This window comes from Passer montanus, unplaced genomic scaffold, assembly GCF_014805655.1.
Source record: "Passer montanus isolate IOZ18808 unplaced genomic scaffold, ASM1480565v1 scaffold109, whole genome shotgun sequence".
NCBI classification, from domain to species: domain Eukaryota; kingdom Metazoa; phylum Chordata; class Aves; order Passeriformes; family Passeridae; genus Passer; species Passer montanus.
Window position 1 is genome coordinate 624,736 of NW_024357502.1, and position 68,538 is coordinate 693,273.

Sequence of the window (68,538 nt, forward strand, 5' to 3'; positions counted from 1 at the left end):
ATACACACCCGGGCCGCCCCTCAGACAGCGCTGCCCGGCCTCATTGTCAGGTTAATTTGGGATAATGGCCTGCAAAGCACCTCAGCCCCATCCAGGCCTCATTAGCACTTGATAATATCGAGCATCCTGAGGAATTAGGGCTTTTCCCCTCCTCCCCAGCGGGGCTGATTCACCAGGCGGGCACGTCCAGGCGGGAGCCGCGGGCAGCCCCCGGAGCCAGGGCTGCCCTGTGCCCCAGCTCTCCTGGCCGAGGAGCGCCTGGTCCCGGCGTGCCCCTTCAGCCTGCCGCGCTCCGCCGTGCACATCTGGCCCAGGGCGCGGCCAGATGTGGAGAGAGGCAGCGGGGTCGCTCCCAGCACCGCGTGCCCCCGGGCTGGATCGCCTCCGAAAGTCCCTTCCCAGCCCAGAATTCCGGGATTCCATGGGGCTGCGTCCAGCCGCGGCCACAGCCTGGGAGAAGCCCCCAAAATCAATTAACACTCAAGGGTCTCCGTGCCCCTCCCGTGGCGCACAGCCCCGCAGCCCCTGCTCACGGGGGCTGCCTTTCCAGGTGTCTGGAGCATCCCAAACCTGCGCATTTCAAATTAATTGGGAATTCTAAACAAACTGAGCATTGAGGCCGCGCTGGGCCGGGCCTGAGTGCGCCATCAGCCCGCTGCTCCCTTCAATTATCTTTCTTTTCCCACATTGTTCTCTCCTAATGAGGAGACTAATGACCAAAGGATGGTTCATAAGTGGTTCCCAGACTCTCCTTGCCCAGGGCAAACACCGTCCACAATAGGATCACAAATTGTAGGGAGAAGCCCCGGCTGATCACATCAGAAACGGTGCAGGGATTTATCTCCCGGCCTTAACAATGACAGTATGTTCTTAATCGCCACTCCAAAGGGACAACTGGCGGGGGATCTGCCCGGCCTCATCATTAAAAGCTGGCAGCATCTTTGCTAGCGCTGCCCCTTTGTTCATCTTTCATTATTCCAATGCTCCGGCCCCGTTAATTCCTCTCCATCTTATTAAATCAATAGAGATGGAGCGGGGGGAGCACGGGCAGATCCAGGGCTCGGAGCCGGCTCGGCTCCCCGCGGGCTGGGAGCGGGGCACGCCCGGGCGGGGAAACTGAGGCACGGGGGCTTCACCGCCGAAATCAGCCCGGGACGAGGTGTTAGCAGGCTTGGGGAGCTGAATCTGACCGCCAGTCGCACACCTGCAGCGCTCATCCCACAGCGTCAGCGCTCGCTTATCTAACGATTTCATCCGTTTTTACAATCAAGCCAAACAGATTTTATGCAAAGATGGTGCCAAGGTCACCCAAATTCATTCCACCGCAGCGGACATCGCTTGATTGAACGATTTATTCAGCTTTTAGAATAAAATTACACCAGGCAGGGGGGGTCTGGTGCCAGGTTTCCCCAGGAAATCCTGGCTTATCCATGCTGGGATGGCAGTGCCACCGAACAAGGTTTTTTTGTTAGTTTTGAGGGTTTTTTTGGTTTTGTGGGTTTTTTTTTGTGTTGGTTTTTTTTTTTCTTTTGCCATAAACTGTTTGCAAAGAGGTAGATGGTGAAATTTCCCTCTTTTCCCCCCCTATTTTGTTGGTTATTTTGTTTTGTTTTGGGGTTTTTTGTTTTGTTTTGTTGGTTGTTTTTTTTTCCCTCTTTTTCATAGCAGTTCATTTCACCAGAACTGGTTTAAAGCCAGGATTTTCAAACCCGAAGATTTTGGTCACTGCAATGCTCAGTCCAGAGGGGAATCCTCATTTTACCGGTTCCCCTGCTGCATTTCCAGGCAGGTCACTCCATTTCATCCTTATTTCGTGTATCCAGGAGAGTTTAATGTACAAATGTGATGCCTTTGCTCCCTGCGCAAGGCAGCTTGGGGTAATTCATCCCAGACAGTCTGGAAAATAGGGGATGTAGTGGGATTTCCTCCACTGCTCATGATGTCTCTTTTCTATTCCCACTGAAAGCGGGCAGAGCCGCCCAGCAGCCTCGGGAAACTCATTTGATGTTTCACCCGGGACTTAGCGGGGAGGGAGAGGCAGGGGAAATGCTCCCTGACCATTTAACAAGATTACACGAGGGCATGCAGCCCGGAACACGCACGGCCGCCTCGGGCTCTGCCTGGAGCCTCCCGGTGCCCCCGGACACGCCGATCCCACCGAGGGACCCTCCCAAGGGGACACTCTGCCTTGAGCCCCCCGGACACGCCAATCCCACCGAGGGACCCTCCCAAGGGGACACTCTGCCTTGAGCCCCCCGGACACGCCAATCCCACCGAGGGACCCTCCCAAGGGGACACTCTGCCTTGAGCCCCCCGGACACGCCAATCCCACCGAGGGACCCTCCCAAGGGGACACTCTGCCTGGAGCCTCCCGGTGCCCCCGGGACACGCCGATCCCACCGAGGGACCCTCCCAAGGGGACACGGCGCTCCCGGCCGGGAAGGGACGCTCCGGTGCCCGCAGAGCAGCCGGGGCTCAGGAGGGGCTGCCCCGTCCTGCACACACCACCCACAGCGGGGACCGGCCCGGCACCAAGGGGGCACCAAGGGGGGCACCAGGGGCACCCCGAGAGCCCCAGCGCTCCCTCGGCCGGGTTATCCTCTCTGCAGCCTCTCCAGCCCGGTCCCACCCGTTCAGCTGGCTGTTTGCTGCTCTTCAGCAGCGCCCTGAACCCACGGCAATCATCCCCCGTCCATCTGTCCATCTGCCTGCCACAGTCCCTGGGGAGCACCTGAACACCTCTCCCTGTCTGAACCCAGAACCCAGAGCACCTCTCCCTCTCAGAACCCAGAACCCAGAGCACCTCTCCCTCTCAGAACCCAGAACACCTCTCCCTCTCAGAACCCAGAACACCTCTCCCTGTCAGAACCCAGAGCACCTCTCTCTCCCTGTCAGAACCCAGAGCACCTCTCCCTCTCAGAACCCAGAGCACCTCTCTCTCCCTGTCAGAACCCAGAGCACCTCTCCCTCCCTGTCAGAACCCAGAGCACCTCTCCCCGTCAGGCTCCCCCAGCCCTGCCTGCCCCGGAGCTGCCGCTTATCGCGGGGAGAGGAGATGTGCTGGGAAGGGCTCAGCGCTGCATCTTTGGCAGATAACCTTTATCCCCTTAATAAAGCTGCTTAATTCTCACTTCCTTTTAATTATATCTGTCGCTGAAAGCCACCTCGGGTTTTGCAGAGAGGTGAAAAGCCAGCGACTTTCTGGGAGCCATGGATGGGGAAGAGTGGCAGGGTCTTTGGGATTTGGGGGGATTTGGGTGAGGACTCACAGCTCTCATTCTTTATTCTAACTCTTTTATACACAGATTTCCTGCGGATGAGAGGTCCAAAGCTCTGCCCCAAGGGGATCTATCCTACCCAAGACCTTCCCAAGCATGTCTCTCCCTTATTTTCCAGAGTGCCAATCACCGTGCCCAGACTTGATCCCAATCCACGTGCCCGGAGCTGGGCTGGGCTGCACACAGCAGGACTGGAGAGAAGGGAAACTGCATTCCTACCCCCTGGCCAGGCTGGCAGGGCTCAGCAGGACAGAAAACGCCCGGGATGAATCCAGCTTTCCTGCAGGCCATCAACCCCATCCACAGGCCGGGTCAGACCCGGGGCTTGGCTCTCCTCATCCCTGCTTTGTCCCTCACGGTGCCTTCCCCGCCCCAAGGAACCTGCGAGCAGGTCAATCACTGGCCGGGAGGAAGACAAGGGATGGCATTCCCTGTGACTCAGCTGTCCCGAGGGGACGGAGCCCTCCCGAGCCCTCGGGGCTTATCACCCCCCATGACAAAAACCTCCGCTCGAACCCCGAGGTGAGAGGAATGTGATTTAATCCGCCTCATACTCAAGCACATTTTGAAAACCCGGCCAAGCCCAGCAGTTTTAATTAAATCATTGCCGGGTGGGCCAGAGGGGGGCCGAGGCGGGCAGAGCCTGCGGGAGCATCCCCGGAGCGGGGTCGGGTCCCCCGCCGCTCCCGGGAGGAGCCGGGCCCCGAGCCCCGCCAGCTCCCGGGGGATTAAAGGTGTCCCGAGAACAAGGAAACGCCGCAGTCAGCTCAGCCCCCGGCCGGGCGGGACTGAGGAGCCCCGTGAGCCCTCTTGTCTCGGGGCTGATTGGAATGAGCCAGCGGCATGCGAGATTAGCGCCTTAAACCCGCGCCCAGCCCGGGCTCCCGGCAGACATGTGAAGACATTAGCACAGTTTGGGCTCTTTGAGATGAGCCGGCTAATCCCTGCAGCAGCCGGGACAAAGGGCAGCTTCCGTCACGGCGTGCCCCTCTCCCTGCTCTGTCCCCTTCTCGCATTGTCCCCCTTTGCCCGCATCACCCCCTCGCACACTCCCCTCTCCTTGCACTGCCATTCTTGTATTGTCCCATTCTTGTATTGTCCCCTTCTTGTATTGTCCCCTTCTTATATTGTGCCCTTCTTATATTGTCCCTTTCTTATAGTGTACCCTTCTTATATTGTCCCCTTCTCCTGCATCATCCCCGTTTCCAGGTGTCATTCCCCCTCCCGTGCCCTATCCCCTTTCCCTGCCCCATCCCCTTTCCCTGCCCCATCCCCTCTCCCTGCCCCATCCCCTCTCCCTGCCCCATCCCCCCTCCCCGCACTATTCCCTTTCCGGATGAGAGGTCCAAAGCTCTGCCCCAAGGGGATCTATCCTACCCAAGACCTTCCCAAGCATGTCTCTCCCTTATTTTCCAGAGTGCCAATCACCGTGCCCAGACTTGATCCCAATCCACGTGCCCGGAGCTGGGCTGGGCTGCACACAGCAGGACTGGAGAGAAGGGAAACTGCATTCCTACCCCCTGGCCAGGCTGGCAGGGCTCAGCAGGACAGAAAACGCCCGGGATGAATCCAGCTTTCCTGCAGGCCATCAACCCCATCCACAGGCCGGGTCAGACCCGGGGCTTGGCTCTCCTCATCCCTGCTTTGTCCCTCACGGTGCCTTCCCCGCCCCAAGGAACCTGCGAGCAGGTCAATCACTGGCCGGGAGGAAGACAAGGGATGGCATTCCCTGTGACTCAGCTGTCCCGAGGGGACGGAGCCCTCCCGAGCCCTCGGGGCTTATCACCCCCCATGACAAAAACCTCCGCTCGAACCCCGAGGTGAGAGGAATGTGATTTAATCCGCCTCATACACAAGCACATTTTGAAAACCCGGCCAAGCCCAGCAGTTTTAATTAAATCATTGCCGGGTGGGCCAGAGGGGGGCCGAGGCGGGCAGAGCCTGCGGGAGCATCCCCGGAGCGGGGTCGGGTCCCCCGCCGCTCCCGGGAGGAGCCGGGCCCCGAGCCCCGCCAGCTCCCGGGGGATTAAAGGTGTCCCGAGAACAAGGAAACGCCGCAGTCAGCTCAGCCCCCGGCCGGGCGGGATTGAGGAGCCCCGTGAGCCCTCTTGTCTCGGGGCTGATTGGAATGAGCCAGCGGCATGCGAGATTAGCGCCTTAAACCCGCGCCCAGCCCGGGCTCCCGGCAGACATGTGAAGACATTAGCACAGTTTGGGCTCTTTGAGATGAGCCGGCTAATCCCTGCAGCAGCCGGGACAAAGGGCAGCTTCCGTCACGGCGTGCCCCTCTCCCTGCTCTGTCCCCTTCTCGCATTGTCCCCCTTTGCCCGCATCACCCCCTCGCACACTCCCCTCTCCTTGCACTGCCATTCTTTTATTGTCCCCTTCTTGTATTGTCCCCTTCTTGTATTGTCCCCTTCTTGTATTGTCACCTTCTTATGTTGTCCCCTTCTTATATTGTCCCCTTCTTATATTGTCCCTTTCTTATATTGTCCCCTTCTTATATTGTCCCTTTCTTATAGTGTACCCTTCTTATATTGTCCCCTTCTCCTGCATCATCCCCGTTTCCAGGTGTCATTCCCCCTCCCGTGCCCTATCCCCTTTCCCTGCCCCATCCCCTTTCCCTGCCCCATCCCCTCTCCCTGCCCCATCCCCTCTCCCTGCCCCATCCCCTCTCCCTGCACTATTCCCTTTCCCCTTGCACAGATCCCTTCTCTTTGCACCATCCCTTTGAATGTCCCCCCAGTCCTTGCCCCACGTTTCAAACCTGCCCCAGTCCTGCACCTGAGGCTCTTCCTGGCCCAGCTCCGCCCCAGACAGGGACACAGCCCGGCGGCAGGAGCTGGCACTGCCCAGCTGAGTGCCCCATGTCCCCCCTGCTGCTCTTCTCTGGGACACCCCAGGTACTCACTTGCTCTGCGCCCTCCAAGGAGCTGCCCAGCCTCCCGTGATCCCACCTTTGGACCATCCCCTGCTCAGAGCCCATCCCCACACTGCTGGATTTGAAACCTCCACCTCTGCCTAAGCAGAGCCAGGCACTGGAAATCAGAGCCTGGCTAATCCTCGCCCAGCCGGCACCGCAGGAGCTCGGGCCACAGCTCCCTCCAGCCCTGTCTCCAGGTGCATTTCCCTGCTGTGCTGCCTCTAAATCCCCGGAGAGGAAGGCACTGGTGGGACTGATGAGCTGTGGGCAGAGCAGGGTGTTGTGGTGAACAGATCCTCCCCGGGATTCAGCTCTGTGAAGCTCCTGAGCTGGAGAATTCCAGGCTCCCAACACCTCTGGGGTGAGCTGTGGCTGCAGTGGCTCCCACTCCCCCGGGTCAAGTCGCAGGAAGAAGCCCTGTGGGATGGGGACTATTCCGGCAAAGACGAGCCCCAGAGTTGCATAAATAATTGATTTCACCCCCACCCCCCAGGGGTGCCCCGTGTATCCTGAATATATCAGGTATTGCCAGCCATGGGACACGCTGTAGTGCACACAAAGGGCCCGTGGTGGCTCTGCAGCCCCTTGTCAGTCTGTGCGGGGGCTGTCCCTGAGCCAGGGGACAGGGACGTGTCCTCCTGGCTGTCCCCTGGCTCTGCTGGGCAGTCCTTGTCCTCCTCCTGGTGGCTCTGTGAGTCTGGGCTCCTCTGCGGGGGGCCCAAGGCCACCAAATTCCCGGGCAGGGACTTGGGGTCCCCCTTGGCCCTGGGACACTGAGGGGGTGTCTCAGAGCTCTGCCCCCCCGCGCAGCTGGTTTTGGGGCCAGCGAGGGGACGGCAGGGGCGGGGGGCTCTCCCCGCGCCCCCAGCCCGGCTGATGGGATTCAGATGGTCATTAGGGTCTGAGATTCTTAAACCCCGCAGCCCGTCCTAATGAGCTGGGAAAAGTCACACCTCCGAGCCTGCCCGGCTCGGCTTTATTGGGGAGGAAATGGGGCGCGGGGAGCCGGCCGGGGCCACAGCTGGCCACAGCTGGCCACAGCTGGCCACAGCTGCCCCCTCGCTCGCCTTCCCCCAGGGACAAAGCCCGGGGCCGCTCCGGGCTGGGAACAGCCCCGAGGGTCACTGGAAAAGCCATCGGGGCTTGGCCGGGGGCACCCCCTGCTCTGGCACGGACCCCGGGGATGGGCACGGGCACGGCACCCCGGGATGGGCACGGACACAGCACCCCGGGATGGGCACGGACACGGCACCCTGGGATGAACATGGCACCCCGGGATAGGCACGGACACAGCACCCCGGGATGGGCACGGACACAGCACCCCGGGATGGGCACGGCACCCCGGGATGGGCACGGCACCCCGGGATGGGCACAGACACGGCACCCCGGGATGGGCACGGCACCCCGGGATGGGCACGGCACCCTGGGATGGGCACAGACACAGCACCCCGGGATGGGCACGGACACGGCACCCCCAGAGCCGCGGCCGGGGCACCCCCAGCCAGAGCCTGCAGGTGGGAGCTCCCCAGGGGGGGTCTGTGCTCCAAAAAAATCCAAATGAATCCCTAAAACCCTGCGGCGGGCACAGCATTCCCCAGAGCAGCACAGGGAATGTCCCACGGGCACTGCTGGGGGCAGAGGGAGGCCCTGGGGAGGGGCAGCGATGGAAGGGGCAGATTTGGGGTTCCCGGGTCTAAATGACGGCCTTGGGAAGATGAAGAGGCAGGGGGCCCTCAGTGGGCTGGGCTGTGTTTGGGTGGGAGCTGCTTTCCCTTTTTATATTCCCTTGTCCTGTTTGATGGAGCTCAGCAAACACCCCTGGAGCCCTCAGAGAGCCAGGTGACCCCAGGGTGGGGGGCTCAGTGTCCCTGACACACCTGGGTGACCCCAGGGTGGGGGGCTCAGTGTCCCTGAGCCCTCACAGAGCTGGGTGACCCCAGGGTGGGGGGCTCAGTGTCCCTGGCAGAGCTGGGTGACCCCAGGATGGGGGGCTCAGTGTCCCTGACACACCTGGGTGACCCCAGGGTGGGGGGCTCAGAGTCCCTGAGCTGGGTGGGACACTGGTGGCACCCGTGGGGCTGGGATCCAGGTGACACAGGGCCAGAATGGGGACTCTGGTGTCCAGTGGGGTTTGGGATCCAGCTGGTGTGGGGTGAAATGGAGACAGAGGCACCCAGCAGGGTTTTGGTTCCGTTCTTCTCCAGGTGGGAGAATCCTGCACTGGAGGGAGGGAGGGAAGGGGGTGTCAGAAACCCGGGAGGTGCTGCTGGGCAGCAGCAGCAGAGCTGGGACTGGGGTCTCTGCCCACAAACCCAGCGTGTCCTGGGCATCCAGAAGTGGGGTGTGAGTCCGGGGATGGCTAGGGCCTGATTTTGAGGATTAATTAGGGACAAAGCTGCTCATTAGCCCTGGCGGGGTGTGCACTGCAGGGGCATGGAGCTCCAGGTCCCTGGGCAGGCTCAGGGTACCCCCAGGACTCCCTGGGCTCTGTGTCCATCCCCTGTCCTGCAGCATCCCTCTGTCCATTGTCCATCTGTCCATTGTCCACGTGTCCATCCCAGCTCTTGGAGCCTTTCCCCCACAAAATCTCTTTGCATCCCACGGCCATCCCTGCACGGTGGGGCCAGGGACACCCCCAGTTTGGGGGCAAAGGGACATTTTCTACCAATTCAGCCGAAATTACCGGAAAAAAGGGAAGTGTTTGGATACCCACTGCCATCAAGTGGCTGAGGAGGGTCCAGACCTGACCTTTGTGGGATCATTGTATCAGAGTTCCACATCCTCCCCCACGAAAATCCTCTGTTTTCCCAGTTATTAAAGGTCTCACACCCGCATTTGGATGCAGAGCAAAGCCCTCCCTTAAGCATCCTAAGATATGCAGCTCCACTTCTTCTCTCCAAAGACCTGACCCAGCTCCAGGGAGGTTTTCCCAAGCAGGACACGGACGTGCACAGGTCACCCTGGCTGTGTGAGGGTGGAAATGCAGAAAAAATAAAGGAAATAAAAAAAATTTAAACCCTGACAGATTTGCCTGACCTGAGAGACTCCTTGCACAGGAGATTTTGGAATTTGGGAGCTCCGAGAGAGGAATTTCTGCAAATTATGACATCCATGGGGGAATGATATGGGATGGAATGTGCCCCGAACCCCAAACTGGGGTGTCCCACAGCAGAGCAGAGCAGCTGGCTGCTGGGATGGGACCCCTGGGACAGGGACAGGTCCCTGGGCTGGGTTTGGTCACCCAGGAATGGGTTGGATCCTTTGGGAACTGAGGCAGCGGAGGGGTATGTGATGTTCAAAGCTTTGTCCACGCACCTGAAGGAGAAATGATGATTTTGGTTTTTTCTCCTCAATCTTCCTCATTTCTGTTCTGGGGCTTCTGGAGCTGTGGCTCTCCTGGGGCTCCTGCCCTGCCCTTCCCACTCTGCTCTGCTCCTGCTCCCTGCCCAAACTCCTCTGGATGCTGACGCTGCCACGGGAGCCACTTCCAGAAAAAAAATTCTCTTTTTGGAGATCTGGGTCCGATTCCCAAAGGCACCTGAAGGGCTGAGCATCTCTGACCCACAAGGATCCAGGGACCCCAGTCAGCAGGGATCCAGTCAGGGAGCATCCCAGTTAGTGACAATCCAGTCAGCAGGGATCCAGTCAGGGAGCATCCCAGTCAGGAAACATCCCAGTTATGGGCAATCCCAGTCAGTGACAGTCCCAGTTAACAGGGAACCCAGTCAGTGACAATCCCAGGGATCCCAGTCAGTGACAGTCCCAGTCAGGGACAGTCCCAGTCAGTGACAGTCCCAGTCAGGGACAATCCCAGGGATCCCAGTCAATGACAGTCCCAGTCAGTGACAGTCCCAGTCAGTGACAGTCCCAGGGATCCCAGTCAGTGACAATCCCAGTCAGGGACAATCCCAGTCCCAGCTGGCACACCTGCAGTCAGCTGCCGGCTCCCATCACCAGCCCCCCCAATTAACAGGCCGCTAATGACCGGGGATGCCGCTCAGGGCCGATCCCAGTGAGGGGATGCAGAGACCCCCGGCTGTCGGGATCCCGGGGGTCCCGGGGGGTCCCCGCGGAGCCGTTCCCTCAGTGACCGCCAGAGGGCGATCCCACACCGCGCTGGGCCCGGCTGGCACCGGGAGGGGACAGGGATGGGGACAGTGGGATGGGACAGGGATGGAGGGATGGGAACAGTGACATGGGACAGTGACATGGGACAGGGATGGGGACAGAGGGATGGGACAGCGGGATGGGACAGTGACATGGGACAGAGGGATGGGGACACTGAAAAGGGACAGAGGGATAGAGACAGTGGGATGGGACAGAGGGATGGGGACAGTGGGAGGGGACACACCAGAACAGGACACATGAGAATGGGACAGTGGGATGGGACACCCAGGAGGGAAGACACCTGGAAGGGACAATAGGGCTGGGACACACCAGGGTGGGACAATGCAATGGGACACCCCAGGGTGGGACAGTGGCCTGGGACACCCCAGGGTAGGACACCCAGAGCCAGGAGGTTTTCCCAGGACGTTTATCACAGAGGTTTATCCCGATGGATAAAGGGGGGCTCTGAGCTGCCCCCTCCCCGTGCTTTGGTGCCACTGATCCCCAGCAGCTCTGGCTGAGCCTTTGGGTGCCGATGTGGGGCACGTCCCCACACCCCGAGGGCCAGCAGCCGTGGCCAGGGGGGGACCTGTCCTTTGCGTGCTGATTTTGGGACAGCGGGACCAAACTGCCCTGGGTCCCCCCGGGCCGGCAGCCCCTCGGGGTCCCCCTTTTTCTGGCCAGCTGCCCCCGAGCGAGGGAGGGAGGGGAGCGCCACTCCATCTGCCAGCGCCAAAGTCACCCGCGGTGTCATTGCCAAACGCAGAGGCGCCCGCGGAATTGATGGCGCCGGATTTGCGCCGCGGTGTCAACAAGGCCCCGTGGCCTCCCCGAGCCCCCTTAATCCCGCACGCGATTGCAGCCCGCTGTGCAAACAGCGCGGGGGCTCCGCGTGCCGAGCGCGTCCTTGGGGCGCTGCCGGGGACTGAGCGCTCACCCCAAGCCCCCCGGAGCGGGGGCCGCTCTGCCCACCCCAGCCCACCCACTGACTCCGAGGAAGGGCAGCAGCGGCCGGGGTGGATGCTCCGAGCGCGGCCCCGCTCAGACGGAGCAGATTTTCCATGTGGGACCCGCTGGGTGAGGCCCAGAGCGGGGATTTTGCCCCCTGCGAGGGCAGGTGGAGGGGACGGGGGGGCAAGGAGAAGGGAGAGGGCAGGGAGGAGCCCCCGGCCCTCCCCCTCCGCCAAACAATCAGAATAAAAGCAAATTATTTCTCCCATTTCCCTTCCCGAGATGAGCGATAAAGCGTCCATCCCGAAAAGCGCCTGATAACGCTTTAATTTCACTGCGAGGCCTGGAAATGCCATTTCTACGCAAAGCAGGGCCCGCTCCCCTCCCCGGCCGGCCTTTGATAAGTGCTGGGTGATTTGTCCTCCCCTTCCTCGCCCATTCCTGGTGGGGGAAATGCCCCCGGAGCTACGAGCGCCGCACAATAAAGCAAAATCATATTTTAGTCAAAATAGGCAGACGGCGCTCGCAGCCAACTTTCAAATTAGCATTTTGAGGGCAAATATGCAGCAATTTGAGATAATGAGGCCTGATTATTCAATCCAATGAATGTTAAATAGGCAGCGAGGGCGCCCGCGCCTTATCTCCCCCGCTTTCCATTTATTTGACTTTAGTTTAGTTTTAATCGTTTCCCATTTGAACTCTTTATTTGTCTTGGCTCAGGCCCCTTCCCCCACAGCCCCATGCCACTGCCTCCTTCCCTTCCCGGGCATCCCCGCGCTGCCAGCTGGGACTGTGCCCTGCCAGCCTTTCCCAACGCACTGGCACGAGTTCTGCTGCTGGCATTCCCAGGAATTGGGGCTGGGGGAGCCTCGGGTGCTGCTGTCAGTCCCGGGGTGCGGGTTTGGGGGTGTTCTGGTGGTTTGGGAATGTTTGCAGGGGTGTGCATCCTCGGGAAGGGATGCCATGGACACTGTGGAATGGTCTGAGTTGGAAGGGAACAAAAAGCTCACCCAGTTCCATCCCAGATCCACCTCCCACTGCCCCAGGTGGATCCAGCCTGGCCTTGGGCACTGCCAGGGATCCAGGGATTCTCTGGGAATTCCAGCCCAGCCCCTGCCCACCCTCCCAGCCAGCAATTCCTTGCCCAGATCCCAGCCCAATCTCCCCTTGGCCAGTGGCAGCCATTCCCTGTGTCCTGTCCCTCTGTCCCTTGTCCCCAGCCCCTCTGCAGCTCTCCTGGAGCCCCTGCAGGCCCTGCCAGGGGCTCTGAGCTCTGCCTGGAGCCTTCCCTTCTCCAGGGAACATTCCCAGCTCTGCAGGCTGGCTCCAGAGCAGAGGGGCTCCAGCCCTGCAGCAGCTCCGGGGCCTCCTCTGGGCTCTCTGCAGCAGCTCCACGTCCTCCTGCTGTTGGCCCCAGGGCTGGGGCAGCTCTGCAGCTGGGCTCTCACCTCGGGGCCACAGGGACACCATTCCCACCTTCCTGCTGGCACCAGCCCGGGCTGGGGGGATTTTTGGGTCATTTCCAGCCTCTCCCACCCTCGAGGTGCTGCATTCCCAGCTCTGCCTCCCCCTTCACCCCTTCCCTTCCCTGCAGGGCTGGCGCTGCTGTCGCTCCCACCCCGGCTCTCAGCTCCACCACAAAATGGATCGAGAGAACCAACGAGCCCTGGGAATGGGATCCCAGCCCTGGGAATGGGATCTCAGCCCTGGGAATGGGATCCCAGCCCCAGGAATGTGATCCCAGCCTTCCCAAGAAAAGCCTGGTTTGGCAATCCCAATCCCAATCCCAATCCCAATCCAATCCCAATCCCAATCCCATCCCATCCCATCCCATCCCATCCCATCCCATCCCATCCCATCCCATCCCATCCCATCCCATCCCATCCCATCCCATCCCATCCCATCCCATCCCATCCCATCCCATCCCATCCCATCCCATTATCCCATTATCCCATCCCATTATCCCATCTCATTATCCCATCCCATCCCTCCCTGTGTCCCCTCCTGTCCCCTCCCTCACCTGGCCCCTTCTCTGGGTGTTCGATTGCCCTTTCTTGGGCTGGGATTTGGGATTTGCCTTCTCCGCCATCCTGAGCCTCAGAGGGGTTGGGGGATCCTCTGAGGGATCCTGGGAGGTGCAGCCTCCCGAGGGAGGGGCGTCCCGCTGTTCCTGCAGCGCTTTCCTGCTCTCCCATGAAAATCCCATTTCTCTGCCCAGGGAGGGGCAGCTCCAGGCCGGGCAGCTCCTGGGGGGAGCAGCTGCTGCTCCCATGGCGATGGAGAGAGGGATTTCAGAACAAAATATGGAAAAAGAGAAAAAAAGTGATCGTATTGGGGTTTTCCAGCTTCTCCCGGGATGGGAGCTGGGTTTGTTGGGAGCCCACACCCAGGGCTTCAGGGTGGGCTGGGGCAGGGAGATTCCATGCAGGAAAAGGAAGAAAAAATTAAGTTAATCAAAAATTGAAGGAAAAGTTAAAGTTGATGGAGAAATGAAAGGAAAATAAATTATTCAAAAATTGAAGGAACAGTTAAAGTTGAAGGAGAAATTAAAGGAAAAAATTAAATTTAAATTGATGGGAAAAAATATGAAATTACAGCAGAAATTAAAGCCAAAGCAAAAATTCATGTTGAAACAAAAATTAAATGTGAAGGAATATTTAAAGCAAAAAAATTAAAGCTGGAGCAAGAATTAAAGGAAAATGTCACTCAGCCCAGGCTCGCTGAGGATGCTGCAAAGGATCCCTGTGCTCCCTTTGATTCCAGAGTGGAATAAAAAATACAGTAATTGATTTAGGGTAATTAAAAACCCTCCTTATGCATCAAATGCAAAGGTGAGTGTGAAATCAAAGAGAGGAATAAATACGAGATAAATAAACAGGAGCAGGGCAGGGAAGGTGAAGGGAGATGGAGAAAAATCCCAATTATGGGGGTAAAAGATGGGAAGTGGCGGAGAGGAGGAGATGTGCTGGGAGAGGAGATAATCAGGGCATAAAAAACGGGAAAAACAATCAAAAGAAGGGAAAATCAGAAGCAGATGCTGAGCAGGGATAAGGGCAGTGGTGGAGCAGGCCCTGGACTGCAGGATAATTGGATTTGAGTTCATCGGGGGCTGATAAGGAATTCCCAGGTAGGGTTTTATTCCCTGTGAAGGATATTTTAATGGGGGATTTGAATACGGCTGGGGCAGAGCACCCCAAGGGGAAAATATGGGATTTGCTGCAGCTCATGGGCATGCTCGGGGGCTTTTTGGGGTGAAATGTGAAGTGTGAAATGGGAAAGGTGAAATGTGGAATGGGAAATGTGGGATGGGAAAAGGGAAATGGGAAATGGGAAATGGGAAATGGGAAACGGGAAATGTGAAAGGTGGAATGGGAAATGGGAAATGTGGGATGGGAAATGGGAAATGGGAAATGGGAAATGGGAAACGGGAAATGTGAAATGTGAAATGTGAAATGGGAAATGTGGGATGGGAAATGGGAAATGGGGAATGGGAAATGGGAAATGGGAAATGTGAAAGGTGGAATGGGAAATGGGAAATGGGAAATGGGAAATGGGAAATGGGAAATGGGAAATGGGAAATGGGAAAGGTGGAATGTGAAATGGGAAAGGTGAAATGTGGAATGGGAAATGGGAAATGGGAAATGTGGGATGGGAGAAGGGAAATGGGAAATGGGAAATGTGGAATGGGAAATGGGAAATGGGAAATGGGAAATGGGAATGTGGAATGGGAAATGGGAAATGGGAAAGGTGAAATGGGAAATGGGAAATGGGAAATGTGAAATGGGAAACGGGAAATGTAGAATGGAAATGGGAAATGGGAAATGGGGAATGTGGAATGGGAAATGGGAAATGGGAAATGGGAAATGGGAAATGGGAAATGTGGAATGGGCTCCTCCTGCACTCGGCAGCTTCAGCCCCCTGAGGTGCGTGTGGGGCCAGCAGGAACCACAGGGGAAGGGGAGGGACACGGGGCCGTGGGGTGATGGGGCTGGAAGGGACCTCAAGAGTGCTTTGTGTCCCCTCTCAGTGTCCCTTCTCAATGTCCCTCTCGGTGTCCCCTCTCGGTGTCCCTGCTCAGTGTCCCCCGCTCGGATCCCCTCTCGGTGTCCCCCTCCCCTCTTGGTGTCCCCTCTCAGTGTCCCCTCTCAATGTCCCTTTCAGTGTCCCCTCTCAATGTCCCCCGCTCGTGTCCCCCCTTGGTGTCTCTGCTCGTGTCCCCTCTCGGTGTCCCCTTTGTGTCTCCCCTCCCCTCTCAGTGTCCTCTCTCTGTGTCCCCCCTCGGTGTCCTCGGTCCCCTCTCGGTGTCCCCCTCCCCCTTGGTGTCCCCTCTCAATGTCCCTTTCAGTGTCCCCTCTCAATGTCCCCCGCTCGTGTCCCCCCTTGGTGTCTCTGCTCGTGTCCCCTCTCGGTGTCCCCTTTGTGTCTCCCCTCCCCTCTCAGTGTCCTCTCTCTGTGTCCCCCCTCGGTGTCCTCGTTCGTGTCCCCCCTCGGTGTCCCCCTCCCCTCTCGGTGTCCCCCCTCGGTGTCCCCGCGCTGGGGCGGAACGGGCGCGCCGGGGGCGGTGGCAGCGGTGGCGGCGGTGGCAGATGGCGGCGATAGGGCAGGGCTGGCACGGCCCCGCCGCCCCTTATCGCGGCGGGATCGCGGGCCCGACCTTGCCCCGGGCACGGAACGGCGGCGGGGCCGGAGCTGCGGGCTGTAACGGGACACTGGGGACACTGGGGACACTGGGAGGGGACATTGGCACTGGGGCCCCGGCCCGGCCTGGGAAACGCTCCCGCCGGGGAGGGGTGGGCGGCGGGGAAGGGTGAGCGGGGCTCGGGGACAGCGGGGATCGGCCGTGGGGACAGGGAGGGGTGGGCGGCGGGGAAGGGTGAGCGGGGCTCGGGGACAGCGGGGATCGGCCGTGGGGACACCGGGGACCGGCCGTGGGGACACCGGGGATCGGCCATGGGGACAGCGGGGATCGGCCGTGGGGACACCGGGGACCGGCCGTGGGGACAGCGGGGATGAGCCGGGGACACCCGGGAGCTGCCCCCGGTGCGCCTGGACACGGCAGAACGGCCGGGGGGCTCCGGCAGCGGGGGGGACACACGAGTGGGGTGGGCAGGGCACAGCTGGACACGGGCACAGCTGGACACGGGCACAGCTGGACACGGGCACAGCTGGGAACGGGCACAGCTGGACACGGACACTCCTGTGTGCTTGTATGTACATGGCACACCTGAGCAGGGACACGCCTGAGCAGGGACACGCCTGAACAGGGACACGCCTGAGCAGGGACACATGTGAGCAGGGACATGCCTGAGCAGGGACACGCCTGAACATGGACACGCCTGAACATGACACACCTGTGCTGGCACTCGTGTGGGTCTGGGGGACAGACAGGCAGAGGCACACCGGGGATGCGGAGCCGGGGGTGCCCCGGGCCGTGGCTGTGTGTGTGTGTCACGGGTGTGACAGCAGGGTGTGACCGCAGGGTGTGACAGCAGGGTGTGACAGCAGGGTGTCACTGCAGAGTGTGACAGTAGGGTGTCACTGCAGGGTGTGACCGCAGGGTGTGACAGCAGGGTGTCACTGCAGGGTGTCACTGCAGGGTGGCACTGTAGGGTGTCACTGTAGGGTGTGACAGCAGGGGTGTCACTGTAGGGTGTGACACTGGGTGTGACAGTAGGGGTGTCACTGCAGGGTGTGACAGCAGGGTGTGACCGCAGGGTGTGACACTGGGTGTGACAGCAGGGGGTCACTGCAGAGGGTGACAGTAGGGGGTCCGCTGCTGCGGGCGGCCGCGCTGCCCGCCGAGGGCGGCCCGGCCTGGCTGCCCACGCACGTCCAGGTGACGGTGGTGCGGGCCCGCGGGCTGCGCTGCAAGGGCGGCGGCAAAGGCAAAGCGGGCGGCAGCGACGCGTACACCGTGATCCAGCTGGGCCGCGAGAAGTACAGCACGTCGGTGGCCGAGAAGAGCGGCGGCAGCCCCGAGTGGCGGGAGGAGTGCGCCTTCGAGCTGCCCGCCGAGCCCGGGGCCTGCGCCCAGCTGCTGCTCACCGTGATGCACCGGGCGCTCGTGGGCATGGACCGCTTCCTGGGCCAGGCCCTGGTGCCGCTGGAGCCCGCCCGCCTGCGCGGCCGCGAGCCCGACCAGCGGTGAGTGCGGGCCGGGCCGGGCCGGGCTGGGGGGCACGGGGTCCCGGGGTGGGCACATGGACCCCCCCGTGCCCTGGGACTGGTGTCCTGGGGTCCTCGAGTGTCCCAGAGCGGTGTCACAGTGTCCCTGGTATCCCTGGTGCCGCAGGGTGGGCACATGGACCCCCCAGTGCCCTGGCATGGCTGTCACTGGGTCACTGTGTATCCTAGGGTGGGCACATGGACACCCCCAGTGCCCTGGCATGGCTGTCACTGGGTGGGCAGGGTGGTACATGGACCCCCAGTGCCCTGGCATGGCTGTCATTGGGTGGGCAGGGTGGGTACATGGACCCCCAGAGCCCTGGCACAGCTGTCACTGGGTCACTGTGTGTCCCAGAGTGGGCACATAGACACCCCCAGAGCCCTGGCATGGCTGTCACTGTGCCCAGGGTGGGCACATGGAATCCCCCAGAGCCCTGGCATGGCTGTCACTGGTCACTGTGCCCAGGGTGGGCACCACAGGGTCCCTGGGTCCCCAGGCTGGCTGCTGGAGGAGGAAGGGGCATCACGGCTTCCAGGGGCACCCTCGGGGCGTGCCGCAGGTCCGGGCGTGCCCGCCTGGGCTCTCCGGGGGTCTCGGGGTGCCCTGGGGAGGGGTCCCGGGGCAGGACCGGGGGATGTGCACCAGCCCGGTGTCCCCTGGTGGCTGCGCTGCCTGTGCAGCCCCCCCGTTGTCACCTGGCTTGAGAGTGTCCCCAGTTTGGGGTCCAGCCCCCAGCACTCATCCCGTGCGTGGGGGGAGCTGCTGCTCCTCCCTCCCCAGAAGGGCTTACAACAATCAGAGTGTTCCGAGCCCTGGCCAGGCACAGCAGCGCAGGAATGCGGCTGGAATTCCTTTGGGAAGGAGTTTTGGGGGCTTTGGTGCGGGCAGAGCTGGCAGTGCCCCCCAGTCCCGGCGGTTGTGCTGGCTTGCTGCCCGGAGCTGCGGCCTTGGAGAGCGGCCTGCCTCGCCCTGCCACCCGGGATGGGGGCAGAACGGGCTGGGAGAGCTTCCCCGAGGGGAAACACAGCTCCGAGCAGAGCCTGCCTCGCCATCCCACCCGGGATGGGGGCAGAACGGGCTGGGAGAGCTTCCCCGAGGGGAAACACAGCTCCGAGCAGAGCCTGGAGCCGGCCGGCAGCTCCTCCCGCCTTCATCCTGCTCTTCTTAGCAAAACACCGGGATTCCTGGGCCCTGATGGAAACCAGCACCACTGCAGGGCTGGGACAGACACGGGGGGTGTGGGACAGCCCGGCTCCTTGCTCTTGGCATCCCAAAGGTCTCGTCAGGGGCTGTTAATCCCACGGGAGCAATGTCCAGCCTGTGTCACCCCGTGACACCAATCCTGCAGCCAAGGGGGCAGGCGGGCTGCGAGGCTGGACATGCCCAGGGCCTTGGAGAAGGCTGCAGGGAGACCTTCCAGCACCTGCCAGGGCCTGCAGGGGCTCCAGGAGAGCTGCAGAGGGGCTGGGGACAAGGGACAGAGGGACAGGACACAGGGAATGGCTGCCACTGGCCAAGGGGAGATTGGGCTGGGATCTGGGCAAGGAATTGCTGGCTGGGAGGGTGGGCAGGGGCTGGGCTGGGATTCCCAGAGCAGCTGTGGCTGCCCCTGGATCCCTGGCAGTGCCCAAGGCCAGGTTGGGCACTGGGGCTGGATCCACCTGGGGCAGGGGAAGGGATGGAATGGGATGAGCTTTTTGTTCCCTTCCAGCCCAGCCCATTCCCTGATTCTCCCATTTGCTGTCTCCCTCCCTCCCTTCCTGCAGCTTTGCTTGCATAAGGAAAATTCACTTCCCCTTGAGGCAGTCAGGATCACAGGAGTTTTTAAGGCTCTGTTTTCACCCCTGGCCCCGAGGATGGAAATGAGCACGGAAAACATGAGGGAAGCTCTCTCTCACCCTGTGCCCCGGGGGTGGGTGGCACCTCCGCAGCCTGGAGGGGCCACGCTGGTTTTTGGAGGAGAATCCCGGGGGCTGGAGCTTGTCCAGCCAGTGGGAGAAGGATCGTGGGGAGCTCAGGGGGTTGTTCTGCCTCTTTGGGAGCTTCCAGCCGGCTCCGGCGTCTGGAAACAACTTTGTTCAGGAGGAAACTTCAGTCCCAGATTAGAAAGAGCAAAACAAACAGCGTCTCCCAGCCTGCTGGGCCCAGGCAGGCCTGTGCTGGGGAGATAACGGGCTGTGGGGCTGAGCTCTGCCCTGCCCTGGCATGCCATCCTCGCCCTGCTGCCCGGCCAGGGGAGCCGGCTCCAGCACAGCATCCCCTGTCTCTGTGCTGACCTTGCTCTCATTTCCCTGCAGGTTTTACTGCACAGGAACTCGAGCAGTGATAATTGTTATCCTTGTTTTCGGCTGGCTGGAAAATGTTCCGTCAGGCTTGGACTCTTCCCCGGGAGGGGAGGCTGGGGCTGTTTATGAGCTCCTCGTGCTGCTCAGCCCGGGTCATCTCGCTGCTTTGCCAGGGAAAATCATCTCCTGGAGTTGCACAAGAGCAGCCTGAGAGCTCTCATGGCCTTTTGGACATCCCGGGGTTTGTCCCACTGCTCAGGCAGCTCTGGGGGTCTGGCTTGGCAGCAAAGCAGGATCAGCATCATTTCCCCCTTTGCCCTGAGCCTTTGTGCATCCAGAGAGCCCTGGGCAGGATCTGCTGCTCCTCACCTCCCTCCTGCCTGATGCTGCACTGCCCTGTCCTGTGCTCAGTCCCTGCAAAGCCAGGGCCCAGGAAAAGAGGGATTTTTGGGAATTCACAAGGCAGCTGTTACTTCTGCTCCCCAACATCCAGGAGATGCCCTTGGTGTCCCCTGTGGGGCTCATCCTGTGGGTGGCAGTGAGCCAGGGGCTGTGCCCTGCACACCCAAACCATCAGCTGGCACCTGGGAAAGCTGGGAGGGCATCCAGAGAAACAGGGCTCCATCCCAGACACCAGCTGGGTGTGCATGGAATCAGAGAACCCCAGAGTGGTTTGGGTTGGAAGGGGCTGTAAGAGTCACCCAGTGCCACCCCTGCCATGGCAGGGACACCTCCCACTGTCCCAGGCTGCTCCAGCCCCAGTGTCCAATCTTGGGCACTGCCAGGGATCCAGGGGCAGCCACAGCTGCTCTGGCAATTCCAGCCCAGCCCCTGCCCACCCTCCCAGCCAGCAATTCCTTGCCCAGATCCCAGCCCAATCTCCCCTTGGCCAGTGGCAGCCATTCCCTGTGTCCTGTCCCTCTGTCCCTGTCCCCAGCCCCTCTCCAGAGGAGACCCTTCCCTTGCCCAGGTGTGGCACCCCTTGGGTGAGCAGCAAGGGAGGGGACACTGGGGGGACAGCAGGTGCCTGGGGACACCAGCAGGGCTGGGCCTTGGATCTCCCTGCCTGGGACCCCAAAATCCTCTGGACTGGCAGGGTGGGGCTGAGGCTGATGCTGGAGGAAGCAGCTGAGCCCCAGGGTTTCCTGGGCTGGTGAAGCTGGCCCTTAGCTGCCTTTCCCTGCTCCCTCCCTCTCTGCAGAGCCATTTCCGTGTGTCTGCTGTCCCACAGATCCCCCAGCCCTGGCGCTGGGGAAGGTTGGGCTGCCAGGGCTCAGAGCCCAGCGCTGGGATCTGTGTCTGAGGGGCAGTGGGTGCAGCAGCAGTCAGCATTCCTGGCTCTGCTTTTCCTGCAGTGACTTGCACTTGCTCCCGACAGGGAACTCGTCTGGGGGAGTTGTTCCCTCTGCAGAATTAGCTCAGCTCTGACTTCCCCAAAGCCCTTCCGTGCTGCACTTCTCTTTTCTGGTTCCCCTTCCTGCCCAGCTGTGGGGGCACTGCTGCTGGGGGGCTCTGGGGGCTGCCAGGGCCTGGGGCTCTCCTCCCACCAGCACAGGGCCTTTCCTCTGTGCCAGCCCAGGTCCTGGAGGCCACCGGGGCGTTCTGCTCCACGTGGGGATGGAGGAGCTCCTCGGGGGAAGGGACAGGGAATCCTGGGGCTGGGGGAGTGCCGTGGGGGCAGAGGGAGCAGAGAAGGAGGTGTGAGCCCCAGCGCAGGCAGGAGGCTGGCAGGAGGAAGGGGCTGAGCCAGGGGCTCTCCAGAGGGGCCCATCCTGCCCGGTGAGGGGTGCTGCCCGTCTGCTCAGTGTGCTGCAGGGCTGAGAAGCTCCCTCAGAGCCAAGGATGGCCCCAGATCCCTGCCAGGACCCCCACCCCAGGCACTTGTCCCTTGCCCTCGCTTGTGGGACCCATCCTGTCCCCTCCTGGCTGTGGCTGACGCTTCCCTGGCACTGTCCTGGTGTTGCCCCTGGCATGGACCCGCTGCCATCTCCTCCTGCAGCCCTCTGGACCCTGTCAGCCCTCGCTGTGCCTGTGGTGTCTCCCCCTCCTCTGATGAAGATCAGGAGATGGTTAGCAGTGGAATGGGGCTGTGCCGTCTCCCTGGGACCCGGTGCTCCTCTCCATTCCCAGCCTGGCCTTGGCTCCCGTGCCAGGGAGACTGTCACACCCAGCTGGAGCTCTGGCTGCTCCCCGGGGAGCTGAGCCCAGGCCAAATCCCTGCAGCTCTGTCCTTGGCTGAGGAGAGGGAGAGACCTTGCAGTGAGGCAGGAGGGAGCTGCTGCTCCGGGGTGGGTTTGGGATGGGAGCTTTGCACCCAAGGGCAGCGTGCCCAGCCAGGCTGGCGAGGCTCTGCGAGGGGCCAGAGCACCAGGCAGCCCCTGGCATGCCCCGAGCTGGGATGGCTGGGGCTGAAAACGCAGCTCTGAGGCAGGAAACGCCCTGGAGTGTCGAAATGCTGCAGGGGAGGAGGGGCTGCTGCTGCCAAAACTGGGGCAGGATGCTCTGCTGGGGGGGCACGGTGGGCAGCCAGGGCTGGGGGACACCCGTGGTGGTGCCCAGGGTGGGATGGCAGCCGTGGTGACCAGGATGGGATAACACTCTTGGTGACCAGGGCTGGGGTGACACCCGTGGTGACCAGGGTGGGATGGATCTGTGGTGACCAGGGTGGGATGACACCCTTGGTGACCAGGATGGGGTGACACCCGTGGTGACCAGGGTGGGATGGCAGCCGTGGTGACCAGGGTGGGATGGATCTGTGGTGACCAGGATGGGATGACACCCTTGGTGACCAGGGCTGGGGTGACACCCGTGGTGACCAGCTGACCCCAGAAGCGTTTGTCCCAAGCTGGGAGCCCCAGGTGCTCCCCAGGGTGTAATTTTGCTCCTGCCTGCCCAGTTAACCCCATGTTCACGCCGTTGCTGGTTTAAGGAGTTTAAGGCCATTGCTCTGCTCTCCTGCAGGAAAACTCTGCTTTTCTCATTTTTTAAGATATTTGAGTGGTCTGCTCCCAGTTTAGCTAATCTGGCACGTTGGGTCTGGTGAGTTGGTGGCTGTGGGCACTGGCCCATCACCCTCCATCATCTCACACCCCAAAAAGCTGCAGACTCAGGCCTCTTGCTATTCATGTGGATTTTCCTGTGCCCTGACTGCCTCCAGCTGCAGAAAAGCCTGCAGCAGCTGGGCAAACCCCTCAGTCCTGTTGGTGCAGAGCTGCAGGCCTGGGGCAGCTGGTGCTGTGCTGAGCTCAGCTGTGCTCAGCCCCTGCTCCTGCTGCCCTCCAGAGCCTGCCTGGGGGGTGGGCTCTGCTCCCCTCCTTTGGGGTGCTCCTTGTGGTTCCTGGAGGGATGTGCTCAGTGCTGGAGAGCCCAAGGCAAACCTGGCACCCTCTGCAGTGCCAGGTGGAAATGGCCTTGGAGCCACTGCTGTGCCCCTGCCAGAGCCTGTGCCTGGCTCAGGTGTGCTCAGACCTGCCCTGCAATGCTCCTGCTCCATCAGGAGCCTGCTGGGAGCTGGGCTTTGGGAATGCAGCCCTGGAGCAGCACCCGGGGCTCTCCCCAGCTCTGCATTCCCAGGGCTCCCTTCCCTGAGCAGTCCAGTGAGGATGGAGGCGTGGAGCCTGCAGCTGGGCTCGGGATCCATTCCCTTCTCCCCTTTCTTCACGTTCGACTCACTGCTGAGCATGGCTGGTGTGACGGATGAGCAATCCGTGTGTGACCCGTTCCCAGAGCAGTGCAGCTGCTGCCTTGGGCTCTGTGGAGCCGTGGTGTCCCTGCCCTGGGGCTGGTGTCCCTGCCCTGGCACTGGTGTCCCTGCCCTGTCATCAGTGTCCCTTCCCCAGGGTTGGTGTCCCTGCCCTGGCATTGGTGTGCCTGCCCTGGCGCTGGTGTCCCTGCCCTGGCACTGGTGTCCCTGCCCTGGCGTTGGTGTCCCTGCCCTGTCATCAGTGTCCCTGCCCTGGCACTGGTGTCCCTGCCCTGTCATCAGTGTCCCTTCCCCAGGGTTGGTGTCCCTGCCCTGGCATTGGTGTCCCTGCCCTGGCGCTGGTGTCCCTTTGGAGAGCAGGCATTCCCCATGCTCTGGCTGCTGGTTCTGTGTGTTCCCCTGCCGTGGTGCCTCTCCCAGCTGGAAGTGGGCAGGGTTCACAGCAGAGGGTGTTTCTCCTGTGCCCCCTGTGCCCTGGAGGGGCTGCCAGGGAGCTTGTGCAGCAGCCCCTGGTGCTCTGCAGTCTCAAAGAGTAAGCTCAGGTTTAACTCTGGGTTCCTGTGCACAGGGCAGGGATCAGCAGCACTGCCAGTGCCACCTTGTCCCCTGGGCTCTGGTGTCTGACCAGCTGGGTCACTGGGTGCCCACGAGCTGGGGGGACACCAGCCCTGGGTGCTGTGGAGTGGGAGCAGATAAACCCAGCTGGGCTGGTCACGTCCTGACTCCTGCTCTGCTGTCCCCAGTCATAAATGTTCCACGCTGTTTCACAGCTCCTGAAATGCTCCCTCTTCCCACCTGTCCATCCTGTGCTAGAGAAAAGCCTCAGATCCCAAAAAAGTGATTTGGGATGAAGCTGCTGCCCGTGCTCCCATGCCAGCACCATCCTGCTGGCTCTGAGCTCTTTTCCATCCCTGGTGCCAAAGCTGTCCCCTCCATGCCACCCCCCACTTGCCAGGCCTTGTCCCATCCCTGGGCACAGCCAGCAGCTGGGGCACCAGCAGGGCTGGCCATTCCCTGCTTCCCAGGCTGTTCCTGCCCCTGAGCCCCCCTGGAGTGCCAGCATCCCTGTTCCTGGCCTCTGGGCTGGGATGAGCCCTCTGGCACGTCCAGTCCGTGCTGGGATTGTCTCACCTGGCTCCTGGTGGTCCCAGAGGACACCCTGCCAGGGCCTCCTGCCCTTGCACAGAGCTCCTGCTCTCCTGTTGGAGGAGCAGGGCTGGCCTCGGCTCCTTGCAGCTGGGAAGAGCACTGGAGAGATGAGCTCCCCTCCTCGGCTGCTCCATCCGCAGGGGAACCAGCCCGTGTTTGTTTTCCATCTGTGCCTGTAGCAGCTCGCAGGGATCACCTGGCAGGAGCAGCCATCCAAACCCAACACGGGAACCAGCCCTGCAGAAAAGCTGGGGAGGAGCACGGAGCCAGACAAAAAAGCACAAAATTCCCCGGGGCTGGCCTGTTTTCCACCCTGTGCTTCCCCTCCTGGCTAGGTGAGCTTCCTGCTGGCCCAGCTGCCTCAGCTGCGGGGAAATGTCCCCGTGCTGGCTCTGGGGGCTGTGCCAAGGGGAGCTGGCCTCTGTGCTTTCCCTGGCCTGGTGCTCCATGCCCTGCCCTGCTCTGTCACTGTAGCAGCCCAGGGGATCCGTGAGTTAAGGCTGGGGCTCTCCTGGCCAGCCAGGCTGCCCTTGCTGCAGGGATGAATCAGCAGGAAATGCCAGCCTGGAGCAGCCTGGGAAGAGCCTGTGGCTCTGGGCTGGGATGTGCCAGTGTCTGGCTGCAGCTCCGGGCTGTGCAGGGCAGGAGCAGTTCTGCTGCTTGGGGGTGAGCCTGGCCTGCCCTGCCAGTGCTTTGGGAGCCTTTGGGGGAGCACCTGCAGTGGGAGTGCTCCAGAAGTGCTCCAGCTGTGCCTCCTGCCCTGCTGCATCCCTGGACCCCGGGGGTCACCAAGGACCTCACTCCCCCAGGAAACGCCCTGCTGGCAAAGCCCTGGGAGCAGCCTGAGAGGGAAACTGGAGCTCCTGGTGCCCGGGGTGGGCTGAGCAGGGCTGTGGGGCACAGCAGGTCCAGCTGGGCTGGAGCCTGGGGGGGAATCTTGGGGACCCCAGCCAGAGCCATCAAAGGGCAAAGGGGGTCCTCCATGGAATAACCGTTGTCCTTCTTGGGAATAACCCATGTCCTCCTGGAATAACCCATGTCCTCCTGGAATAACCCATGTTCTCCTTGGAATAATCCATGTCCTCCTTGGGAATAACCCATGTTCTCCTTGGGAATAACCCATGTCCTCCTGGAATAACCCATGTCCTCCTTGGGAATAACCCATGTTCTCCTTGGGAATAACCCATGTTCTCCTTGGGAATAACCCATGTCCTCCTGGAATAACCCATGTCCTCCATGGAATAACTCATGTTCTCCTTGGAATAACCCATGTTCTCCTCAGAATAACTCATGTCCTCCTTGGGAATAACCCATGTTCTCCTTGGGAATAACCCATGTCCTCCTGGAATAACCCATGTCCTCCTGGAATAACCCATGTCCTCCTTGGGAATAACCCATGTCCTCCTGGAATAACCCATGTCCTCCTTGGGAATAACTCATGTCCTCCTGGAATAACCCATGTTCTCCTTGGGAATAACTCATGTCCTCCTTGGGAATAACCCATGTCCTCCATGGAATAACCCATGTTCTCCTTGGGAATAACTCATGTCCTCCTGGAATAACCCTTGTCCTCCTTGGGAATAACCTATGTTCTCCTTGGGAATAACCCATGTTCTCCTTGGAATAATCCATGTCCTCCCTGGGAATAACTCATGTTCTCCTTGGGAATAACTCATGTCCTCCTGGAATAACCCCTGTCCTCCTTGGGAATAACCCATGTCCTCCTTGGGAATAACTCATGTTCTCCTCAGAATAACCCATGTTCTCCTTGGGAATAACTCATGTCCTCCTTGGAATAACCCATGTCCTCCTTGGGAATAACTCATGTTCTCCTTGGAATAACCCATGTTCCCTGGGAATAATCTGCTCATGCCATCAGGGCTGGCTGTGTCCTACTCACGGCATCCCAGAGGGGCTGGCTGTGTCCTGCTCATGCCATGTCCTCCTCCAGGCCAGCCCAGTGCTCCCAAACCCCGAGAGGTTTCTCACAGATGGGGAGGAAGCGGTGGCCAGGCATTCCCCCTGTAGCTCCATGAATGTTTCACGGGCCAGGGGTGTCCCTGTGCCCCCCTGGATTGTCCCCTCTGCCCAGGGGAGGACAAAGCTCAGAGGAGGAGGGAAAGTGTTTGCCCGGAGCAACTCCACCCCATCCTCATCCTCTGTGGATTGTTTCCCCCTGTAAATCCACCCCATCCTCATCCCCTGTGGGTCATTTTCCCTCTGTAAATCCACCCCCTCCTCATGCCCTGTGGGTTGTTTCCCCTCCATAAATCCACCCCCTCCTCATCCCCTGTGGGTTGTTTCCCCTCCATAACCACGTTCCCGTGCTCCCGTTAGCCCCTGGCTGGGCAGGGGTGCTGCAGGACGAGCACAGCTGTGGTTTAGGGATCCTGTGTCTGCTCCCCTGCCTGCCCTGATCCTGGCAACAGCCAGAGTCAAACCAGGCCTGGGGGCTGTCCCCCCTGGCACTGCTGTCCTGGCCGTGGGGAGCAGGAGGAGCAGAGCCACCCACGGGTGTCTGGGGGAGCTGGGCTGTGCTCGTTAACCACCGTGACCTAAATGAGTGTGCACAGACCCGCCGTGGGGGCTGGGAGCCTCTGCCACACGGGGCTGCAGCTGATCCGGGGACAGCCCAGGGATGGGAGCTGCAGAGCCCCCAGGGATGGGAGCTGCAGAGCCCCCAGGGATGGGAGCTGCAGAGCCCCCAGGGATGGGAGCTGCAGAGCCCCCAGGGATGGGAGCTGCAGAGCCCCCAGGGATGGGAGCTGCAGAGCCCCCAGGGATGGGAGCTGCAGAGCCCCCAGGGATGGGAGCTGCAGAGCCCCCAGGGATGGGAGCTGCAGAGCCCCCAGGGATGGGAGCTGCAGAGCTCTCCCAGGGATGGGAGCTACAGAGCCCCCCCAGGAGCCTCCCCAGAGCCCAGGGGCTGCAGCAGCTTCCCCTTGCCAGGCATGGGTGGTTGGGTTGCTCTGCCCAGCTGGGCTGAGTCGCTGCTTCCTTCCCCCCAGCCTCTCCAGACCCTGCCCTGGGCATGGATAACAGATCCTGGGGCTGCTCTCCATTCCCTGGGCATGGATAACAGATCCTGGGGCTGCTCTCCAGCCATTCCCTGGGCATGGATAACAGATCCTGGGGCTGCTCTCCATTCCTGCCCTGCATGGATAACAGATCCTGGGGCTGCTCTCCATTCCTGCCCTGCATGGATAACAGATCCTGGGGCTGCTCTCCATTCCCTGGGCATGGATAACAGATCCTGGGGCTGCTCTCCATTCCCTGGGCATGGATAACAGATCCTGGGGTCCCTCACTTTGGGGATGCACCCCCAGCAGTGCTGGCTTTTTGCAGTGTCGCAGGAACAATACACATTTGTTAGCAAAAGAGGATGTCCCCAGCCTGTGGCAGGAGATTGTCCCAGCCTTCCTGTCTGGCTGGGGCTGCTCTGCCTGGGTGTGACACTCTGGATGTGTCCCTGGGCTCTCCATTCCCTGGAGGTGTCACCCTGGAGGTGTCCCCAAGCTCTCTCTGTGTCACCAGGACATCACCTGGCAGGGCAGGGGGCAGGAGCTGGGGGAAGAGGAGCAAAAGAGAGCAGCTCCCCACAGAGCAGAGGATGCTGACCCAGGAGGTTCCTCCTCTGGGAAGCACATTCCAGCTGTGGGGAGCAGGGGAAGCAGCACGGGCTGGACACATCTCCTCAGCTGGGAGCAATCCTGCTCCTGCTCCCCTGCAGCTCTGGCTCTGGGGCAGAGTTTTGCTGCATTTTAATTGAAATTCTGTAACCTGCAAAGCTGTGTGGGGCTGGGACCCCTGCACACCTCGGGAGGGTCCCTCGGGGCGGGTGAGTGCCTTGTCCTGGGTGTCCTGGCAGCCCTCCAAGCCCCCAGGAAGCAGATCCCTGTGGATCCCTGGGGCTGGCTGTGCTTGGCACAGCTCCCTCCCTGCCCTGCTCCAGAGCTGACTGATGTAACCCAGTTCTGCTCCTTCACACCTGGAAGAGGGATTTCACGTTTGTTTTCCAGGTGTGATGTCTATTCCCATAAAAAACATCGTGTCCCTCTCCAGGATGGGACCTTGGGTGGCCCCAGTCCAGAAACCCCCTCCCTGCACCCCCCAAGGGCAGCTCCTGGAGGGGATTTGGAAAGCAGGGGCTGTGGGAGGGGGTTCCTGGAGGAAAGCTGCTGTGGGAGCTGCTGTGCTGCTGCCTGGCTCTTGCTCCCTCCCTGGTCCTGCTGCCCTGCTGCATCCCAGGAGTTTGCAGCTCCTGTTTCCACTGGGGCTGATTCATAAAAAACCCAAGCACAGCACGTGGAGCAGCTGAATCCTCCCAAACCCTCGTCCTGTGCCATAAACTGAGAGCTCAGCCTAAAAATAGCCCCATTGCCTGTTGGAGGTGTAGCCCCGACTGTTGATGAGGTCTTGGGAACCAGAAATAGCTCCTGAGTCCCAGCAGCAGCAGAGCTTTTGCCTTGAACAGCTGCTTTCTGGAGCAGCTCAGGCTCAGCCCTGGATTCCCTTGGATGCTCCCAGGGCTGGGGGATGCTGGGGGCACATCCAGGCAGTTCCAGCTCCTCCTGGGCAGCTCCTGCCTCTCCCTGTGTTAATGCCCCAGGTTCTTGCTGGTTTTTTCCATGGGATGATGTAAGGTACACAAACTCCTTTCAGGAGTTGTTTCTTTTCCTGTGCAGTGATTCAGCCCCCCAGGCTCTCCCTCCCAGCTGCAGCCCTTCCCTCCTGAGCTGCTTCCAGCTCCTCATTCAAGTGAAGAATGCACTGGGGATGTTCCAGGCAGCCTTTTCCCCTCCAGTCCCTTGGGAAGTGTTCTGCTGCTGCTGCTGCCTGCCAGGGGCTCAGCCTCTTCTGGCTGCCTGCTCTAAGGGGTTAATGCTGCCTTTTTCCATGGATTTTGTTTTATTTTTTCCTGTCTGGCTATTTTCAAGCTGGCAACCTGAGCACTGGAAGTTTTGCAGTGGGCATTGGGTGGGAGTGGATTCAGGGAGTGAATTCTTGTCTGTGCCCAGCAAGGTCCCAGGCACTGTCCCTCCTGCCTCTGTGTGCTGAAGGGCCTGGGTGCTGCCAGCTGTGCACCTGGGACATTTATCAGGGAATGAGGGCATTTTGTGCCCCTTCCTGGCATCCCAGGCTGGTTTGGGTGGGAAGGGACCCTAAAAGGCATCCAGTCCCACGGGCAGGGACACCTCCCACTGTCCCTGTCCTCCAAGGCCTGGGACACTTCCAGGCTGTGCTGTAGCATTCCCAGGCTTCCCAGCTCCTCCCTTCACCCAGGCTGTGATAACTTCCCTGGCAGAGATTCAGGAGCTCCTGGAGGACACAACTCCAGTTTGTTCCTCACCCTGGTGATTCCAGCATGGCCACCCCATCCCATCCCATCCCATCCCATCCCATCCCATCCCATCCCATCCCATCCCATCCCATCCCATCCCATCCCATCCCATCCCATCCCATCCCATCCCATCCCATCCCATCCCATCCCATCCCATCCCATCCCATCCCATCCCATCCCATCCCATCCCATCCCATCCCATCCCATCCCATCCCATCCCATCCCATCCCATCCCATCCCATCCCAGTTTCCTTCCCTGTTTTTTTTATTCTCAGTGACTTCACTCTCCAGATGGAGAGCGAAGGTGGTAAGGCACCACTGGGATTTTAATTTTCTGGGAGATTGTTAATGCATGTCAGAAGTGTTTTCACCTCCCCGTGCTCCCAGGAAGCACAGCATGGAGAAACAGGATCTGTCCCGAGCCTGCAGCTTTCCTTGGGCCTTGTTAAGGGGAATTTTAATCAGCAATTCATTTAATACTTGGATATGGGTGGGATCAGGGCTGTGGCCGTGCTGGGTTCCTGCTCATTCTGCTGCACCCCTGGGAAGTGGTGCCTGGACTGGCAGATGGGGCATCCCGTGGGGATGAAGTGGTTTTTGGGAAGGAGCAGTTCCCGGGTGGCCTGTGCTTGGTGCTGCCCATTGGAATGTGGGAATGCAGAGCCAGGGGGTGGCTCTGGGCGTGCCTTTGCTTTGGTGTCCCCAGTCCCACTGTTCCTCCCTGCTGCCAGGAGTCCAGACCCCTCTGCCATGCCATTCCAGAGGCTGCTCCATGCCCTGCCAGCTCCCAGGCCATTCCCTGGGGCAGCATCAGCACCTAGAGGGAGGCTGGGCTGTTTTTGCCTTGTGCAGGGAATGTTTGGAGGCTTTTCCAATGTCCCCCCACTTCCACAGGCAGCTTTGCAGCAAGTTCTGTGTTGTGGGTTTTGCGTGGGGTGGGACAGTGAAGCATTCCCAGGAATCCTCTGCAATCAGTGGGAGCTTTGTGCTGGACGTGGCCAATAGCTCCTTCTGGAGCCTGCTGTGGGAATGTGGGCATTGCCCCCAGATGAGCAGCCTGGCAAGGGTGGGCCTGTGTTGGGTGGGCTGGAGCTGCTCAGCAGCTGCTGCTGCCCCAGAGATCTCCTGGGATGCATCAGCCTCTGAAGCACTCGAGCCAAGGACACTCCAGGCAAGCCTGAGCATCTGTGCTGGACTGGGACACACAGGTCTGGCAGGAGGTTGATTGGATGGATGCTGCTGAGTCCCTTTGCCATTCTGGGTCAGTCTCTGCTGAGAGCATCCCTGAGTCACCGGCTCTGGGACATTCCGAGCAGGAGCACAGAGCGCCGGTGCCTTTGTCTGCTTGCAGAGAGCTCCCAGCTCTGTCTCCTTGCAGAGAGCTCCCAGCTCTGTCTCCTTGCAGAGCCATCCCATCCCATCCCATCCCATTATCCCATCCCATCCCATCCATCCCATTATCCCATCCCATCCCATCCCATCCCATCCCATCCCAGTTTCCTTCCCTGTTTTTTTTATTCTCAGTGACTTCACTCTCCAGATGGAGAGCGAAGGTGGTAAGGCACCACTGGGATTTTAATTTTCTGGGAGATTGTTAATGCATGTCAGAAGTGTTTTCACCTCCCCGTGCTCCCAGGAAGCACAGCATGGAGAAACAGGATCTGTCCCGAGCCTGCAGCTTTCCTTGGGCCTTGTTAAGGGGAATTTTAATCAGCAATTCATTTAATACTGGGATATGGGTGGGATCAGGGCTGTGGCCGTGCTGGGTTCCTGCTCATCCTGCTGCACCCCTGGGACGTGGTGCCTGGACTGGCAGATGGGGCATCCCGTGGGGATGAAGTGGTTTTTGGGAAGGAGCAGTTCCCAGGTGGCCTGTGCTTGGTGCTGCCCATTGGAATGTGGGAATGCAGAGCCAGGGGGTGGCTCTGGGCGTGCCTTTGCTTTGGTGTCCCCAGTCCCACTGTTCCTCCCTGCTGCCAGGAGTCCAGACCCCTCTGCCATGCCATTCCAGAGGCTGCTCCATGCCCTGCCAGCTCCCAGGCCATTCCCTGGGGCAGCATCATCCCTAGAGGGAGGCTGGGCTGGTTTTGCCTTGTGCAGGGAATGTTTGGAGGCTTTTCCAATGTCCCCCCACTTCCACAGGCAGCTTTGCAGCAAGTTCTGTGTTGTGGGTTTTGCGTGGGGTGGGACAGTGAAGCATTCCCAGGAATCCTCTGCAATCAGTGGGAGCTTTGTGCTGGACGTGGCCAATAGCTCCTTCTGGAGCCTGCTGTGGGAATGTGGGCATTGCCCCCAGATGAGCAGCCTGGCAAGGGTGGGCCTGTGTTGGGTGGGCTGGAGCTGCTCAGCAGCTGCTGCTGCCCCAGAGATCTCCTGGGATGCATCAGCCTCTGAAGCACTCGAGCCAAGGACACTCCAGGCAAGCCTGAGCATCTGTGCTGGACTGGGACACACAGGTCTGGCAGGAGGTTGATTGGATGGATGCTGCTGAGTCCCTTTGCCATTCTGGGTCAGTCTCTGCTGAGAGCATCCCTGAGTCACCGGCTCTGGGACATTCCGAGCACGAGCACAGAGCGCCGGTGCCTTTGTCTCCTTGCAGACAGCTCAGAGCTCTGTCTCCTTGCAGACAGCTCCCAGCTCTGTCTCCTTGCAGAGAGCTCCCAGCTCTGTCTCCTTGCAGACAGCTCGGAGCTTTGTCTCCTTGCAGACAGCTCCCAGCTCTGTCTCCTTGCAGACAGCTCCCAGCTTTGCCTGGAGCATCACAGGGGTGGCTGCAGGGCTCAGTGAGCTGGGGCTGTCCAGGCTGCTCAGTGGAAGGGCAGCGTTTGGGGTGAGGACAGGGATGGAGCTGGAGCTGCAGGTGCACCAGGGAGGGTCAGTTCTGTGTGCCACCTCTGTGTGGGGTGTTTGTGTCTCTGACTGGGGTTTAGGTGGTATCTGGGACACTTGGGTTAGAATCCCAGCATCAGTGAGGTTGGAAAAGCTCTCCTGGATCACTGAGTCCAATCCCAATGCCCAAAGCTCTGAGTGCCACATCCAGGCATTCCTGGGACACCTCCAGGGATGGGGACTCCAAACCTCCCTGGGTAGTTCCAATGTTTTCCAACCCTTTCCCTGGAGAAACTTGTGCTGGATGTCCCTGGTGCTTTCTCTCCTCAAAGTTCTGCTGGCTTGTGGCTCTTGGAGGTGATGGAGTGCCCTTCCCTTGTGTGTCCCCTCTGGCTGCAGGTGGCACAAGCTGCACTCCAAGGCTGGGAAGAAGGAGAAGGAGCGAGGTGAGATCCTGGTGAGCATCCAGTTCACACGGAACAGCCTGACTGCCAGCATGTTCGACCTGTCCGTGAAGGACAAGGCGCGCTCGCCCTTCGGGAAGCTGAAGGACAAGGTGACAGGCAAGAAGAAGTACGACCTGGAGTCGGCCTCTGCCATCATCCCCAGCAGCATGGGAGCCCTGGACGTGGAGGACGACTTGGAGCTCGGGGGCAAGAGGTCCAAACTGAAGGGCTTCTTCCTGAAGAACAAGCTGCGCAAGTCGTCCCTGACGCAGTCCAGCACGTCCCTGGGCTCCGACAGCACCATCTCCTCTGCCAGCCTGAGCCTGGCAGCCACCGTGCCCGAGGTGGCCAAATCCCCCAGCAGACACGGCAGCCTGACCACGGAGTGCTCTGGTAAGAGGATCAGGGATAATCCCCCCAGTGCTCCCCTTGCTTTCCTCGCAAGGGGCTCCTGAGAGCTCCTTGCTGCTCTGTTAGCTGATTGCTCACCCAGCCACAGAGCCAGCAGTTGTGGGATTGGGTATTCCAGTTCCAGGGGTGTGGAATGTGGAACCAGGAGTGTGGGATTGGGTATTCCAGTTCCAGGATGTGGAACCAGGAGTGTGGGATTGGGTATTCCAGTTCCAGGGGTGTGGAATGTGGAACCAGGAATGTGGGATTGGGTATTCCAGTTCCAGGGGTGTGGAATATGGAACCAGGAGTGTGGAATTGGTTAGGTTGGAAAAGCCCTCCAGGATCATGGAGTCCAGCTGTTCCCTCAGCACAGCCAAGGCCACCACTCACTGTGTGCCCAGGTGCCACAGCCACAGGGCTTTGAAATTCCTCCGGGGATGGGGACTCTGGCCCTGCCCTGGGCAGCTGGGCCAGGGCTGGACAGACCTTTTAGTGGAGAAACTTTCCCTAAACCTCCCCTGGCCCAGCCTGGGGCCGTTCCCTCTGCTCCTGTCCCTGTTCCCTGGAGCAGAGCCCGACCCCCCCGGCTGTCCCCTCCTGGCAGGAGCTGTGCAGAGCCACAAGGGCCCCTGAGCCTCCTCTGCTCCAGGATGTCACTAAGAGGTGACATCCTGCACAAACTCCCTGAGCCCTGTGTGCTGGCACTGAGGTGTTTGCCAGAACGGGAGGAACATCCCAGATTTTGCTTTTCCATGCCTGCACCACGGGCTCCCAGGGTCTGGGGGTTCCTCAGGGCTGTTCCTGCCAGCCCCTCGGAGCAGTCCCTGCCAGGAGGGCCCTGCCTGGGCTGGGCTGGGCTGCAGGCCCTGCCTGGGTCACTGCTCTCCTAATGAGCCGCCTCCGGCCCGCGGGCAAAGCCCAAACAGCCCCGGTGATTAAAACAATCTGAGCTCTTGGCACTCCCAGGGCAGTCATTTACAAACAAAAAAGGCCCTTGTAGGGAATTAATTCTCCCTTGGAAACAAATACATCACGAAATGGTTCAGCTGGCTGAGACAGCACATTGCCAGGTTGGGGGGAGTCCCCGGGGAGGCCCTGTGGCTTCTGCTGGTGACATTCCTGTGCTGGTTCCGTCATCTGAGCTGAGCCTTCCAGCTACTGGGAGCTTCCCTTCCCATGGCAGGGGACTGGAACTGGGTGATCTTTAAGGTCACTTGCAGCCCAAACCATTCCATGATTCTGTGAAGGAAGCAGCATCTCCAGCTGGGGGGATGCACAGCTGTCAGTTGTTTTCCTCGGGTTCTCCCCAGGGTTTATCCCCAAAAATTGGCAGTAGCCACAAGGTCATAGGATCATGGAATTGTTAAGGTTGGAAAAGATTTTTAAGATGATCAAGCCCACCCCTGGAGGCAGTGGGAGGGAGAGGCAGGCACTGGACCCTCCTGGCTCATCACACCCAGCAGTGGCCTGGAGGCATGGCCCCGTCATCGCTCATTCAGTGCAAATTCATATGTCATATCAAAGCTTTCAAACCCTTTAAGGAGCTTCTGAGGAGTTCCTTGCATTTACTATCCAGCTCAGATCCTCTCAGACAGTGTGTTTGTCATCTTGCAGAGCCTCCTCTGGGGCTCAGTTTTGTGTCCCCACTGCTGTGCTCAGTTTTGTGTCCGCAGCGTGGCCGCACACCAGCGAGCTGTGCTTGCCATTTCCAAGGATTTAACCCTGATCCCGCGGCAGGGAGAAGGCCGGGGTGGCTCCCCAGCCCTCTGAGGCGTGCCCAGGAGGCGGACAAGGCCGGCCTGACCCGCTGTGTGTTTGCTCCCCGCAGGGAAGGAGCTGCCGGCCTCGCCGAAGCCGAGCCACAAGAGAGCGTTCAGCGACGATGTGTGCCAGCTGAGCGCCGGGCCCGAGCCCCCGCCGAGCCCCCGGGGGAGGCAGGAGCCCCCCTCCCGCTCGTCCCTGTGCATCAACGGCAGCCACGTGTACGGGGAGGAGGCAGCCCCCCTGCCGCCCGCCTCTGCCCCGCTGCCCGTGCCCCGCAGGCACGACGAGCCCCCCGAGCTGCCCTGGGTGCTGGACAGGGCTCAGCAGCGGGACGAGCCCAGGTTCATCCCGTCCCCGCCCAGCCTGGCCCTGCAGGAAGAGCTCAAGGTGTCCACCAAGGCCGTGACCCTCAGCAACCACCTGGGCAGGGCCAGGATGGAGGAGAGCAGCCGGCTGGAGGGCAGGCCCAGCCCGGCCGCGCCTGCCCCGGCCTTCCCCAAGGACACGGCGCCCGAGGACGCCAGGAAGGAGGACAAGAAGGCCAAGGGAGGCTTCTTCCACCACGGGGGCAAGGGCCAGGGGGACAGAGGGACCCCCGTCCACGCCTCGGCCGCGGGGGATGAGAGGAGTAAGAGCAGCGGCTGGTTTGGCTCCAAGGAGCCCAAGGAGTCCCCTCAGAAACCCAGGTCAGTGCAAGGGGCTGTGGAGGGCCAGGTTGGTGATTCCTGCCCCAAATTCCTGTCTCCAGCGGCTTCTGGGTGCTCCTAGGAGTGCTCAGGCATGGGCAGAGCAGGGGAAATGCTTCCTTGCTCTTAAATGTCTCACAGGGAAGGGGATTTTCCTGGATCCTCTCCTGGTCCTGCCAGCAACCACCTGTGCTGGATGTGGGATGTGTTTTGCTCTCAGGGAAGGGAGGGATCCCCTCCATGGAGAGGTTTCCCTCTGCAGAGGTGAGCCTCAGTGTGGTCACACCAAGTGGTTCTGTGGCCTCAAAATACAGATTCATTATCCTTCAAGGAGCTAAAAAAGCTTCCCTGGCAGTCAGGCTGGGATACTGGGATTTGCAATCACATTCTTGTTATGAACCCCACACCCCCTATAGGGTCTGGTCAGGGGCAGCACTTTGGTTACATGAGATGTCATGAATATTCCCAAAGTAACTAATCCCAACCCTGCTCTTTCCTCTTCCCACCCAGCCTTCCCTTCCAGTTAAGAATCTCTGACTGTCCTTGCTTTGTGTGGTGATTCATCCCTCCAGATCCTCGGGGTTTGTGGTGTTTGTGCTGCTCCTGTGAGGGATTTATCGCTGTGTCCCCCCTGGAGCTGAGCTGGCAGTCCAGAGGTCGAGGTGGTGTCAGTGAGAGGCAGGAAATGGGGCTAAAATCAGCCAGAGAAAACACCCAGCACTCAGAGCTGCTTCAGTCTGCAGCTTGGTTTATTAGAGGGATTTCTAATCTGGGCTGACTTTAACCTCATTTATTAAGCAGAAGGATTTTGGTTCAGTCTGAGCCTCATGTAATGAAGAGGGCACTCCTGGTTTATTCCACGTAACCTGGCTCCCACATGGGTTAAACTTGTGAAGGGATCAGCTCATCCCTCAGCCTGGCTCCAGCACCAGCCCCAAAACTCCTCCTTTCCACAGGAAGGTGTAGTGCCTTGAGGCTGCACAGGCAGAGCTGGGTGAGAAGGCAGCAGGTTTTCCCCTTCTCCTTGGCAAATGGGTGAGAAGGCAGCAGGTTTTCCCCTTTTCCTTGGGAAATGGATGAGAAGGCAGCAGGTTTTCCCCTTTTCCTTGGGAAATGGGTGAGAAGGCAGCAGGTTTTCCCCTCTTGGCAGCCTGGGAAGGAGGCAGCAGGGCCATGACCCTCTGATTTCCAGGCAGGGGTGTCAGATCCGGCTGGAGTTGAGCTCCTGGTCCACCCAAGGCAGTGGATGATCACCAGGAGTGCCCCTAAGCACTGCTGCTTTCTGACAGCTCCCTGCCTCCCTGGACCCATCCCCAGCCTTGCTCCTTTCCCAGATGGTTCCACCCCATGGGTTTTTTGGTGCTGGCAGTTTAATCTCAAGCTCAGCCAGAGCCGAGCTTTGCCCAGAGCCTTGCTGAGGACTTTGTCCTGCGAGGAGAGACCTGGATGGGCTGTGTGGCAGCAGCTCCTCTGGCTGGGGTTTTCTCTCCCAAAACCAGGAATGGATTGCCAGCAGCACGAGCTGCAGGGAAGGAATTCACAGAGCCCCTTTTGGGTGTTCAGGAGCATCTGAGTGGGCTTCAGGTGCAGTTTGCAGTTGAGAATGGGAAATGATGAGCTGGACCTGGAGCAGGGGGGTTGAGAGGAGGAGCTGGGAGCAGTGGCTCCTGGAGGATGGGGAAATGCTGGAGCTGCCTGGCTGGGAAGGGATTCTCCCTCCCAGGGTCCAGGGATTGTCACTGGGACAGCTGAGAACCCTGGGGAGCATTACAGGAATCATCTGGTGACTGATTTGCTGCAGACAGGCCCTGTCCATCCTCACAGGGACAGGGTTTGTCCCTGCCCTGCTCTTCCCAGTGCTTCAGTTCTCCTGGTCACTCATTAGACATCATTACTCCTTTTAATTACACACAACTGACTCCTCTGATTTCATTTTGCATCCTTACACTGAACCACCTCGTGGGCCAAGCTGCTGGTGCAGGTCACAGCTGTGGAAGAGCTTTTAGGTCTTGGTGGCTTCAGAGTGCCAGAGGGCAGGGTCAGGTGGGATCTTGGCAAGGAATTGCTGGCTGGGAGGGTGGGCAGGGGCTGGGCAGGAATTCCCAGATTGGCTGTGGCTGCCCCTGGATCCCTGGCAGTGCCCAAGGCCAGGCTGGATCCACCTGGGACAGCAGGAGGTGTCCCTGCCATGGCAGGGTGGCTCTGGGTGGGATTTCAGGTCCTTTCCCACCCAAACCATTCTAGATTCTCTGGGCTCTGCTATTCTGTGATGTCCATCTGTGGCTGTTCAGTAGCAGTGTCACTCCCAGAGCTGGAGTGACCCTGCTCTGGAGAGAAGCAGCCTCTGAACTGAGCAGTTTTAAGTCTTGACTTATTTGCAGAAAGGACTTTTCCCCTCCTGCTCTCCTGACTCTGGAAACTTCATCTTTGTGGCTCCTGCCAGCAGCACCTTCTCACCTGTTTGCCACCCTGGATAGGCCAGGTTTAACCCAGAGCTGAGCGTGGTGGGAATGCATCAAAATCAGTCACTTTGCAAGCCCAGGAACCTCAGCCTGTAATTAGTTAAAAGGCCTGTAATTAGAAGGATGGTTTCAGTTGGCCTGCAGCAAAGCCCAGCCTGGCACAGCTCATCTTTACCCACTTGCTGTGCCAAACACACCCTCCCAAAATAAGGAGCTGCTGCTTTGGGCTGGGTTGAACTGGAGCTCTATAAAGAGGGTTTTGTTGTGTGCTGGGTGGGTTTGGCTGAGCCCTCAGTGTGGGAGCTGGCTCTGCAGACCTGTCTGTGCTCCCCTGGGGACAGAACTGGGCATTGCTGCCTTCAGCCCTTATTTACACCCCCTTTTCCCTGGTTCTTCTCAGGGAAGCAGGTCCCAGAGGCTCTGCTCATCATCCCTGGTTTGCTAATCCCAGGCTTTGATTCTGGAGGGGATGGGAGCAGTAGGAAGATGGTGTTTGCTCTTTGGAGGCTGAATAAAAGCCTGGTTGGGGGTTGTTGTTTAGAATGTCAGTGCTTAAGGGTTGTGTGCAAGGAAGAAGCTCAGCAGGTTTATTTGAGGCAAAGCCTGGGGCTGAAACAATCCTTTACATGTTTCCAGGGTTTCCTCCAATGTTATCAGAGCTCTGCAGCTCCTGCTTCCTGTGGAGAATCCTGATGATAAAACGGGGCTGATCTTAGGCCTGGCAGCAGGAGAAAGAGGAAACTGTGCTCTGTCCTACAGAAACAGGGGCATCAGTTCCATTCTCAGGCTCAAGCCCCTTCCCAGAGCCCATACTGACTCAGTTCCTCCCTGCTCCTCGTGTGCTCCTGGAATGTGCCTTTCCCAAGGGCTGGGAATGGGAGCAAGGCTTGGAACGGCTGCAGCAGAGTGCTTGGCCAGGCTGCAGAGCTGGGGTGGAGCATGGAGCCTGGGGCAGCCCCTCCAGAGCCAGCAGGACTCTGAGAGCACAGCCTGGGAGGCTGCAGGGTTTGAGGAAGAGGGAGATGAAGGCCATGATGTGACAGCAGGGCGTTGTGGCTAACAGGGGTGAACCCATGGGAGCCATCAGCGTCACAGCTCTGAACCCATGGAGCCATCAGGGTCACAGCTCTGAACCCATGGAGCCATCAGGGTCACAGCTCAGGGATGGCATCCAGGAGAGTGCAGCTCTGCCCTGCCTTGCAGCAGCCCCAGGGATGGAGTGGGATCAGTGTGAGGCTGGAGGATGGCTCTCTGTGCTGCTGAGCCTGCCTTTCCCAGGCATGGACAGGAGGCAGGAGGGGCAGTGGAGCCAGAGCTGGCACCAGCTCAGCCCTGGTGAGCTCTGGAACCATCCAGGAGAAGCACAGCCCCACTCCCACTCCTAAAGGTGGGAATTGGGGGCTGAAGTTGGCATCTCCCTGGGTTCCTACTACCTAGATTTCTCCTATTTTTTAAAATTCCCATGGTTTTGAGGGCAAGTGTCTGTAAAGGAAGATCTGTCCATTTGAATGGGGATGATGGACAGGTGAGGCCCAAGGGAAGAGCAAAGTGGTTATTGCACAGATAATTATTATAGATCACTTTTGGATTGTTAGAGGTGATTTATTATAGAGAAACCCAGCCCTTCCACCTCTGGAATTCCTATTTAAAACTCATTCCCTGACTCCTTCCCTCTGGTGCTCCCACCCTGTACAAAAATGTCCTGGGCTGCTGCTCCCATCCCTTCCCAGCCCCTCCTGCCAATTCCAGCTGTGCCAGCTCTGCCCCTGCCGCTGGGAGGAGGTTCCTGCTCCCATCCCTTCCCAGCCCCTCCTGCCAATTCCAGCTGTGCCAGCTCTGCCCCTGCTGCTGTTCCTGACCCCTGCCAGGTCTGGGGCTGCTGCAGGATGCTCCAGCACCTCCATCCCGTGCTTTTCCACCCAAGGGAGCTCTGTCCGTGGGAAGAGGGGCCAGAAGCAGCCTGGGAGTGGCAGCCCCGGCTCCAGCCGCTGGAGGATTCCCCCTGAGCTGCAGCACAGCTCCTCCCTCAGCACATCATCCGTGCCCTCCCCAGAGCCCTGCTTTGGCACGGGCTGTTTTCTGCTGCTGGTGCAGAGCCCCCCACACCCCTCTGCAGAGCCTGCTCAGCCCGAGAGCAGGCTGGGATCCTGGAAAACCTCCCTGTACTGAGCAAGCTGTTTCCAATAGGCTTTTTCCATCAGGGGGTTGCTCAGCAATATTTTATTTCCTTTTTTTTTTTTTTTTTTTTTTTTTTATTGCTGCGAGGCTCAAAGGCGTCTGTGAAGTGCTGCCAAACAAATAAATGAGGGCAGGGAGGTACCCGAGATTTATTTTGGCTGGCGGAGCCGTGTGCTGGGAATGGGAGGGGAAGGAGGAGCGGGAGGAGGAGGAGGAGGAGGGTGAGTCAGCGTTTCAGTGCTGCACAGAGCTGCTCCCATCACACAAGTGCAGGCTTCCCTCTAGAGGAACCTGCCGTGCTCCACTCCTGCTCCCACCGAGCACTCCCAGCATCCTGCCTCGGGGTGGAGGGGTGGGAAAGGGAGTTTTGGGGTCAGAGCAAGGCTCCTGGCAGTGCCAGGCTGGTGGGCACAGTGGGGTGTTCATCCCAGGGAATGGGGCTGGTGGGCACAGCAGGGGTGTTCACCCCAGGGAATGGGGCTGGTGGGCACAGTGGGGTGTTCATCCCAAGGAATGGGGCTGGTGGGCACAGCAGGGGTGTTCATCCCAGGGAATGGGGCTGGTGGGCACAGCAGGGGTGTTCATCCCAGGGAATGGGGCTGGTGGGCACAGCAGGGGTGTTCATCCCAGGGAATGGGGCTGGTGGGCACAGCAGGGGTGTTCATCCCAGGGAATGGGGCTGGTGGGCACAGCAGGGGTGTTCATCCCAGGGAATGGGGTTGAACAATGATGCTGCAATTTGAAATCCCAGTGGAAAGTCACAGATTCCTCAGGCTGTGCCAGGGAAGGTGAGGTTGGGTATTGGGAAAATTTTTCCTGTAAAGGTTTGTCCAGCCCTGGCCCAGCTGCCCAGGGCAGGGGTGGAGTTCCCATCCCTGGAGGGCTTTAAAAGCCCTGTGGATGTGACACTTGGGGACGTGGGTCAGTGGTGGCCTTGGCAGTGCTGGGAGTGGTTGGACTTGGTGGTCTTAGAGAGCTTTTCCAACCTGAACATTCCATGCTTCTTCTGCCTGGAATTTGCAGCCAAGAGCCCCTGAACAAACCCCAGGGGGTCCCAGCAGGAATGGGGCTGAGAAGCAGAAATTTCCACAGTGGAGCTGAAGGGGGAAAACGAGAATCCAGCAAAGATGGGTTCAAGTTCTGCCTTTATATATTCAGCCAATATCAGCAGGGCCAGCACCCCCGGAGCCCCATCAGGACTTTGCAAGGGACAGAGGGACAGGACACAGGGAGTGGCTCCCACTGGCCACGGGGAGATTGGGCTGGGATCTGGGCAAGGAATTGCTGGCTGGGAGGGTGGGCAGGGGCTGGGCTGGAATTCCCAGAGCAGCTGGGGCTGCCCCTGGATCCCTGGCAGTGCCCAAGGCCAGGTGGGCACTGGGAGCAGCCTGGGACAGTGGGAGGTGTCCCTGCCATGGAACTGGGTGGGATGGGATGATCCTTACGGCCCCTTCCCACCCAACCCATTCCATGATGACCTGGGGAATGAAGACAGGATCATCTCAAGGGTGTGAGGAGGCCTTAAGCTGTTCCTGCACCTGTGCAGGTGGGGATTGGTGCAATTCCAGGTGCCTGGAATTGCTGCTCTGGCATCAGCCCCCCTGAGGAGGGAACTTCACCCACTCAGCTCCTGGCAGCTGGCACGGTCGTTAGCAGCCAGTGCTCGTTAATCAGTGCAGCTGATTAATGCTCTGCAGCCTTTTAGAGCTGGAGCCCAGCAGAGCTGTGTCAGACCCTGGCTGCTCTTACTCAGAACAAAGGATGGGTCTGGGTCTGGAGCAGAACATGGGAGCAGTGCCAGCAGGAAGAGCAGAGGTGGGGCAGGGCTGTGTGCCCCTTGCAGCCAAGGATCCTGGTGGTTGGACCTTGTCACCTTCCCTTTCCAGCTGGAAAACCTGCCATGGTTTGCCCTGTTAAAATCCCTTTGTGGAGGGTGTGAACTCACCCAGCTGGGGGGTCAGGTGCTGAGCAGCTGCTCCCCTCTTCTGGGGAGCTCAGGTTGGAGGGGGATTGGGGAAAAAGGTCCAACGCTCTGCTGGTCTGCAGGCTGGGAGTGCCAGGAGAGGTTCTCTCCATGCAGCTGCCAGGCTGCAGTGCTTTGTGCTCAGGGTCCATCAGCTTCTCCCAAAACGTGTGGAGACTTTGTGTCCCACAACCCCTGGGAGGAGCTGGGCTGCAGCTCTGGGGTGTTCCTGGCTGTTCCCCTGGGCCGAGCAGGACAGGGAGCAGGGCAGGGCTGTGTGGGGACCAGGCTGGCATGGCCACCACTGCTGCTGTGTGACAGCAGGAGAGGGCACCCACGAGCTGCCTGTGCCCACAGGGAGCTGCAGCCATGAGTCAGGATGAAGGGGTCCAGGCTTTTCTTTGTGCCTGGGTTGCCAGGTCCCTTCAGTGGTGTCTGGGTGTGTCCCATGGGTGCTGGAGCAGAGCCAGGAATGTTCCTGCCCCCAGACTGGCACAGGGGACTTTGGTGGCATGGATGGCTGCAATGGGCACCTTTCCAAGGAGCTGCTCAGAGCAGGCTGTGGGAAGGGGCTGTGCAGCTGCCAGGAGTGGGAGCAGGGGGTGCCCATGGTGGGGGCATCACTCCTGGGCCGAGGTGCTGCCAGCCCAGCGCCCTGCCTGCTTTGGGACCGACCAGCTGCACCATCACCAGCGCCAGCTCCTGCCTCAAGATGGCATTTTGTGCTTTAAAATGTGTCTGAGGCGCTTGGTGGATGCACAATAACATGGAAATAGTTGTCCGGCAACTTTCTTGCAGTGCCACCTGCAATCCCTCCCAGCAGCTGGGCAGGGAAATCCCAGGGTGCAGCCCCAGGGCTGGACATACCCTGGGCACCTTGGCACAACAATTCATTTATTCCTTCCTCTGAAACCTCGGTGTGCCCAGAGCTGGCTGATCCCAGATCTCTCCCCAGCCAAGAGGGGAACTCTCTGGAGCTCTCTGGTGCAGGAGGCAGCAAGCCCATGGGATCTGTTGTGGGGCAGGGCCAGGCCCCTGTCCTGGGCATGGGATTGCTCCTCCCAAGGTGAGACAAGGGGATGTGCCCAGGAGGAGGGAGCCTGGCAGTGAGAGCACCAGAGGGATGTGGGGTGTCCATGCACACCCCCCTGTGTGATGTGAAACCTCTGAGCCTGGTGAGCCTCCTCGGGGTGGTGACTCCTCATGGCTGGAGTTGTTCCCAAAGGAAGATCAAGGCAATCCCAAAGAAAGGTCCCTCAGTCCTGCTTGAGCAGGCAGCAGGGCGCTGTCAGCCTCGCTTGGGTGAGGTTCTGAATTCCAGGTGTGCTGAATCCCTTCCACCTGGGATCCCCCTGGGGTTTCAGACATCTCGGGATCCCGGGCAGTGACGTGACAAGGGGCATGTGGGAGGCAGGGCAGAGCCCAGAGTGGGGACAGGGCCCTGTGCTGGCCACCTGCTCCCTCCTGCTGGGCTCCTGTTCCTCGGCCTCCCTCAGCCCTGTCCCTCCCTCCTGTGCAGCTGTGAGCTCCGTGTGTGCTCCCATCCTGGTCATGCTGGCAAACCAGTCAGGAGGCACTGGGGTGAACTGGGAAGGGCTCTGTGTGCCTGCACTGGTTCAGGTGACCCTGATCCAAGAGCCCGGGCTGCTCCTCGTGCTCCACCTGCCCCGGGTGCCGCCAGCACCGGGACAAACTCACCGGGCCGGTCTTGGGCTGCAGGAGGTGGGGAAACCTCTCTGGCTCCTGGGCGTGCTGAGGCAGAAGGGGAGCGTGGAGGAGTGTCCTGGGAGCACCTTCCTGGGTGTCGTGCATGCCCCTTCCACGCCGTGACTCCATAATCATTGCTGTGCCTAACCAGAGCCAGGCATGGATTTGGTCATTGCGCTGCTTTGGTCTGTGGTGTGTGTGGTGTGTGCTTCCAGCCCTGTCACAGCATTAACCAGGAGGACTGTTCTGTCTTCCCTCCACAGCCTGGAAGTGTCTCCTCAGGTAGAAACCAGCTCAGATGCTCCTTCTCATTCTGCTCCCTGCTCCCCTGCCCCGTGCCCCGCTGCCCTTCCCGCTAGCATGCCGAGCTCTAACCTCCCTCCCGCTCCTGGAGACAGACAGGCCGGATGCTTGGCCCTCACCAACCCATTCCTCAACTCCCTGCAGAGCAATCCCTTCTTTGAGGAGCTCCTCGCTGACCAGGTACTAAATTCTCCTTCACCTACTCACTTTCTCTCTAGTTTCCCGCCTGGGCCGCGTGCTGCGCCAGAGGTCGCTGGGAGCTTTTGTTCCTCTGAGGATTGCAGTCCCTCTGCCTCCCCAAGGCAGGCTGACCCCGAGGGGGAGTCTCCAGCCCAGAGCGTTGGTGTCCCCGTGCCAGAAACCACTCCCCCAGCACCGGGAGAGCTCCCTCCTGCCGACAGCGACCCCGCCGTCCCCCCGCTGCCCTCGGAGTGGGACGATACCTTTGATGCCTTTGCCACCAGCAGGCTCAAACCAGAGCGCAAGAAGGAGAACTTCTTTGCCTCGGTGGCGGCAGAGGGCATGGCTTTCATCGATGACCCCGACAGAGCCAGCCCGACGGAGAGCTCAGCGGGGCCGCCCTGCCGGAAGGGCTCCAAAGTGTTTGAAAACGCCCCTGAAATCCCTGCAGCTCTCCGCTCTTGGACAAATTTCTCCACTTTAGACGTGGGGGCCAACCTGGTGAGCACCACCCAGGAGGCCACGGTGATCGAGGACGTGCTGAGCCCCGTGTCTGCAGGGTCCATGGCCAGGAGGAGGAAAAGCAGCACGCCCACGGTCTGGACAGCCGCGTTCGCCTCGGGCAACCCCGGGGACAGAGAGGCCTCAGCAGCACGGAGCACCGACAGCAGCGCTAGGGAGGAAGGGGACAGCGGCGAGGAGGAGCCCAGCAGCACGGGGACGAACGGCTGGATGACCATAGCCACGGAAAGCGCCGCCGAGCCCTCGGAGAGCGCCAGGCAGCGCGCGGCTCCCCAGGGCCCCTTCGGCCCGCGCCCGCCCTTCCTGGGCGAGGGCACCTTCGAAGGGCAGAGCTCCTCCCGTGCCGCCAGCTGTGTGCTCCCCAGGAGCTCCTTCCCCCCCGAGGCCCTGCCCGGCGGCGCCGTGGCGGCCGTGCCCCCGCGGGTGCTGGGGGACGTGGCGGGGCAGAGGTTCCCCGAGGAGCCCGGGGGCGGCCGGGAGGACACCCTGGACATCCGCAGCTCGGTGTTCCGCCTGCAGGCCAGCATGCGCCTGGAGGCCAGCGACGGCCTCCTCAAGTTCAGCTCCGACATCCGCGAGAGGCACGTGGTGCTGGCCCCGTGGGCAGCGCCCCAGGGCTGCCAGGAGCCACCGCCCGGCCTGGCCCTGCCGCCCCCCAAACCCCCCCGGCGCTTCGCAGCCGTGGGGGACGGCGAGGAGGAGGAGGAGGAGAAGGAGCCTGGTGGCACCCAGCAAGGCAAACAGGAGCCATGGGGAGACTCGGAGGGCCCAAGAGCAGAGATGGAGTTGGCAGGGAGCCGTGGGAGCGGCGAGCCCTCCGTGCCAGCTCCTCCCAGCCTGCCCACACCGGGAGAGGATGCCGCTGAGGCCGGGAGCGAGATCCCAGCGTCTGAGGGTGCCAGAGCTGCTGCTGTGGACTCAGGAGCTGGCTTGGGGACAGGGGACACCCCTGTGGGGGAGCAGCCATCAGAGATGAATGACACAGATGTGGCCGAGCAGTTTGAGACTTGCACATCCAAGTTCTCCCTGGATGGACTGGACCAGTCGGGTGCTGAGGAGAGCTGGAGCCAGCCCCGTTTATCCCCTCAGGGGGCCACAGACACTGCCAAGTGGGAAACAGCCTCCAAGCAGGAGCTGTTCCCTGAGGAGCTCAGTATTTCAGGACTAAGCCCACCTTCCAAGCTAGACCTGGGCCAGCCGAGCAGCTGGGCAGCTCTGGAAGAGCAGGAGGCAGCTGGGCATCCACACCCGCAGCCCCAAAGGTCAGAATGCAGGCAGAGTCCATCCCAGCTGGAGCTGGCGTGCCCGGATGGTGAGGGGCGAGCAGGAGAGCAGCCCGAGCCCCGTGCCCCTCCCGAGGAGACAGAGCAGGGCAGGACCCCCACCAGCGAGCAGCCCCAGGGGCACTGGGCAGAGAGCAGGGTAGACTTCAAGAAAGCCGATTTCTGGAAGCCAGATAGGGCAGAGAGGCACACACAGGGAGCTTCAGCCCTGAGAAACCCCTTCACCCTGGCGCTGAGCCCGAACTCCCCGAGCAACCCCTTCGTGGAGAAGCCCCCAGCCCCTGTCCCTGTGCAAGCCGTGCTGCCCGAAAAGCTCGAGCAGGGCGACTTCAGCTTCCGCAGCCCACGGGAGGAGCCCCCCGGGCACGGCTTGCAGCCCACTAACGCTACCCCCCTGCATGTCAGCCAGCCCCTGGCCTCCTCCACCCCTTTCCTCGTGGCTGCCACTAACCCCGAGCCGTGTGGCCCCCCCCGGCCCCCCGCGGGGGTCCCCGCCAGCCGCGCCGCCGCCCGCCCGCGCCCGCAGCCCGCGGAAGCTTCGGCGCTCCTGGTTCTGCCCAGGGAGACACGGCCGGCTGAGGAGCCCCGTGGCCAGCAGAGCACCAGGTGAGCACTGCGGGAAGGCGAAGGGCGTGTGTGTGTGGGAGAGGTGAGCCCCCTCTGCTCCCGGCCCCCTCTGCTCCCGGCAGGGCTGCACCCGGCCGGGCTGGCTCCAAGGAGGCTGCTCCAGGCTGCAGCTCCTGTTCCCTCAGCTTCCCCTGGGCACAGAGAGCCCAGCCCCAGCTGCTGGGAGCCTTGGCTCTCTGGGGTGCTGGGGGAGTGGCTGCTGGTGTCCAGTGTGGCCATGCACCCACGACCTGCCCCGGCTGGAAATTGAGAGCTGCACCCATTGCGCCCAGTGCTGATTTTGGCTCCATCATGCCCCCCGTGCTTGCAGAAGAAATGCCTCTTCCATGCCTGCCAGGAGAGCTTGTGGCTGTTTGTGCTCTCCTGAGCTCGCTCATGGCATGTGCACAGCTGCTGCCCCTGCCCTCGCCATCCATCCAGCTTTGGCTGCTTTCCTCTCAGGTGCCCATCGGGTACTGAAAACCTTCTCTCCATAGCCAAAAAAAGAGTTTTTCCACCAGGGCAAAATGCCCCTCTGCCCTCCCTCCTGCCGAGATGCCCATTGATGATGAAGCACGTGGGATTTAGCCTTGAGGCTGATGGGAATGGGAAGGGTGGAAAGAAGGGGCTGTTCCTCCTGCCAGGTCAGTTCTGGCTCTGTACAAATGCCACGAAGCAAAGCTGGTGAGTTCAGGGCATGGAGTCCTGCTCTGTGTCCTTCAGTCCATCTCCTTTTCCTGGTACTCCTTCCCTGCTCTGCCTGGGCTCTGCCTGCCCAGGGGATTAACCAAGCTCCAGCAGGGATTTATTGATCAGCCTCGCTCATCATGAGGCAAATGGAGCTTCCTGGGGGCACCAAAATGGTAAAATCCCACCTGAACAAGATCGGTTGTGGCCCTGGGCGATGGGGCCAGCAGAACTCGATGAGCTCCAGTCCTCCCACCAGGGGATCCCTCCCTGGGCTGAGCACGAGGTGCAAAGTGATCTGGGGAGCAAAGACAGCATCTGGCTGGGTCTGTCACATGACATTTTTTCTTCTTCCGTAAGCCAGATCCTCCCATCATTTTTAATTGGATTATTCATCCACCAGCAGATAGCCTTCTTCAAAATTTGCAGGGCTGCTGCCCAGAAACATGGGTTTTGTTATGCTTCATGGAAAGAGAAGTGTCCTGTGATCCCAGAGGGATAACTGGGGCAGTGAGGGAGGTACAGGAGTCTGTGTTGGTAGAACCTGCTCGTGGCCATCCCAGCCTTGCCTGTGCATCCATGCAGGCCTGGCTGGCCCCTGGGGTGGAATGGGCTGGGACCCCAGAGCTGAAATCCTGGCTATCAGTGCTGGCTTCTGTCGTGACACGTGGCCAGGAGCTCCTGAACTTCCCTGCTTGGGTTCCTCCAGCATGTTTTGGATAATGCTGTGACTGAGGAACCTCTGAAGAGCTCCTGAGGCCTCTGGGAAGGCTCTGAACTGCTTTACAAGACTGGGGAGATGAGAACTGTCCCAGGGTGAGGGAGGAAGGCTGGAAGGGATCTTTTCCCAATCCCCATGGCCATGCTTCCCTTCCCAGGATCATCTCCTGTTGGAATCGCCAGAGGCACACAGATGAGGGCAAGAAAAAAGGTGGGAGGGAAAAGGAAATCCTTCAGCCTTGGAACGGGCATTAAGTGCTGGCTGGAACAAAGGGGAGAGGGCATTGCTGTGGGGTGTGAGAGCTTGGGGTGAGGGGCTTCAGTGGGGTCCCATGGCCCTTCCCAAGGGGCCAGAGGCTCTTTGGTCCTCCTGTGTGGCTGCTGGGGCAAGGCAGCATCAGCTGCAGCCCCGCTGTGTGCAGGGCCCTTTGCTGCTCCCGGGGACCGGGCAGGATGGAGCCTGCACTGCTGGGGACAGCTCACCCCTGGGACAGGAGGGACCCAGGGACAGCCTGGGAGCGTGCTTGGGAGCTCCCCTGCCTGGGATCCAGCAGCTGTGCAGCTCCTGCTGCACTGGGATCCAGCAGCTGTGCAGCTCCTGCTCCCTTGGCTGTGGGGCTGGCCCAGCATCCTGTGGCACTTGCAGGTGACAGGACTGGGGGTGTCCCAGGTGCCGAGGTGGTGGCACAGGCTGTGCCTCCCTCGTGTCAGGAGTGCAGAGTGCCGTGTTCCGAAAATGGTGCCAGGTTGGGTGACCTCACCTTGGTGATCCCGCGGAGCCCCTGGAGCTGGGAGCGTGGCTTGGCCCAGCCAGGGCCAGCCTGGAGAGCTGACCCCCAGCCCAGCCATTCCCCTCCTCCTCTAGAGCCCTGCTCCGTGGAGGGCTGGCCCCTGGGGCTGTGTGGTGCTCCAGGCACAGCAGCTGGGCCATGGGAGAGGGATTCCCTGGGATTGCTTCTCTGTGAGGAGCATTTTGATGAGCATTTAAAGGCTCCCTTTGGGAGCTGCTGAGGGAAATGCACCCGTTTCTTCCCTGTGCTCTGCAGTGACCTTGGGAGCACCAGTGAAAGCTGGGACAGGGCAAGGCTGGCTCAGAGAGGGGGACAGGGCTGGGCCAGTGTCACCCTGAGATGTTCCACCTTGGCCCTAAGCTCCATCATGACTCACATCCACTTGGGATGCAGTTCTGGGTTAGGAGCTGGTGAGCAGCTGATTCCATGCTCCAGCTGATGTTCATGGACCAGCAGAGGAATCTGGTCCAGCTTCTTGGAAGGTGCACCAGCCCTTCAGACCTGGTGTGAGGTGTGATCTCCCCTGCTCCTCCGGAAGGACCTGGTGCCACCATCCCAGCACAAACCCAGCTTGAGGAATGTCTCCAGCTCTTGGATCCTGCCAGGGACAGCCGGAGCAGGCAGAGCCCTGCTGTGCTCAGCCCAGCCCTGCACCCTCGGTGGGAAGCAGGAGAATAATGATTTCTTTTCAAAAGTGCCTTTCCCAGCCCTGCAGCAGTGTCTGTTCCCACCGGCCATGGGGCTGGCAGCTGCCTGTCACCGCCCCTGGGTGGGAATATCTCCCTGTTTCAAACCCCTCCAAGCATTCCCTCTGCCTTCCAGGGCAGCTTGGTCCCAGGGAGGCTCCCAGCCACGCTCTGGTTGTAGCTCTGTGCTGGCTGTGGGCTGCACAAGGTGACAGTGACATGTGGGGCTCAGCCTGGCTGTGATGGGCAGCCCTGGTGGCTCTCCCAGCCCTCTGTCCTGCAGTGTCCTGGTGCTTGTAGCTCCTGCTCAGGGTTTAGTCCCAGTGGCAGTGCTGGAGCCTCCTGTGCAGAGCAGCAGCTCCTGCAGCCCCTGGCACTGTCAGTGGCTCCCCTGAGGGCTGTGGGATCCCTCTCCATCCTTGCCAGCTGCCCAGGAGTGCTGGGCTCTGTTCTTGTGCTTGGACAGCTCTGCCAAGGGATCAGAGAATCACAGAGTGTGCTGAGCTGGGAGAGACCCACCAGAGTCATCCATCCAGCCCTGGCCCTGCCCAGACCCCCAGATCCCACCCTGGCATCCCTGGAGCGCTGCCCAAAGGCTCCTGGAGCTCTGGCAGCCTCGGCGCCGTGCCCATTCCCTGGGCAGTGCCAGCACCCTCTGGGGAAGAGCCTTTCCTGATCTTAGCCTGACCTGCCCTGGCACAGCCCCAGCATTCCCTGTTCCTGTCCCTGGGCACCAGAGGGAGGAGATCAGAGCTGCCCCTGTGCTGTCCCTCGGGAGGAGCTGATCCTTTGGCTTGCTGGAGCAGGTTGGTGGCTGCCAGTGCTGTCCCCTCCCAGCACAGGGACAGCAGGGCATCATCGTGGTTGAAGAGGATTTCCATGTCCTTGGTGTGTCCTGATCCTGTTTCCATCCCCATGGATGGAGGTTTGGATGTTTCCATCCCCATGGGTGGAGGTTTGGATGTTTCCATCCCCATGGATGGAGGTTTGGATGTTTCCATCCCCATGGATGGAGGTTTGGATGTTTCCATCCCCATGGATGGACGTTTGGGTGTTTCCATCCCAATGGATGGAGGTTTGGATGTTTCCATCCCCATGGATGGAGGTTTGGATGTTTCCATCCCCATGGATGGAGGTTTGGATGTTTCCATCCCCGGGCCAGTGTCACCCTGAGATGTTCCACCTTGGCCCTAAGCTCCATCATGACTCACATCCACTTGGGATGCAGTTCTGGGTTAGGAGCTGGTGAGCAGCTGATTCCATGCTCCAGCTGATGTTCATGGACCAGCAGAGGAATCTGGTCCAGCTTCTTGGAAGGTGCACCAGCCCTTCAGACCTGGTGTGAGGTGTGATCTCCCCTGCTCCTCCGGAAGGACCTGGTGCCACCATCCCAGCACAAACCCAGCTAGAGGAATGTCTCCAGCTCTTGGATCCTGCCAGGGACAGCCGGAGCAGGCAGAGCCCTGCTGTGCTCAGCCCAGCCCTGCACCCTCGGTGGGAAGCAGGAGAATAATGATTTCTTTTCAAAAGTGCCTTTCCCAGCCCTGCAGCAGTGACTGTTCCCACTGGCCATGGGGCTGGCAGCTGCCTGTCACCGCCCCTGGGTGGGAATATCTCCCTGTTTCAAACCCCTCCAAGCATTCCCTCTGCCTTCCAGGGCAGCTTGGTCCCAGGGAGGCTCCCAGCCATGCTCTGGTTGTAGCTCTGTGCTGGCTGTGGGGTGCACAAGGTGACAGTGACATGTGGGGCTCAGCCTGGCTGTGATGGGCAGCCCTGGTGGCTCTCCCAGCCCTCTGTCCTGCAGTGTCCTGGTGCTTGTAGCTCCTGCTCAGGGTTTAGTCCCAGTGGCAGTGCTGGAGCCTCCTGTGCAGAGCAGCAGCTCCTGCAGCCCCTGGCACTGTCAGTGGCTCCCCTGAGGGCTGTGGGATCCCTCTCCATCCTTGCCAGCTGCCCAGGAGTGCTGGGCTCTGTTCTTGTGCTTGGACAGCTCTGCCAAGGGATCAGAGAATCACAGAGTGTGCTGAGCTGGGAGAGACCCACCAGAGTCATCCATCCAGCCCTGGCCCTGCCCAGACCCCCAGATCCCACCCTGGCATCCCTGGAGCGCTGTCCAAAGGCTCCTGGAGCTCTGGCAGCCTCGGCGCCGTGCCCATTCCCTGGGCAGTGCCAGCACCCTCTGGGGAAGAGCCTTTCCTGATCTTAGCCTGACCTGCCCTGGCACAGCCCCAGCATTCCCTGTTCCTGTCCCTGGGCACCAGAGGGAGGAGATCAGAGCTGCCCCTGTGCTGTCCCTCGGGAGGAGCTGATCCTTTGGCTTGCTGGAGCAGGTTGGTGGCTGCCAGTGCTGTCCCCTCCCAGCACAGGGACAGCAGGGCATCATCGTGGTTGAAGAGGATTTCCATGTCCTTGGTGTGTCCTGATCCTGTTTCCATCCCCATGGATGGAGGTTTGGGTGTTTCCATCCCCATGGATGGAGGTTTGGGTGTTTCCATCCCCATGGATGGAGGTTTGGATGTTTCCATCCCCGTGGATGGACGTTTGGGTGTTTCCATCCCCGTGGATGGATGTTTGGATGTTTCCATCCCCATGGATGGAAGTTTCCATCCCCGTGGATGGACGTTTGGATGTTTCCATCCCCGTGGATGGATGTTTGGATGTTTCCATCCCCATGGATGGACGTTTGGGTGTTTCCATCCCAATGGATGGACGTTTGGGTGTTTCCATCCCCATGGATGGATGTTTGGGTGTTTCCATCCCAGTGGACAGATATTTGGGTGTTTCCATCCCCATGGATGGATGTTTGGGTGTTTCCATCCCAGTGGACAGATATTTGGGTGTTTCCATCCCCATGGATGGATGTTTGGGTGTTTCCATCCCAGTGGACAGATACTTGGGTGTTTCCATCCCAAGGATGGTGCAGAGCTGTGCCTGCTCCTTGCAGGGAGGGAGCATCAGGTCACTTCTCTTTCCATCACTCTGACAAGGAACTGGACTTTGTTCAAACCCAGAAAGAACCTTTTGGGTGAAGAGTGAGGCAAAAATAAATGAAAATCTAATTCCCCCTTAACTGGCTCCTCACCCTCCTTTTGGCCTCGTGGAGGGGGCAAATTCTGTGGTGGCTTTCAGGCAGGGGACATTGAACTCTTGGGCTGGAGCCCCAGTGGTGACCCCAGAGTAATCCGGGGGTCCCTGGGCAGCAGAAAGCTGCTCTGGGCAGTGGTGCAGCAGGCTCTGATCACACTGGAGCTGCATTTGAAGCCCTGGCACTTGGGAGTTGTGACCCACAGTGTTCCCAGTGAGGTGGGCAGTGCAGCACCAGCATCTCAGCCAAACGTGTGCTGGATCTCCTTATCTCCTGCCTGGGTGGGAGCAGCTCCACGGGCCCTGCCCTGCCCTGCTGGCTCTCCTCAGAGCAGGAGAGCTGTGGGAGGCACGGAGCCCTGGGTTCAGCTGCTCCTCAGTCCCCTGGGGGTGCCATCCCTGTTCAGGGCCAGCGAGAGGGAGCTCTGGGGGTGCTGACTGTCCCACCCTTGTGCCCGCAGCCCCCACCCCGTGAAGCCCCTGAGTGCTGTGCAGGAGGGCTCCAGCGAGAGGAAGCAGCAGCACAGGGCCAGCCTGAGCTCGGCGCTGAGCAATGGCCTGGAGAGGCTGAGGACAGTGACCACGAGCAGCGTCCAGCCCCTGGCGCCCTCCCAGCCGGACAAAACCGAGCCCAAGCTGAAGGTAGGAGGCTGTGCCACACCTGCTGCAGGTGTGCTGCTGGCAGGGGCAGGGCCTGCCATGGGCTGGGTGAGGGTGCAGGCCTTGGGCTGCTCTGCCTCCCTCCTCCCATGGTTCTGCACATCCTCACCCCATCGTTCTCCTGTCACCTGCCTTGCTTTGGGGGTGGTGTTGTCCAGTGTGTGAGAGAACCAATGCTTGTAGAAATGTGGACTGGGTTGGGTTGGAAGGGACTTTAAATCCCATCCAGAGCCACCCCTGCCATGGGCAGGGACACCTCCCACTGTCCCAGGGTGCTCCAAGCCCCATCCAACCTGGTCTCCACAAGGCATGGAAGGTGGAAGGTGTAGTAGCTGCCTGCCTGATGCCCTCAAGGGTTCCTCATCCTGGCAGGGGGAAGGTCCTTTCTGGAGCTTTGCTGACCTGGATAGACTCCAAACGCTGCTGTGCTGGGGCCAGCAAAGCACCTGGGGCACCTCTGGGGACACAGAGGGTGTTCTGAGGGTGACCCCTCCATCCCTCCATCCACTCCCATTCCGTTTGTCTCCCCAGTGTCACATGGAAAACGCTGCTGGGGTTCACCTGATTGAAGGATGAGCACAACCCTGTGGGTCTCAGAAGCCCTGTGGGTGCTGCAGGGAGTTCAGCTGGTGCTTTATGAGCACACGAGGTCTCTGTGGGTCCCCTGTGCTGCTCCCGCCTCTCCAGTTTGGAAAGACAGACATGGGGAGCAGGGGTGCTCTGGCTGTCGCTGCATGCTGCAAACACCACCAGGAGCAGAGGTTTCAGTCCCAGTCCTGAATGTCCCTCTTGCTTCCCAGCAGGACCCAGCCCAGCTGGACCAGTCGGCCAAGTATTACCACCTGACCCACGACGAGCTGATCCAGCTGCTGCTGCAGAAGGAGGGCGAGCTGAGCAAGAAGGAGGAGCACATCCAGGAGCTGGAGAACTACATTGACCAGCTGCTGGTGCGCATCATGGAGCAGTCCCCCACGCTGCTGCAGATCCCCCTGGGCGGGGGCCAGGCCCCGTGAGCCCGCCCGGGGCAGCAGCACCCAGCAGAGCTGTGCCCCCCGAGCACGCTGCCATCGCCCCCCAGCCCTCCTGCCCCCGAGGCCTGCAGTGGCTGCTGTCCCCAGAGTTAGCAGGGAGGGTCACCTGCTCCTGTCCAGCCCAAGCTTAGCCCAGCTCGGCTCCAGGGAGCTGTAGGGTGGTGGGAGCACCCTATGGGGAGGAGCAGAGCCCTCCCCACGAGGCAGTTCCATTGCTGTGACCGAGTGCCACCTCCCGGGCACTCCTCCTGCCAGAGCTTTAACTGACCCCTGGACATCCAAGAGCTGGAAACCATCTCCTCGTGACTTCATCCTGCTGCTGCTCCTCTGCCCACACTCCTCCTCTCTGCCCTGAGGGTGTCCCCTGGCTGCTGGGTGGTGTTGGGCTGGCAGTGACACTGGGGACACTGAGTCCCAGTGAGGCTCCCCCAGCACGTTCCTGGCCAGAGCCTGTGGGACGCCCCTTCCCTCCCACCCCAGTTACCCCCAGTGGAGGGTGAAGAGCCAGCTCCAGTTTGTGCCACTCCCTCACCACGCCTGTGGGAGATGCTCCACAAAGGGACAGCGTCGGGCCTGGGGTGGTGTCAGAGCCTGGCTGGGCCATGCTGGCTCTGTCACAGCACCAGTGCCAGGGTGACACTGCCTGCACTGGGAATATGGCAAAGGGAACACGGGCTGGTGTCCCAGCAGTGCTGCAGGAGATCCTCTGCACGCCCCACCCAGCAGGGACCAGGAGTGCAGAATCCACACTGAATTCCAGCTCAGTATTCCAAGGAATGCCTGCTCACAGCTGCCCCACCCTGCCTGTGCCTCATCTGTCCAGCACAGCCAGAAACTGCCCCCAGAGCAAGCCTGGGGGGTCTGACCCCTCTGCAGGGCCCCTGTGGGGTCAGGCACCCCAAACCCTCCTGGCACAGCCCAGAATTCCCAAATCCCGGCAGGGCAGTGCCCAGCCTGCTCCCCTGATGGCATCCACACGCTGGGATCAGCTCTCCAGGGCAGTGCCCAGCCTCAGGGGCAGCTCTGTCCCTGCTGACCCGAGTGACCTCCCAAAGATGTAGCAGCGTGAGACCGCGACTCTTTTCTTTGTTCCAGTTGTAAACTTGTCTGTTGCAATTTTCATCAAATTCAGTACATGATTTCTTCTGGTGTGCCAATTTCCCTTTTTGTTTCCAGTTTTGAAGTAAGGGAGTGGTTGGGGTGAGGGTCGTAAGCTGGCCAAGGCTACAGGGACCCCCTTGAAGGCCTGAGGGGATCCCATACTCCACAGATAAGGAACACTCCTGGGGCAGCACTTTGGGATGGAGTGAGGATGAAGAAAGTGTAGGACTGGTGTAATTGCACCAGTGTGGAGGGGTATAATTTTTGTCAAATGGGGTTACATCTTTCCTAAGGGTAGACCTAACAAGTTCAAAGTGGGTCAGGTGTTGGTTGGGAAGTTGATATTGAAATTGGACACAGTACTGAGCTTTGGAGGACCCCAAAAGCTTTAATTCCTGGGGTTCCTCTGGTGCTCGAGGCAGGGTCCTGGTCCACCCATCCCAAATGCCTACTGGACTGGGTTTCTTATCTGTGTGTGGGAATTCATTTGCTGCTCAGGAATCCCCAGCAGGCACGTTGCCAGCAGGCTGTGCACACTGCCCATGGCCAGGCAGGGATTGTCTTGCTGTAAGTCCTGGCCAGCGTGACCCACATGTTCTGACTGGGCTGAGGGACAGCCCATGCACCAGCTGATGGAAAGGTGCTCGAGCAGCACCCAAAATCCTGTCTGGAGCAGCTGGGGATTCCCTGCCACCAGGGACATGGCAGGGTGCTTGGGGTGAGTTGATCTGCGAGTTTGAAAAAATGGATTTTTAGACTTACATGGCTTTAACAGCCCCTCATATCTTCCCATCTCATTCCCTCAGTTTTTACTGAGTTGAAAAGGGGAGGGAAAACAAGAGGGGATAACAGTGCAACAAATTAAAGAGGGGTAGCAGTAAAACCAACTAAAGTGCAGAACAGTGAGCGAATGGAACTCAACAGTCCTATCATCTTCTGGAGCAGTGCAGAGTCATCTTGTGTGACAAATGTCTGCTTTTACAGTCCTTTCCTTCTCTCCTCCTGAGCTTGACCTCGTTTCTGTCTCTGAGGCCAGGAGGAGTGTCTCTGGATGCTGCTGCACGTGGCAGTTTGATGTACAGCCTGACATTGCTGCCTGGAATCCACCTTGGGCCAGACCCTGTAGATATGCAAGCATAGCCTCTCCCCCAGTAATTAATTTAAACGGGCCCCAAAGACGGGGTCTTTGATCAGCACAGGGGGTTTCTCTGTGAGCTGAGCTCTGTGCATGTTGGAGAAGTGCCTGACAGTGGGGGGAATTGGCTCCACTAATGAATTATTAAGAAAATTGATGACATAAAGAGCCTTATATAATCTTTCTACATTCGGTAGTGTTCCAACTCCCCCGTGCTGCTGGTCAAGGACTCTCGTGAGTGCACAGTGAGCCCTCTCTACAGCAGATTGCCCTGTTGGTGAGGGGAATGCCAGTGCTGTGTTTCACCCCCCATTGATCTGGAACTGTCTGAAACTTTTGGAGGTGTAAGCAGGACCATTATCAGTTTGGAGAATGCCTAGGGTGGAAAACACTAGGAGGAAATGTTGGATGCCATCTTTTGTCTTTTCTCCTGCATGGGCTGATGCAAACACTGCCCCAGAGAACGTATCTATGGACACATGAATGTATTTTTGTCTCCCAAAAGGTGCATCATGTGTGACATCTGTTTGCCAAAGCTAAAACTTTCGAGGCCTTGGGGGTTAACCCCAGCCCTCATGGAGGGAAAAACAAACTTGGCAATTGGGGCAGGAGCCCACAATTGCTCTTGCTCGTTCCCTTGGATTTGAAACATCCGGACAAGGGCTGGTGCATTTTGGTGAAAAAACTGATGGCTCAATTTAGCCTGATTAAAAATGTCTGCTAGGGTGGTCTGCACTGCCATGGCTAAAATATCTGCCCTCCAGTTGCCTTCAGTGACTGGTGCTGGGAGGTCAGGGTGTGATGTGATGTGGTCGCTCTTGGTGGGAGAGGAGGTGTGTTAATTCTGAGAGCAAGCCTTATAAATCTGGATTTGGCACTTCCTCTAACAAGGAATGTTCTGCTCTTTCAGCTATCCCAGCAACACAGGCCAAATCAGTAACTAAATTTGGGGGTTGTTTGAATTTCTCAAAGGCTCTGACAACGGCTGCTAATTCTGCTATTTGTGGGGATCCTCAAGCAATCTGAACATCAGACTCCCACTCCTGAGTGTCAGGATTCTTCCACATCATAACTGACTTGTGGGATCCCCCTGAACCATCAGTAAATACAGTCTATGCCTTTAGAGGGGTTCTACTTCTTCATGAATTCGGGACCAAATTAAAGCAAGCATGGAATAGTTTGTTTTGGTAGGTGGATGGAGATTTGGCCTGGGTAGCTGTTCAGAGTGAGCTGGAGGTGCTCATTGGTTTGGAGCAAAGGCTCTAGACTGTTCAATGTCCCTGGAAGGTCCATGCCTGTGCATTCACACCCTGCTGGGCTCCTGAGGGGAGCTCTGGCCTTTGTGGTAAGCTGGGCCACACGCTCCTGAGGAGGTGTGATGGTATTACTGGGTGTGTGTGCTGGAAACACCCACTCTGTAATTAGGAACTGATCTCTCAGAGTGGCATCCCGCTGGAAAAGGAGCCCATGGAACTTGGGTGACCTACCCAGCATGACAAACTGGAAAGGCAGGGTAGGATCAGCAGTGGGCTGGTCTCGTGGACAGTGCCTCTGATACCTTCTGGATCACTTGATGGGTGTCATGGTTTGGTTTTGGCATAGAGCCAGGGCCTCCATGGCGGGTGTATTTCTAAAATGGTTATTGTGAGATGTGACTCGGGAACAGAACAAAGCAGGCTCTTACTTGGGGATGGAGGGAAAAACACAACACTTTATTAATTACAATATCTAAAAAGGAACACATACAAAGCTAAGAATGAAAACCTTCCAAATACATTCTTCCTCCCCCCTCCCTCTTTTCCACAGAATGAAAAAACAGCTTAGATTTCTACCCAGTCACCATCTTTCAGGTAATTAACTTCCAGTCTATTACTACCTTTCAAATAATCAACCTTCAAATCTGTCAGGGAGAGAGGAGTCCCCCCGTGCACCATAGCTTCTTCTAGAAGCACAATTGAAACTTCTTGTGCTTCTGTGTCACCCATGGCCTTGCTCAGAGAACATCGGCCCTCGTGACTTCTCCCCCCCATGTCCAGTGCTCTCACCACTGGACACGGGCCAGGACTGCTTTTAGGGCTCCCCGTTTAAAGATGCTCCACTCAGTTTTAAAAGCAGCAGTCTCTCAACTTTGGGACACCAATCCTCCCCAGATTTCACCACCTGGGGCCGAGGGGCCTCATGAACAGAGATCTCAAACCCTCTCTGAAGACAGAGGGCATCTCACACGGGGTCTCTTCTACCCCTGCACCTTGCAGGGCTCTGGCCTCCCTCCCCACAGGCCACATGGCCTCCCCTGTCCCACCCAGACGCAGCTGGGCAGGGGAGAGGTCAGACTCACTCACCAACTCCGGATTCTAAAGAGGAAGTTCTCTGGGAATCTCCTGCTTTTAACCCCTGTGTGTTCTCAGAGGCGTATCCAAACCTCAGTGGCCACCACAAGTGCCAGTTTCAAATCTGGTTGGGAGTCTTCTGCTTTTAACCCCTGTGTGTTCTCAGAGGCGTATCCAAACCTCAGTGGCCACCACAAGTGCCAATTTCAAATCTGGCCACTGATTGGTTTGACCACAACTTTTCCAAAAACTCACTTCCGGGTCAAACCAAGACAACGAGCCTCCAGTGTGATGGTTCCTGGGGAGTCGAGGCCATCAGGGCCTCTCAGGAGGTTGAAAAGGGGTGATGAGTCCTCAGTTGTGATCCCTAGCAGTGGACAGACCCAGCTGATGCTCCCACACGGCTGATGCAGGTCCCTCAGGGTCCCTGGGTTGTCCTGGATGGTGAGCTGCTGGGGCACGGTGGTCCTTCCACTGGTTCAGAGCCCAAGGTAGGTCCATGGGCAGGTGTGCTGAATCTTCTCTGTAGCAGTCTCAAATCCTGCTCCCTCGATGGCTTGGACAGTCTGCTTGAGAACAGTCTCCAAGGAAGAGTCAGGCTCAGTGCATGCAAGGATATCATCCATGTAGTGAAGAATTACGGCACCTGGGAACTTCTCCCAAATGCACGAGAGAATGTGGGCAACAAACATTTGGCAGATGGCTCCTGAGTCTTCATCCCTTGAGGAAGAACTTGCCATTGATACCTTTGTCTATTAATTGATGGCACAGAAAATACAAATCTTGGGGCATCTCTGGGATGGAGTGGGATATTAAAAAAACAGTCCTTAATATCAATGACTGCCAATTTCCAATCTCGGGAGCATTGAAGGTGAGGGCAGGCCAGGCTGTAAAAGGGCTCATGTTTTTAGTGACCTCACTGGCCTTTCTGAGGTCTTGCAGGAGCCTCCACTTGTCTTTGCCTGGTTCATGAATGACAAAGAGAGGGGTGTTCCAAGGGCTTAGATTGCTGTTCCTGCACTAGGGATTCCAGCACCTTTGGTTTGACTTCTGCCAGGGGCCACTGTTCCACCCAGTTGGGACCATCCCATTTCCATGTGAGTGGTGAGGTGGGACACTCTGCAGTGGCCCCAGCTGGAAATCCTGTGGGTGTGAAGGGATTTCTGGTCTCATTCCCCATTCTCTGCCCCAAAAAATGACAGGTGCCTTTACCACTAAAGGTCTCGCTGTGGCAATTTGACCCTCAGGACCTCCAGTGAGGATTGACCTTTTACTGCACACAGAGGTGGCAGCTGCTCCAGTCCCAGAGATGCCTCCACTGGCTTGGAGCATTGAAGGTGAGGGAGGCCAGGCTGTAAAAGGGCTCATGTTTTTAGTGACCTCACTGGCCTTTCTGAGGTCTTGCAGGAGACTCCACTTGTCTTTGCCTGGTTCATGAATGACAAAGAAAGGGGAGTTCCAAAGGCTAGTGGATGGTACTCTGTGGCCCTTAGACAGCTGTTCCTGCACTAGGGATTCCAGCACCTTTGGTTTGACTTCTGCCAGGGGCCACTGTTCCACCCAATTGGGACCATCCCATTTCCATGTGAGTGGTGAGGTGGGACACTCTGCAGTGGCCCCAGCTGGAAATCCTGTGGGTGTGAAGGGATTTCTGGTCTCATTCCCCACTGTCTCTGCCCCAAAAAATGACAGGTGCCTTTACCACTAAAGGTCTCGCTGTGGCAATTTGACCCTCAGGACCTCCAGTGAGGATTGACCTTTTACTGCACACAGAGGTGGCAGCTGCTCCAGTCCCAGAGATGCCTCCACTGGCTGGCACCAGTTCCCAGCCCTGTGGCCACCTGGAGTGAGCAATGATGGTGACATCTGACCCGGTGTCAGCCACGCCTGCAGGAGAAACTTTGGTACCTTTGTTAGACAAGCCACATTCTGTAGGATGTCTGCCTTGGCAGAGCATCTCTGCCCAAAAAACCATAGGGTTTTCTGGCAAAACATCAGCCCAGGTGCGTACAAGAAAAGCTTGGGTATAGGTGAGCCCTTAGGTGCCAGCGTGGGTCTGTACATATTACAGTCACAGCAACCTCATCCATTGGCCCCACAGTCTGGACTTGTGGGAGCACGTGTAACTCATTAACAGTGTCTCCTGTGATTAAAACATCTCCTGGCCCATCAGGAGTGCAGGTTTGCCAGCTGGAGTTCAGCAGATCACCTCATCCTTGGATGCAACAGGAAGGGCACTCACCAGCGTTCTCTGTGTCCCTCCCTGCCTGGGAGAGTCAGCACCCTTCCTCATAGCTGGTGGTGTCACAGATGGCTTCTTGGTGCCTCAGGGCTCTGAGGTTGTGGGAAAAGAGGGACAAAACAGCTCAGAAGAAAGATCTTGCAGGAGTTTGGCTGACTTGACCAGCCCTTGAGGTCTTGAGGGTTCTTAGCTGGCCCCTGAGAAATTCCCCAGAACACTGGGGATTTTTCCCTTGGGGAATTGGAGCACTTGGCTGCAACTTAAAACCCAGTGCCTGGCCAGTGGAGGTGCTTTCAAAGGGCAAACGAGAAGTCCCATGGTCAGGGCGCCAGCTTGTAGCAGCATGGGGTGTAGAGGGTGGAAGCTGCTGCCTAAGTCCCAAGAGCATCTCCTGTGGAAAGGCTGCTTGGGTAGGAATTCAGGCAAGGCAGTCAAGTGCACTTTTTTTGGGGGGGGGGTTTTAAAAACTTTTTGTGGTTTTGTTTTGTTTTTTTGTTGTTTTTTTGTTTTGTTTTGTTTTGGGGTTTTTTGTTTTATTTTTTTGGGGGTTTTTTTTGTTGTTTGGTTTTTTTGGGGTTGTTTTTTTTTTTTGTTTTCTGGTTTTTGTTTGTTTGTTTTGGGGGGGGTTTTTCTGCCAGGTCCCATTTATTCTAGAGTTGTGGCTGCTGGAGCCCTGCAGGCACAGGACAGCAGGGAGGGGTTTGTCCCCGAGCTCCTAGGGACATCTAGGGAGGCTGGTGGTGGCAGGACAGCCGTCTGCCCGCAGTGAGGGGCTGGAGGAGCCCCCCAGGCTGTGCAAAGGTGGGATCTGCTCCGTATGTGGCTCCAGGAGCAGCAGGGAGCGGGGACAGCCCCGTCCCTGCTCTGTCCCCACCCTGGCAGCTCCTCAGCCGCTGGCGCTGTCCTCGCTGTCCTCGCTGTCCTCGTAGGCTCCCAGCAGACCCAGCGAGGACGTGGCTGCTGCTGCTGCTGGAGGCGAGCCGGTGGTGGCCGTGCTGCCTGGGGTTTCCATCCCGTTATCCAGGGCAGGATCTGGCTTCTGCGTCCTGCGGGCCACCAGCCCGGCCAGCCGGGCCCTGGTGCTGAGCTTGCCCCCGCTGCGCTCCCAGCTCTGCGTCCTCGGCCTCTTGCTCTGGGGGCCCTCCTGCAGGATGGCCGTGGGTTTTGTTTGGGCCGTGGGATTTGGACAGCGCTTTGCTGGTTCCTCGTCAGAGTCAGAATCCACCAGGAGCCGGCGGTTCTGGGCCTGCTGCAGCATGGCCTTCATCTCCTGCTCGTCCTCCTCCTGCTCCTTGCGCCTCTGCTCCTCCTCCAGCTCCTTGTGCTGCTTCAGCATGGCCTCAAAATCCACGTTGGCCTGGCGCTGGTTGAGCTCCTTCAGCTCCTGCAGGTTCTCCAGGATCTCCATCTCCAGCTTGGATTCCTTGATTCGGTTCTCCAGGACCTTCATGGGGTTGTTGAGCTCCTCCTCTTCCCTCTCCTTCTGCATCCTCTTCTCCTCCTCCTCCAGGAGCTTCTCTGCCTGGAAGTTCCTGGTGGCGCCGTGCTCCATGGCGTAATCCGTGTTCTGGGGGTCTGTCTTGAAGGTGATCTCAGCCAGGCAGCGCGTGCACTTGATGTAGAAGCGGAAGATGGGCAGCCCCAGGTAGGACTCGTTCAGCACCGTCTCCTTGCGGGCGTTGAACTTCTTGCCCTTGTAGATGTACTCCCCACACGTCCTGCACCTCATGTTGAAGGGGGCCATCAGCCTCACCACGTACTGCCGGTCCTTCGGGAGCTTCAGCCGCGGGATCTTGGCGGGATCGAAGTCCGGGGGGTAATATTTGTTCAGCACTTTCCGTTCCGCCATGGCTGCGGCTTCTCCCGCGCCGCTCACCCAGCTGGAGTGAGCCTGGGGCTTAGATGCTGCAAGGGCTGCCTGATTCCCAAAAGGGGTCTTGCCTGGGTTTGAAAAGCCAGGTGGATGCGGGGCAGGAGAAAGCTGCTCCTGTGGGAGTGCAGGGCAGGAGAAAGCTGCTCCTCTGGGAGTGCAGGGCAGGAGAAAGCTGCTCCTCTGGGAATGCAGGGCAGGAGAAAGCTGCTCCTGTGGGAATGCAGGGCAGGAGAAAGCTGCTCCTGTGGGAATGCAGGGCAGGAGAAAGCTGCTCCTCTGGGAATGCAGGGAGCAAAGGCTGCTGTGCTGTTCCAAACCCCAGCTTATATCCATGTGGAGGAATGCTTGGCTCCTCCCCTGGGCAGAGCATCTCCCAATGGGATGATAGGATTTTATCAGTGTCACTCAATGGCCCATTGACAGTAGATAATTAACAATAAATGGCCCATTGACAGTAGATAATTAACAATAAATGGCCCATTCACAGTAGATATTCCCCAGAGGGAGGATTGGCTGTGGAAGAGATAAAGAAAACTTCCCAATGAACAGAAGAGAACTGCCCCACCTCTGACAGATGGGAACACAATACACAATTACATCTTTGAACCTAAGGCACATCTCCTGTGGGAAAGGAGTAGGAGTACCCTGCTTGGGCAGGAATTCAGGCAAAGCACTCCAGTCCACACACCACACTCACCAGGGCTAGCTCAGCCAAGACAGGCAAGAAGGGCCTTTTTGTGATAAATTCCAGCGAGGTTTATTCCAGCAGGCTGAAGGGAAATCAGGGACAAAAGATGAGGCCATGTGCTCTGCATAATCTTGGTGGCACAAAGGGCAGGGCAGAGGGCACTGCCCTGCAGGGAAGAAGGGGCAGGCACCAGCGATGGCACAGCCTGTGAGGAAACAGGGAAAGGAGGAACTCGAGAATTTGGGACACATGGGGAAGGCAGGCTGGGAGGATCAGTGTTGGGAGGCTCCATGGGGAAGTCTTCTCTTTCAGCCTGGGTGGGGAAAACTCTGTGGTAGATCTTTCCAGGGTGAAGCCTGGAGGCTTCAAAGGATTGCACACCTGATTTACCTGGCTGAACTGGAGCTACTGTGGAAGGGGATAGGAAGGAAGTTGTTCCTTCCCTCATCCTGCCAGGATTTTGGCTGGAGAAGATGCCTGTGCAGGCAGAGGGGCAGTTGGGGTGGGATTTCAACATGAAAGGCATCTTCTCCTTCTCTACCTCCCAAAGTCACTGTGTTCTTTTAAAACCTCCCTGCTCTTCTCTTCACTTGCTTCAGTGTAGCCCATGACTTGGAAGAATGGTGCCTTTTGCCACAGGCCAGTAGCAGTTTCCTACCCCCAAAAGGCTCTGCAGCCCAAGTCTCAGTCCCACACCACCTGCCTGGGGCAGGTTCCTCCTCTGTTTCCTCCTCATCCAAGAAAAGGGAGTTAATTGTCACCCAGAGCAGCCTCCCCTGGCTGGGCAGGTGCCCTGGCTCCTGCAGGAGTTCTGCACAGCAGCTCAGGAGAGGTGGGGCACAGATCAGCAGGCAAGGGCAGCCTGAGCATTCCAGGCTAAAATCCAGCTGGGGACAGACAGAGTTGGGTCAGGAGAAACAGAGCTCTGGTTTGTCCAAGCCTTGGAGCCCTGCACGAGCAGCAGGAGGAGGATGTGCTCCCTGGGAGAACAGCAGCCAGGAACCTCCCACTCCTTCCTGCCTCTCCCCTCCTGGGAAATACCTGGGCTTTGCACTGCTCCAGCTGCTCCTCCTGTGTTTCCTCTCTGTGTGTGTCTGGGTGGGATGGGTGTCCAAGGGAAGGTGTTTCTCCCGTTCCAGAAAGTGCCAGGAACCTCTGTGCCTGTAGGGTCACATCCCATGGCCTGGCAGCCCAGCCCCTCTCTGGGTGTCTGTAGGGTCACATCACATCCCATGGCCTGGCAGCCCAGCCCCTCTCTGGGTGCCTGTAGGGTCACATCCCATTTCTGTAGGGTCAGACCACATCCCATGGCCTGGCAGCCCAGCCCCTCTCTGGGTGCCAGCTGTGCCCCTGTGAGCTGCCGCGGCCCGGGAGGAGCTGTGGGCACTGGAATGAGTGCTGGGCCAAGGCAGAGAACTCCTCAGGCGGGCATTAATGGGGAGGTGCAGAGCCAACATCTCCAGCCCGGGAGGAGCTGTGGGCACTGGGCATGCAGCAGGGCACGGGAATGAGTGCTGGGCCAAGGGAGAGAACTCCTCAGGCGGGCATTAATGGGGAGGTGCAGAGCCAACATCTCCCACCTCTGGCTCCCACGCTCACACTCATCCTTTCTTGGCCCCGTGCCCCTGCAGGGACGGCGCTGCTGCTCCCCACACAAGTGCCAATGTTTGCGTGGATGCCACGGCCCCTCCCTCCCACCTCTCCCTCCTCTCCGTCGTGTCTCACCGCCTCCCTCAGCCCCCTCTGCCTTAGTCAGCTCTGCCTTGTTTTGCTCCAGAAGCCTCAACGTTTTGCACTTGAATATCAGAAGTTACTCTCAGAGCTCGGCAGGCTGTTCCAGGTGTGCAGCCCTGCCAGCTATAGGTGCTTCCACATCTGTTTGCAGCAATACCTGTCCTGTTCCTAGAAATACCTGTCCTGTTCCCAGCAATTCCTGTTCTGTTCCCAGCAATTCCCGTTCCCTCCTCTCCTGCCTTTCCAGCAATAGGTGCTTCCATGTTTCCTGCCTTTCTAGCAATACCTGTTCTGTTCCCTCCTCTCCTGCCTTTCAGCAATGCGTCCTTCCACCCCTCTTGCCTTTCTAGCAATACCTGTTCTGTTTCCTGCCTTTCCAGCAATTCCTGTTCCCTCCTCTCCTGCCTTTCCAGCAACGGGTGCTTCCATAGCTCCCATTTCCAGCAATATCAGTTCTTTCTATCTCCAGCCTTTCCAGCAATTCCCATTCCCTCCTCTCCTGCCTTTCTAGCAGTTCCTGTTCTATTCCCTCATCCCCAGCCTTTCCAGCAATACCTGCTCCTTCCATCCCAGCCTTTCCAAGAATGCCTGTTCCCTCATCTCCAGCCTTTCCAGCAATTCTGCTCCCTCATCTCCTAGCCTTTCAGCAATTCCTGCTCCCTCATCTCCTGCCTTTCAGCAATGGGTGCTTCCATAGGTCCCATTGCCAAGCAATAACTGTTCTTTCCATCTCCAGCCTTTCCAGCAATTCCCGTTCCCTCCTCTCCTGCCTTTCAGCAATGAGTGCTTCCACACCTCTTGCCTTTCTAGCAATACCTGTTCTGTTCCCTCACCTCCTGTCCTTCCAGCAATTCCTGTTCTCTCATCTCCGGTGTTTCCAGCAATGGGTGCTTCCATAGCTCCCATTTCCAGCAATACCTGCTCCTTCCATCCCCAGCCTTTCCAGCAATTCCCATTCCCTCCTCCCCAGCCTTTCCAGCAATGAGTGCTTCCACACTTCCTGCCTTTCCAGCAATACCTGTTCTGTTCCCTCACCTCCAGCCAGCCTTTGCAGAATTCTTATTCTATTCCCTCATCTCCTGTTTCCATCAATACCTGTTCCCTCATCTCTTGCCTTTCTAGCAATTCCTGTTCTGTTTCCTCACCTCCTGCCTTTCCAGCAATGGGTGCTCCCATATCTGCTGCCTTTCCAGCAGTACCTGCTCCTTCCATCTCCAGCCTTTCCGGCAATTCCTGTTCCCTCCTCTCCTGCCTTTCCAGCAATGGGTGCTCCCATATCTGCTGCCTTTCTAGCAGTACCTGCTCCTTCCATCTCCAGCCTTTCCGGCAATTCCTGTTCCCTCCTCTCCTGCCTTTCCAGCAATTCCTGTTCTGTTCCCTGCCTTTCCAGCAATTCCTGTTCCCTCCTCTCCTGCCTTTCAGCAATGAGTGCTTCCACACCTCTTGCCTTTCCAGCAATTCCTGTTCTGTTCCCTGCCTTTCCAGCAATTCCTGTTCCCTCCTCTCCTGCCTTTCCAGCAATTCCCGTTCCCTCCTCTCCTGCCTTTCAGCAATGAGTGCTTCCACACCTCCTGCCTTTCCGGAGGAGGAGGAGGAGGGTGTCCACCTCTTTCCTTTCCAGCAGTGGGTGCTCCCATTTCCAAGCAATATCTGTGCTTTGCATCCCCAGCCTTTCCAGCAGTTCCTGTTCCCTCATTCCCAGCCTTTGCAGGAATATCTGCTCCCTCACCGCACCGCTGCCAGCCCCGGGGGCCGGGGTGTGCAGGCTGCTGGTGCTGGGCTGCAGAGGCGTGGGGCAGCCTTGGACGCTCCGTGTCTGTGCCCCCGTGTTTGGAAAGTGTCTTACAGGTGCTCCTGTCTCTGCTCTCTGTTTCCCCACCCCGCTGGGATGCAGATTTGGAGTTTTCCCCTCAGCACACAGATTTTGTTGTGTGCATAAAGCAGCACTGGGGTCTGTGGTGTTGGTGTCAAACCTCCCCTTCCCCGGGGAATGGGCGTGAGGACCCAGTGCTTCCCCAGAGAGGGAGGGGATGAGGGAGAGAACTGGGGAAATGTTCTCAAGTTGCCCATCTGGGATTTATCTGTGTGTTCAGTGACTGAATCTCCTATTCAGTGATTTTTCTGGGGTCCCAGGGGCAGCAGCAGCGTTCCTGCTCCTGTCCCTGAGCTCTGTCCCTCTCTGCTGAGCCCAGCACGCCCCCAGGGCTTTCTGGGCCAGCAGCAGCTTCTCCCTTTGTTTTAAACCCGGCCACAACAAGCCTGTGCTTTTGCCTTTCTGCTGGAGTTTGTTTTCCATCTCGAGCTGCTCCCCGGGGCTGCAGCAGGGTGCTGTGCTCTGCCTTTGCTGCGTTTCTGCTTCCCAACAGCTTTGGCCAATTTCCCTTCCCCTTGCCTGGTGCTCCTGGCCAGGAGGTTTATCCTCGAACTGGGATGTGGATTCTCCAGCGTGACGTGGACTCTGCCTTGTCTGGGAGGGAGCCCCGGTTTGGGGTTAAAAACCTGGAAAAGCATCCCCGGGTGGGAGCAGCGCTGGGGTTTGGAGTTGTTGGTCTCC

At 59.1% G+C, this 68,538-nt stretch overlaps 2 protein-coding genes across 2 annotated transcripts; one reads left to right on the forward strand and one right to left on the reverse strand.

Moving 5' to 3' along the window:
- Positions 1 to 16,209: 16,209 nt before the first annotated feature.
- On the forward strand, positions 16,210 to 57,867 carry RAB11FIP5 (RAB11 family interacting protein 5). The gene is made up of 7 exons (XM_039723965.1): positions 16,210 to 16,253; positions 16,999 to 17,403; positions 33,132 to 33,571; positions 35,400 to 36,021; positions 44,853 to 47,225; positions 53,652 to 53,832; positions 54,651 to 57,867. The coding sequence occupies exons 1-7, from the start codon at positions 16,210 to 16,212 to the stop codon at positions 54,861 to 54,863; spliced, it is 4,278 nt and encodes a 1,425-aa protein (XP_039579899.1). The 3' UTR covers positions 54,864 to 57,867.
- A 4,432-nt stretch (positions 57,868 to 62,299) lies between these two features.
- On the reverse strand, positions 62,300 to 65,519 carry LOC120509673 (splicing factor YJU2-like). Its single transcript, XM_039724613.1, has one exon. It carries the CDS (start codon positions 63,893 to 63,895, stop codon positions 62,576 to 62,578), a length of 1,320 nt encoding a protein of 439 aa, XP_039580547.1. The 5' UTR covers positions 63,896 to 65,519; the 3' UTR covers positions 62,300 to 62,575.
- Between the last annotated feature and the right edge of the window lie 3,019 nt (positions 65,520 to 68,538).

Coding starts and splice junctions, on each gene's coding strand:
- RAB11FIP5 (XM_039723965.1), top strand. CDS start 16,210: ATGGGGACAGCGGGGATCGGCCGTGGGGACACCGGGGACCGGCC. Junction 36,022..44,852: donor GAGTCCCCTCAGAAACCCAG/GTCAGTGCAAGG, acceptor CTTTCTCTCTAG/TTTCCCGCCTGGGCCGCGTG. Junction 47,226..53,651: donor CGTGGCCAGCAGAGCACCAG/GTGAGCACTGCG, acceptor TTGTGCCCGCAG/CCCCCACCCCGTGAAGCCCC.
- LOC120509673 (XM_039724613.1), bottom strand. CDS start 63,895: ATGGATATAAGCTGGGGTTTGGAACAGCACAGCAGCCTTTGCTCCCTG.